Raw genomic sequence first — 72,089 nt, 5'->3', positions numbered from 1 at the left:
TTCAACTCCCACCTCCGGCAGAACTTCAACCACGCCCCGAGGGAGGTGGGGACATTGAGTCCGAATGGGCCATGTTCCGTGCCTCTATTGTTGAGGCGGCTGACCGGAGCTGTGGCCGCAAGGTGGTCGGTGCCTGTCGTGGCGGCAATCCCGAACCCGTTGGTGGACACCGGTGAGGGATGCCGTCAAGCTGAAGAAGGAGTCCTATAGGACTTTTTGTCCTGTGGGTCTCTGGAGGCAGCTGATAGGTACCGCAGGCCAAGCGAACGCGGTCGGTTGTTGCTGAGGCAAAAACTCGGGCATGGGAGGAGTTTGGAGAGGACGGCTTCGAGGAGATTCTGGTCCACCGTCCGGCGTCTCAGGAGGGGAAGCAGTGCAGTGTCAACACCGTATATGGTGGGGATGGTGCGCTGCTGACCTCACTTCGGGCGTGTGGGTCGGTGGGGGAGTACTTCAAGACCTCCTCAATCCCACTAACATGCCTTCCAATGAGGAAGCAGAGCCTGGGGACTCTGAGGTGGGCTCTCCCATCTCTGGGACTGAAGTCACCGAGGTGGTCAAAAAACTCCTTGGTGGCAGGGCCCCGGGTGGATGAGATACCGAGTTCCTTAAGGCTCTGGATGTTGTAGGACTGTCTTGGTTGACACGTCTCTGCAACATCGCATGGACATCGGGACAGTGCCTCTGGATTGGCAGACGGGGTGGTGGTCCCCTCTTTAAAAGGGGACCGGAGGGTGTGTTCCAACTATAGAGGGATCACACTCCTCAGCCTCCCTGGAAAAGTCTATTCGGGGTTCTGGAGAGGAGGGTCCGTCGGATAGTCAACCTCGGATTCAGGAGGAACAGTGTGGTTTTCGTCCTGGTTACGGAACAGTGGACCAGCTCTTCACCCTTAGCAGAGTCCTGGAGGGTGCATGGGAGTTTGCCCGACCAGTCTACATGTGTTTTGTGGACTTGGAAAAGGCATTCGACCGTGTCCCTCGGGTAATCCTGTGGGGGGTGCTCGGGAGTATGGGGTACGGACCCCTGATAAGAGCTGTTGGTACAACCGTGTCAGAGCTTGGTCCGCATTGCCGGCAGTAAGTCAGCCCGTTTCCAGTGAGAGTTGGACTCCGCCAGGGCTGCCCTTTGTCACCGATTCTGTTCATAACTTTTATGGACAGAATTTCTAAGCGCAGCCAGGGTGTTGAAGGGGTCGGTTTGGTGGACTCAGGATTGGGTCACTGCTTTTGCAGATGATGTTGTCCTGTTTGCTTCATCAGGCCGTGATCTTCAGCTCTCTGGATCGGTTCGCAGCTGAGTGTGAAGCGGCTGGGATGAGAATCAGCACCTCCAAATCCGAGACCATGGTCCTCAGCCAGAAAAGGGTGGAGTGCCCTCTTAGGGTTGGGGGAGAGATCCTGCCCCAAGTGGAGGAGTTCAAGTATCTCGGGGTCTTGTTCACGAGTGAGGGAAGAATGGAGCGTGAGATCGACAGGAGGATTGGTGCGGCATCCGCAGTGATGCGGGCTCTGCATCGGTCTGTCGTGGTGAAAAAGGAGCTGAGCCGTAAGGCAAAGCTCTCAATTTACCAGTCGATCTACGCTCCTACCCTCACCTATGGTCATGAGCTATGGGTAGTGACCGAAAGAACGAGATCGTGAATACAAGCGGCTGAAATGAGTTTCCTCCGCAGGGTGTCTGGGCTTTCTCCTAAAGATAGGGTGAGAAGCTCAGTCATCCGGGAGGGGCTCAGAGTAGAGCCGCTGTTCCTCCGCATCGAAAGGAGTCAGATGAGGTGGCTCGGGCATCTGATCAGGATGCCTCCTGGACGCCTCCCTGGTGAGGTGTTCCGGGCACGTCCAACCGGGAGGAGGCCCCGGGGAAGACCCAGGACATGCTGGAGGGACTATGTCTCCTGGCTGGCCTTGGAACGCCTTGGGATTCTCCCGGAAGAGCTGGAAGAAGTGGCCGGGGAGAGGGAAGTCTGGGCCTCTCTGCTTAAGCTGCTGCCCCCGCGACCCGACCTCGGATAAGCGGAAGAGGATGGATGGATGGATGGATGTTTTTAAACCTCCACATTTCTTATAACAGATTACTTATTTATTGAACAGTATTGAAAGCACTGCACTTTATTTGAGCACTTTGTTTTGTTGACTGTTTTAATAAAAGCACTTTTGCACTTTTTGAACCATCCCCTTGCTCAATTGTTGTCTCACTGTCTGGCTCATCTCGGTTATAACTATTGACGGTGTTGGGTTCAAGGACTCCTGAACAGCGATGGGAGCATGGAGCAGAACCCACATCGTCACAAGTCATCGCTGGACGTACTCTTAGTGATGCACTTCCAGTTTCCCCCACAAAATGGATTATCTTGTGTTCCTGTCACATAAGGCAGGGGAGCGAAATGAGATAATATATTCATACACTTACGACTCATTAAAACCATTTTGGATGAAAGCATCTTCTAAGTAGATAAAAGCAACTGCAGTCATTTATCAGACTTAAAATGTACAGTTATAACTTAAAGTTAATAAAATTCTCTTAATTAACGAAGGTTGACTTTATCATCAGTGAGAGCCTATGTGTAATAAATATTTATTAAATATTAAAAAAAAGAACACTTTATTTTGGTGACATGGAGGAGCAGTGGGGAGGGCTGCTGACTGAAACTTTAATAGACTTTGTTAAAATCTCCTCCTCACCACCGTCTGTACGATGTCAGTTAAGATTCAAATGGATGACGTCCTGTAGATGGATGGATGGATTCATTTTGCACTTAATACATTACATTATCACCTGCATTTTTAACCCGATAATTTAGCTGAGACAAGACCAGGCCAGTTACACAAGACTAAGTCTAAGCAAAAAAGCAAGACGATAACTCAAATAGTGGGAGAAAGAAATGCAAGAATACCATCATTGTGTAATACTAAGGAAGCAACAAATTCATTTTTACAAGGTGAACTTTCTTTCTCATGGATAATGATTTTGTATCACATTGTTGGTGTCAAATACTCTATATTAGGTAGGTAGGTAGGTAGGTAGGTTAGGAGGACACGATAATACAGTGCATTGCCGCAGCCACCACATGATAAACCACCTCAGGATCCCAGATTAGGACCGAGTGCTGCCATGCGACGGGTGACACCTCAGCACCACACTACTTCAGATGGAATGAAACAGTGTGAGGTTTTGTTATGGCGGCTAGAGTGCCAATTCTGTCACCAACCCCCAGGTTTTCCATGCAGGCTGGAGGGCCTACATGCAGGGCTGGATGCAGATTAACGTCATACCCAGGACACAGCAATTGCAGGTTAAGGGCCTTGTTCATAAATTTATAAAAACACTATCCTGTCTAAAAGAAAGGCATACACACACTAAATAAATTATTAGGACCACCATACTGATAACTGGGTAGGGCATCCTTTTGCTCTCAACACAGCCTTAGTTCTTCATGGCACGCATTCCACAATATGTTAGAAACATTTCATGGAGATTCTGGTCCACGTTGACAAGCTTGCATCATGTAGGTTCCGAAGGTTTGCTAGCTACACCTTTATTTTACCGCTTCCCTAAGGTGTTCTCTTAGATTCAGATCCGGCGACTAGGAAGGCCACTGAAGAACACTGAACCCATTATCATGTTCATGAAACCAGTTTGAGATGACTGTTCACTTTGTGACATGGTGGCTAGAACACCCCACTAGGTGGAGTGACAGATGTGCGGTAGGTGGCGTTAGGTTCGCGAAGTCTTAGCATTTTTTTATTTTCTTTTTAGTTGAAGCCATGGAGCCGTGGACGATAGAACACCGCGTTTTTGCATACGACTGTTTTTGTCAAGAACAACCAATCTATTACTGCAGTTTCGTTGCCATTTCAATATCCACAGAAATAAAGCTGTTCCCACTCGTAACACTATCCTATGTTGGGTTAAAGCACTTCGTACATGAGGTACACTAATGAACAAAAGACCATCAGGGACTACACGAACGGCACGTACCCCTGAAAATGTCGAAAGCGTACGACTAGCCCTGCTGTGCAGTCCAAGTCAATCTGCTCGGAAACATTCTTCTGAACTTGGCCTCAGTAATCGTTCGGTAAGGCGTATTGCATTTAGACCTGCATTTCCATCCCTACAAATTGACCGTTGTGCAACAGTTGAAGGCTGGGGATTACGCACAGCGACTGAACTTAGCACATAAAATGGAAGCAATTTTTGAGAAAAATGACAACCTTGTTTTGTTCACGAGTGATGAAGCTCATTTTCACCTCAATGGCTTGGTGAATTGCCGTTATTGGGCTTCTGAAAATCCGAAAACATTACATGAAAGACCGCTGCACAGCCCAAAAGTGACGGTTTGGCGCGCTATGGACAAAACTTGTGTCGTTGGTCTTTACTTTTTCGAAGATAATAATGGGAATGCTGTTACCATGAACTCGGAGCGCTATATCGAGATGATAAACAACTTCTTTTTACCTGAATTACGACAAAAATGTATTCCCATCCGGCGTGTGTGGTTTCAACAGGATGGGGCGACAGCCCACACAGCTAGAGCATCAATGGATGTTATTCGCCCTCTCTTCCCTGGTCACCTCATTTCCAGGTTTGGTGACATTCAATGGCCTCCTCGGTCCCCTGACTTATCCATGTGCGATTATTTCTTGTGTGGTCACCTCAAGGCACATGTATACGAGCATAAGCCCCGTACATTAGAGGAACTGAAGGAATCCATTTGTGTGGAAGTCGCCCAAATTGACAGAGCGATGTTGAAAAGAGTGGAGGCCGACTTCCATGAACGCCTTCAGAAATGCATCAGTGATAATGGACACCACATGGGAGACGTTTTCCACACTTGATTTTGTCAAATGCTATTCCAATATGAACTTAAATCTTTCAATAAATTTCTTTGTAAAAAAAAATTAACAATTTTGTGATTTTGTAAAAAACGACTGTCCTTTCTGCCTCACCCTGTTAAAGATGGGTACAGTAAATTGTGGACATGAAGGGATGCACGTGCTCAGCAACAATACTCAAACAGGCCTTAGCATTCAAGCAATTATTGATTGGAATTAAACGGGCTAAAGTGTGACAAGTAAATATTCTCCAAGCCATTACATCACTGCCAGCCCGGACTGTTGACATAAGAAAAGTTGGGTGCATGGATTCATCCTATTTGTGCCAAATTCGGATCCTACCATCTGTGTGCCTCAGCAGAAATCCAGATTCACCAGATCAAAAAACATTTCAACTGGAAACTTCAATGTCCAGTTTTGGTGACCCTGTGGCCCAATGCTGCCTAAGCTTTCTGATCTTGGGTGACAGGATTTGAACCCAATGTGGCTACCTGTTGTAGCCCATCTGCCCCAAAGTTTGACATGTCTGAGATGCTTTCTGCTCACTACAGTTGTACAGAGTGGTTATCCGAGCTATCGTAGCCTATCTGTCAGAGCAAACCAGTCTGGCCATTCTCCTCTCACCTCTCATCAGAAATGCCACTCACTGGATGTTTTTTTTTTGTTTTTGCACCATTCTGAGTAAACTCTTAGAGACTGTTGTATGTGAAAACCCCAGGAGATCAACAGTTACAGAAATACTCAAACCTGCCACTCTGGTACCAACAATCGTGCCACGGTCGAACTCACGGAGATGACATTTTTCCCAATTCTGGTACTGATTTCAACAATAACTGAAGCTTCTGACCTATACCTGCATGATTTTATGTATTGCACTGCTGCCACATGATTGGCTGATTAGGTAATTGTATAGATAAGTAAGTGCACAGGAGTTCCTAATAGTTTGCTCATGAAATGTATAAACTCAAGCTGAAATTTTAAATGAGTAAATATCTTGATATACTGAAATAGAGAATCCACAGTCATTGACATTTCTGCATTTTCAGAACACAGTTGACAGAATATCAGTTTTCAAATATGACTATGTGAGAGCCAAAAACAGTGAAAATATTATGCCAATTTACTAAACAAACAGACTTAATATTTTTAGTGCTGTAACTAGTATTGGAGAAATGCTGCAAAATCTTTCTTTTTATGGTTTCGTTACCAAAGTGCAACTCACTACATAGACACTCATTTATTATACTGCCACTCGTATCAAATATACATTAACTTTTGACTTTTTAATGAATGGAATGAGTGCTCATTTGCCAAGTATCCTAAGGTGCAAGTACATTTTTCAAGGCACAACTGTGCTGCCTATATTGACTATTTTTAACATGAAACTCAGTATTTCATTTATCTTCGGTTGTACGCCACGGATTGTGAATGTGATTCATAGTTTATTTTGTGTCGCAGTCTCATCATTTGCTGTAACAAATAACTCATTAGGGTGATTACCATGAAGGAAGCTACAAAAAATAGATTAATTGATCTCTTGCTTAGAGAAGATACTGATATAATAAATAAGTCACAAATATGTTTTATATGAAGATTTAAAAAATCTTTCTCATCATTAAAAAGCACTTTTTAGAGACAGATAGATAGATAGACTTGAAAGGCACTATATAATAGATAGATAGATAGATAGATAGATAGATAGATAGATAGATAGATAGATAGATATGCATGATTGCAGGAGCTCGACGCAGAAAAAATACAAAGAATAAATTAAAGATGAAACAGTAAAATACATAAATAAGTCCATAAATAAAAATATACTAAAATATCAGGAAAAACAACTTAGGTTAAACAAAGGTTATGTTGTAAAGTTTAATGCCAGCTGGTAAGAAAGACCCCAGACTAAACACTCTGCAGGTGGAATCTGCATTATTTTGAAGTTCCCAGGGTGTCACTAAGAAAGTGTGTGACATTATTCAGGATGTCTAGCAGCTTACTCAACAGATTTCTTTGTGCTGCTCCCAAATGGGATGTTCAGTGCCCCAAGGGTCATTTTTCCTCGCCACACAAGGATCTGAAGATCTGAATTTGACTCCTCCATGCTTCGGAAAGGTGCAGGCCCATCCTTTATGGCTGACTGCACATGTTCAACTGCTGTTCACACTAAACCCTTGCTCCACTTCAATCTCCAAAGCGATTGGTTGAATAATTGCCACTACCACCAAAAATCTACAAGCTTGGTGGCTCTACCCAGATTAACAGTTACAGAAATACGTATACCTCACCCTGGGCTTTGGCAAGCACTGCCCTTGTGGCCAACAGTACCCGAGACACCTGAGAATGGGCCTGACACTCCAGTGCCATCTATTTTCAGATCTGGTTGATTCAGAATATAGTCTGCTTAACTTTGACCTTATAGCATCTTTTGTCCTCACCATCAATGCTCATATCCAAAATCTCATTAAGTAAAACAACACACAAAACAACCATTATCTGGTAGAATAAAAATTGCCTGCCCATGCCTAACAACCCAAGCCTCCTCAAGAAATACGACTGACCCTTTCAAAAATAGTTTCTGTGTTTGCAGATTGGGCTACATCAATTTCCAATTGGTGGATGAAGATGACAGTCAGATAATCTTTGTTCTTTCTGAAGTCCAGCTTCATCTCCTTGGTTGAGCTAATGTTGCAATCAAGCTCAATCAAATAATTCATCAAATCTTTGAGGTACTTCATTTATACATGCTATGATGGCAGAGTTGTCCAAGAACTTGTCTCAGAATTGCACTTGAAGTCTAACATGTATGGTGTGTAGATGACAGAAGCTAGGGCATATCATTTGGAAGCTCCTGTGTTGAAGACTATTCATTCCAACACCAAGTTCTACCGCCTTGACAACTATTTTGTGCCAGTTTGGTACTGGAAAATTAAAAGACACAGAGGGATGCCCTTCTTTCTCAGTCTCCCACCACTTAGGCCGGTATAGTGTTCCATACTTATATGGTACAGTATATATTGGATATGTTAACTGCTTCAAGCATCAGATTTCAGTTGATAGGCCTTAGCTTGAAAGTCTTGTCAAGCTGAACAGAAGCGTAGTGTGTTCTGGGAAAGCTCAAAGGCAAAGCAGAATATTTTGCATAGCTAGATTGTGCAGCTTTAGATTCTCATGGGAGTCTGACCTTGAGCTAGGTGATAATAATTCGGCTGCATTTGTTGTACGTTTCAAGAAACTGCAAAATGTCAATGCGCTCTTCTAACAGAGATGAAAACAAGACAGACAGGTGTTTCATATGTGCAAGATGGGAGGAGGAGAGTGGCAGCTATTTATTAGACATTTTCCAGTAAGAGCTCTTTCTCAGTTGTTGTTTTTCTCACACTTTTGCAAAGAGAAAGTCTCATTGCAAGTATTCATCTAATGCTCCTGCTTGGTTGACATACATCTTAAAGAAGTTCAATCTTCAATAAGAAGTCTTTTTCTTTTTGATTAAGAATATATAAATTTGCAACAAAAGAACTGATTCACCTGAGAATATTCAGCAGCATCTTGCACTTACAAGAAGGACTGCATGAACCCACTCAGGGTGTATCATTTTTTTCTGTTGTTTCACATTTGCTGCTTTGTTTTCAGGCAAATTAATATAATTTTTAAGTGAAAGCTTGAAGTCAGTATCTCTGTCACCAAGAGGTTAGATTGTTCACTACTTTTCTAAAGACAGTTCCTTAATGGCACAAAGGGGGCACCCTTGTGAAGCCCTCTATTGGTGGTAAACTTGGTTGAAGTAAAATTTTGAAAATGAAGACAATCCCAGTCAGCAAACATTGTGCCCTGAAGGTGAAACATGCCAAGGGTAGCACGGACAGTAAGACAGGTCAGGGGATATAGGTAACAGGTAATTAGCTGGCTTTGGCACTCCTTCCTATCATCCATTTCAAAAAGAAACTAAAGCTGATGTTACATTACACAACCTCTAGTCATGGGGTACGTCAGATTTGCCGACCACAGTCACTAATCTCATCGCTGGACCGTGTCAAATTAAACAACTAGAAATCATTCAGCATGACACATTTAGCAATCACATACCAACCTTCCCACGCAGTTGTGCTCACCAATTTTTGTGACAGCGAATAATGTGATGTCTAATGGTGCTAGCACTGTATATAATATTAACAAGTACAGCAAGTTCAGCCGTAGTCTGAGCCCTTTTTCCAATTTCCATTCTGTCATGGTACATAAAACACAAGACATCAGAGAGGTGAACACCTCTTCTGATAGTGAGGTCCCAAACACCCCTGTTCTTTATTTCTCATTGCTGCATTATATCACTCGTATTTCCAGATAAGCATTCATTGATTGCCAGCTCTCATGCACACAAATCCTGCTCGATTTTATCGGAGTGAGTCACAGACTAGTTGAAGTGAGTTGTTGGGCTTGTCTGACTAGAAGAAAGCCCTCTATGGGACTGCACCACAGACTGCTCCAACTCACTAAGAAAATGTAAATGAAGGCTACAACTGAAAGTCACTGTTAAAGTTGCGTATTGTGACATAGACCTAAAGACGTTAATTTGTACCTTTTATGTTAGGTGCATGTCATTGGCAATCTGAAACAATAAAACACAGGGTCACATCTCATCGATTTTCAGTCTCGCCAGACTTTTAATTTCTGATTTACTAAATGTCACCTTTAAATTAATAAACGGATGTTTAGCATCTTTTTTGCCAAATCATCAACTATTTCATTTCTTTTGACCCTTTTAATGTGCTGGGACCCATAAAAAACTAAAACATAGATCCATATTCTGCAACCGATACTACCGTATGCTGCCTGGTCTTGCCGAAGAATTACTGGTTTTAATGCTCTGTAAGACAGCAAAGGAATCCGAACAGATAAGTATCCCACTTTGGTTGAAGTTCTTCTATCCATTGTAGACACAAAATACTGGCTATCAGTTCAGTTTTGCATAATGACAAATAATCCAACACTCTTTATTTACACTGATGGTAAGGGAAGACATATGTGTTGAACACAAAGCAGAGTTGGATCCATGGTATAAGGAAGCAAAATGATAAGAGAAGAATTTATATTAACACACCTTAGAATTTGGCTTACTAGATTAAACTATAGAGTACACTAGTCAAGAAAAGTCAGCATCAGTCTGGATGAAGTAGATTGGTTAATCAATTAGAGACAGTAGTAGTAGTACAGACATATTTTATTAAGGTGTGTGGCATACGAACTACAACAAGTTCAATATTTTAAATCCCTGGGAATGGGTAATTTGACATTAGAACAATTATTTAGGTAGGGAGATGAGTTTAAACTGATTCATAGATCCACATTTTGCTATTTAAAAGCTACAGGGTTATAAGGAAGCATTTAATTGCTAAATATAGTTGTTTCTAGTCAGTTTTCTTTTCTCCTTAATGCATCACACTCCAGTACAGTTGGTGGCTGTAATGCACTTTACCTTGGTTATCCAAATGCCATGAAGAAGAAGAAGAAGGTTGTTGGGTGGCAGTAGAGAGAGAAAGTGTTCAGAGATCTGTTAATTAACATGAGGCTTCTTGATCCTCTTTATGATGGATATATAACTAGGAGACTGCCTGACCTTTATTGGAAGGCTGGCGTCTCAGCAATCGGTGATTTTCTGGGTCAATTGGGGAGGTCTACTAGGATAGCCCTGGCACTTTATTAAACTATTCCTTAACCTGGATGTGACAGTTGTGCTTCCCCTGGATATAGTTCCTGGCTGGGACTGTAAAGGCTTTTTGTGGTAACTAGGCTGTGTCTGAATCTGGGAAAGGAGAGGAGAACTGGCAAGGGAGAAAGAGAGGCCTTACTTGATGCAGATAAGTTACATGAGGTGTGAGAGGGAAGGTGTTAATTGTGTTGAAAGAGGGCAGGTGGTCAAGTCACTGGTCAGACAAGAGAACAAGACCTGTTTAGTTAGCTCGAAAGGGCCGTTAAATGCTTTCCCCTCTTTATTTTGATGCTTTGTACCTCCTTGTTAATATCCCCTTCAATTTATTATTATGGTAGGAGCCATTTGTTAATTAGTTGAGTTATGTTAAATTGATAAAAGTATTTTCCTAGCTCTGCGGTGGGCTGGCACCCTGCCTGGGGTTTGTTTCCTGCGTTGCACCCTGTGTTGGGTGGGATTGGCTCCAGCAGACCCCCTTGACCCTGTAGTTAGGATATAGCAGGGTGGATAATGGATGGATTTTCCTAGCTATGTTAAAGTGTTTGCCCATATATTAGTTAATTAGTTAATGGGAGATTCTATTATAACTCCTACATGCTAACTTGTAATTGGAATATTTTAATTATCTCTTGTCAATCTGACTGGAGACTAGTTCAGTCTAGGATCTGCCTTGCAGCAGGTAAAGCAGGAAGGCCAAACAGTTTCAAGCTTTATCGAACGTACGGAGCATATTCAATGTATTGAAGTGAAGCTTATGTAAGTTTGTCATGGAAAAATAATAAAACTTTGAAGTACAGAAAGTTTAACATGAAAAAGCTAAAATCGTAAAGAAATGGAGAAAACAACGTTTTTCTTTTTTGCCATTTATTCTGTGTGTAACATTTTCTGAATTCTTGGGATTTGTTATTTTTTCAATTTTCTCTAATCTTTTTTAAAACAAATTTTGTTGGACTGAGTTTGACTCATGCTGGATTCTACCTTGCCAACCCAGTAGCTGTTTGATATTGGGAACCTGGAAAAGATGCAACTAAACTTATTTTTGTAATGAACATACATTTGGCATTTTGGGAGTTTGGCATGGCTTTAGAGTGCCCCTTTCTGGCCATTATACACACACACACACACACACACACAGCTATACAATATTGAAATTTACATTAATAAATACTTCAGACTACTTCCAGTACTACTATTTTACTATAATAACTAATAATTTCTGCTAAATTGTCACAGGACAGAAATACAAAACGTCCATCCATCCATCAATTATCTAACCCGCTACATCCTAACTACAGGGTCCCGGGGGTCTGCTGGAGCCAATCCCAGCCAACACAGGGCGCAAGGCAGGAAACAAACCCCGGGCAGGGCGCCAGCCCACCTCAGAGAAATACAAACTTGATCTGCAGATAATGACTGTATGTATATAGTCATATAGTATATAGTTAATTGTCACTTTTAAAATATATTAAAAATTATTACTTCTTCTTCTTTCGGCTGCTCCTGTTAGGGGTTGCCACAGCGGATCGTCTTCTTCCATATCTTTCTGTCCTCTAGTAAAAATTGTTACTATTACTTTTTAATTATGACATCAGTGCTGTTAAAATGTTTTAAAGTTCTTTAAAAGATATGAAATACTTTATGAATAGATGTAAAATAAGTTTAAAAACAGCCTGAATAATTTTCACAGTCTCCGTGACTTTGAACATCACTTCACACATATCTATGCTATCTAAAAATTAAAAGGAAATAACATTTCCCTTGACTGGGAAATGTTTGACTTATATAAGGTTAAAAGAAAAACTGTTAAACCTCACCTTGAACGAAAGACAAGGGGGAGGCAGGTTAACGTGTCTGCACTGCAGAATGAGTTCCTCAAAATATAAACATGTTTTACTTGAATGCTTCCATTTTTCTTCTTGTGTGTGTGTTTGGCAAGTCAACAGCCTACAGCATCAACTGACAAGCACAAATGATATAACCTCGGTGTGATTTTCTGCCGGTGCCAAAATGCTGCTTTATTTGTTTGTTTGATTTGCTTTGATCAAAGTATAACTTTAGTAGCAGTCAAGGTGACTCACAGCGAGAGGGACTCGGATCAGATGATCGGGATCTCTTCTGGATCCTCAAATTGTTTATTGTGAAAGGACTGTTAAGAGATATTTTGCTGATATTTGCTACTGATGTGAGCAGACGGTGAAAAGGCAGGACATCAATCAGACCCAAAAATCACAGCAGCAACTTAGAGCTAAAATGATAAACATATTGAAAATTATAATATTTCATAATACTTGATATGCTGCTTTCATACTGTGACAAAAACCCTAATAACAAATTACAAACACACACAAGCAAACATGAACCAGCACCTAAAATGCTAAAGACCTTTATACCATAACAATAGTTTTTTTGTATAGCCGAAAATCACATACGGAAAACCTCAATGGGCTTTAACTGGCCCTGTTTTTTTGGCAGCCCTAAGTCTTGACTCTCTATAAAGACAAGAAACATGTGAAGCAAATAAATGTAATTGACGCATAAACAAATATTCTTTTGATTTCTACTAGTAAATCAAGATTTAAGCATCTCATTTATCAGGCATGTTTTCAGACTGGACAATGCTAATTTAGTTACTATCCTGGGACTAATAAATAACCAAATTAACACAAATCATCTTCTAAAGGGGCATAAAATGAAAAGATCTCTTGGGCCTTTCATTCTCCAGGTTACATTCTGCTCAATTCTAGTTACTACTTAGGAAACAAATAAGAAATAAAAAGTGTCATTAAAGTGACCAGAACACACAGAAGGGGAGAATATGAGCGGCCATACATAAAATAAATTGTTTTATAATAACTATACACTGAAAAAAGTACAACATTGATGTTGTTCATTCAACGTAAATTTTCTCTTTCAAGCAACTTAAGATTAGTCATTTAGTGTTGCAGCTTGAAATATTTGGTTTCAAATCTCAATCAAATTAAAAAAAAATTGTTTGTACCAAATGAAGTTATGGTGGAGGGAATAAATGTAAAAATCCTATTTCAAATTTAACTTAATATTTTAGGTTGTTCATGTGCTGTGTTTGGGGGCCGTTTGTATATTCTTTCGGTCGAACTTTCCAGTTTGATGGCTTTCCAACTGCCAAAAAAGAAGAACAACTTAAAAAATAGATTTACTTCAGTAATAAAAAACAAGTGAATTGCACCCAATAACTCTAAATGATTTGCCTCAACTTAAAAATTGTGGGATCAATAAGCTAAAAAGAATTATATTGGTTCAGATTGAAAATATTAAGTGTGAATCATATACATTTTTTTTTCTGTGTACAGTGAAGTTGAAACAAAAAGGTAGCTAATTATTGACGGATACACACATGGACTACAATATGTGAACTACACAAATCTATTATGGCCAACGGACTATCAAACTGGTGCTTTATTTAGAAGAGATGTCCAAAGAATCTTTATGTAGTGTACATTTAATAAAATGGAGCGCACGCTACTACTGACATACTGTATATGTGATTATGATGCCAATGGGAAAGGCTGGTAATGGCACTCATATTTCTAGAGAACGCTCTGCCCTGCAGCACCATTTCGGCATTAACTATGACACCCCATAAATATGGAGTTTTGGTAGATTTAGCTCCTAAATTTCAATTAACTACAGCATCTTAAAAACATATTTTAATATGTTGAAATAAACACAACTTCGGCATAAATAACAAATGAAAATAAAAATGTTATTTTTTTGCACGCCACACAATGTACATTTTTATCTATAATTAAATTAGACTAACAACCCCATTTCAATAAAAGGTTTCACACAAATACAGAATGAATCCCATTTTGTAAAAATCTTGACAATATCTTTTATTAAAAGTCTTTTGGTATGCTTTGTTTCATCATTTCTCATTACTTGCCACTGCAGAAGCTTCTGGCTTTGCCAGTTTAAATGTCTGGGCATCGTATGCCCATACAGTGTCAATTCCTTCCCCAGTGATGTCATCCGGTAACCACGTAGGAAAAGGGAATCTGCAGGCAACCACTTTAGCAGTGACTTTCAACTCATTTTGAAGCTTACTCTCTAACTGTGACATCTGTAAAAAATACAAACACATCGACATTTAACATCTTTTTTTTTTTTTTGAGAACAATATAAAAAGCAAAACTAGACAAAAAATAAATACAAATTTCTTACATTGAACTAAGATATCATTTCAAAGGTGGTAGGCCAGTCTTAGGAGCCCTCTTGTGGTAAAATGTCAACTCATAAAGAAAGCAAGAAATTGTTGCCATTTCAGATAACTGTCTTTATTAAACATTACTGAGTAAATTAAATATGCTGTAGTACAAGTGTTCGTGTGTTCGTTCCTGGAGTACCCCTATGGCTGCAGCTTTTCATTCAAACCAGTTTCACAAGTAAATGATTCAATCTTACTTCTAAATTACAGTATCTAATTATTTAACTAGGCTTTCTTTTTTAACTAGTCTTATTTTGCTTTCTGAATTTATATGTAAACAAAATACAGAAATGTGTTTTTTTTTCCCATGTCTTTAAATGTTAACTTTTTTTAACGTTTTACCACATTGTTTTTAAATTCACCAGTGCGGTTTGCTCTTTTAATTGTGCTCAAATATTGAAGATTAGTGATAGGCAGTGCGGAGAATGGTGTAAATGACACTGAACACTAAAAGGAAAAGGCTACCTTCAGTATAAAATTCATGTGTGAGCTAATTAAGAAAAGGCTTAAATGATCAAAACATAAATAGCAGGCAGTGTGGTGCGGTGGACTTCAAACCACGAGGCTGTCACTTCAGACTGACAATTTGTGACACCTGTAGTCCAATTGGAAAAACAAAAGAAATGTAACCAACTGTGCCTCAAAACTCATAAGTCACTTTGGATAAAAGCATCGGCGAAACAAATAAATGTAATTGTAAATAAAAATAAAGTCTTAAAGAGCAAGAACAAGAACAATAATTACTGTTACACACACAAATGCTTGTTATATTCTTCTAAACATGTATTAAACCCATTTTGTAATTTATATATTGACACAAAAATGGCAGAAACTGGAAATAAGAGCTTGTTTAGTAAAGGCAGGAGTCCGGCTAAAAGCAGATGGTGGTTCAGATGAACATTTGAGGACCATTTGAGTTAAGCCTTTTATTACTAGTTAGAACACAAACGTTGAAGCAGTGGCTCCACTTTAACATTAGAACAATCGAGACGAGAACAGGCCATTCAGCCCAACAAAGCTCGCCAGTCCTATCCACTTAATTCTTCTAAAACAACATCAAGTCGAGTTTTGAAAATCTCTACAGTCTACCACACTACTTGGTCACTTATTCCATGTGTTTGTGGTTCTCTGTGTAAAGAAAAACGTCCTAATGTATATGTGAAATTTACCCTTAACAAGTTTCCAACTGTTTCCCCGTGTTCTCAATGAACCCATTTTAAAATAACAGTCTCGATCCACTGCACTAATTCTCTTCAGAATTTTAAACACTTTAGTCATGTCTCCTCCTAATCTCATTTTACTTAAACTAAAAAGGCTCAACTTTTTAAATCGTTCCTCATAATTCATCCCCTGTAGCCCTGTAATTAGGCTAGTTGCTCATCGCTGGACTTTTTCTAGCACTGCTATGTCCTCTTCGTAGCCTGGAGACCAAAACTGCACACAGTGAATCCAGATGAGTCGTCAATAATGCATTATAAGCCTTCAGCATAACATCCTAGGACTTGTACTATACCCATTAAGGTGCTATATAACTGAACCTTCAATTCGCCTTCTGAACACTGTCTGGTAGATGATAGTGGTGAGTTTACTACGACTCCTAAATCCTTCAAACCTAACATTTTTACTTCCTACATGTAATACTTTAAATTAACTTGCATTAAAAGTCATCTGCCACAAATAGGCCCAAGCCCATATGCTGTCCAAATCCCTCTGCCAACCCACCATTATTATTATTTGCAAACTTAACCAGCTTGTTACTTATTTTCCTTTGCAAATTTTTATATATGTATATATATTAAAAATAGTAGCAGCCCCAGCACTGGCGTCCATGGAAGACCACTCTTAATGTCTTTCAGTGTCATTTGGCCCGTGTCTTCATGTGTCATAATTAATTGTCAGTATTTGGATACAATTTAAAGAGCAAAATCTGAAGAAATACGGTGAACTGAAATAAGAATGGCAAAAGGGAGTTAAGTGTTTAAAACTATGACAAATAAAACAACTTCTTCTAAATGCAAATACCATACTAGATAAGTTTTCTGAATGCAGAATAAGAAATAAAAATGGTCCCCTAAACAATTAGATTGAGACCCACTGCTTTGTAAGTCCGGTTGGAATGAGTGCCTGTAGCCGCAGTGGTACACCAGCAATGAACTTGGAAACCCGTGCTGTAATATATGAAAAATGTTCATTAACCAGTGAAAATATTGTACAACATATGTTTGCCCATAATATGTTTCTTTTAGCTTGAAATATAATTAAAATAAATTTCCAACAATACACCTTGGAAAATATATATTTTTTTGCTTTTATATAGTGCTAAAGTTGAAGCAATGTACTTTTACTAAAAAACATTTTATTTACTTACAGTATATGCCATTAGAACAGATAATCCTAAACTAAAACACAAGCTAAAAGCTACATGGTTGGTTTTATTAGTTTTTCCTTCACATATACTGTAAACATTGTTTCTCACTTAAAATTATGGTAAAATGATACCTTGACAAGAATGTGTACAGCATATTATATTCCGGCTTAAAGTGAATTTTAATTGTACTCCACAATATAAATCACACCATCAGTGTTAATTCTTAATGAAAATGTACATTTGGAATAATATATTAATAAAATGTTTTAAACCATGTCATACTATACCTGAAACAATCCACTGACTTTTCATTAAAATAAGATCATAATAAAGCAGTGTTCACTGCACGCAGAAAATTTACTGGTGAGCAGCCGTGGAAAAAATTTTTTTCTGCTGCCACAAAACTATGTAAATAATGAAAATCCATAACCATTCCTCATGCTATACTTAATGCTTCTTGAAATTAGTGCCATAAAAACTGAGCAAAGAGATGGCTATTTTATATTTAATTAATTTGTTAGAGGGTTTATATAGCCGTACTTTAAAGGTAATGCTCTGTGTGGTTTAGCTGCCTGTATATAATCAATTTAATACATAAACTGCTTAAATATATCTATTATGTGTATACTGTCTCGTGCACTGTATGATTGCATAGCCAATGACTTCATAACCAGATTTCCTTGAGATTCATCTGAACTGATGAACCAAATATCTTTTGACCAACGAGGGAACACAACCTTCACAAATACCCCTTGCTGCATTTTCCAAACGAGCCTCATCCAGTATAAGATCATAGCTGTGCAAGCAGTAATAAGGTACCCCAACAATGACATACTGTACATATAGTTTTGGTAAGGGCTATCAACATTTTTTTTTAACTTTATATTGATTAGTTACTGACATTTAAAAGACATCACAACTGTGTGCTCAGATAGCGACACAACTGCAGCTTTGTTGTGGTATGTGGTATGGAGGCAGTTCAGAAAATATGACTGTATAACATGCAACTTCAGATTTACACAATAAACAGAATCCTTCTGCAACTTTATTTGATTGTTTTATCTTAACTTTGCTCCTTATTGAGAGAAACTCATTTTTTATTGAAAAATAATGTTTTTCAAATTATTGTTATTATTGGTTGCCTTTTTTAAAATTTAAATTATTAATGATATTAAAAAATAGTTAAAAATAATTGGTCAAATTCAATTGTTTTTTCTAAAATACCCAGATTATCACTGTGCAAAATAGTGATGATGCTTTCAGTTCAGGCGCTTCTGCGAGTGGCAGCCAAACCAGTAGCTCCTTCTGCACTACCACGTTTTTCTCTCTTTCTTTACTTACAGCTCCTTCTCAATTGTTTGTCTACTACGTTTGCAGTGCTTTTGTTTAAGTATACTTTCTTGAATTTCCCTTGGGATCTATCTATCTATTATATAGTGCCTTTCATATCTATCGATCTATCTAGATATCTATCATATAGTGCCGTATCTATCTATCTAGCAATTTATTTAAAAATATGTATGAATTAACCACAAACTGTTAACACAAAAATGTAATGGAAATGGTCATATGACCCTTCAACCCACAAAAGATTTCTGTGATTAAAAACTGTAAAGTTTAACAATTAAACATATGTTTTTAATAATAATAATACATTTTATTTATATAACGCCTTTTCCATGCTCAGGGCACTTACAGAATATAAGAAAGAATGGCAGGGTATACAGTATATAGCACTGTACAAACCAGAAAAATAAAGAAGATTACAACAGTGAATTCAGAGAAACAAAAGCGTAACAGACAACATAATTGATGGTCCAGCACACACACACATACAGGTTACATGAGCATCTTGTCATGGAGGTAAACTGAGAGAAGGGTAATAAAGTCAAGTAGAGCTAAAAGCCTTCCTAAACAGATGAGTTTTAAGTTGTTTTTTAAAAGAATTCATGGAGTCTGCTGACCTGATTAATTTCGGTAGGTCATTTTCTAGATTTATAACATTTATACTAAAAAAGCAAACATTTTAATATGACTGTGAAAAGTTCTGATATACACTGCACATAAAACATATTTAGAAACATACTGAGACTATATTTTAAGAAAGAAGAAAATATGAATCTATTGGGTTACTGTGTAGATTTTAAAATATATTATAGTATAACATACCATTATATGTTTTTGAAAAAAAAACCAGCATATTTTGAGACATAATTTTCTAATTAGACACTGAAAAACTGTCTCTTTTATATTTCTAAATATAAAATCTGCATTAAAAAAAATAGTAAAAAAGTACCATTTGCGGAACCCCAAAGATTACTACATTGGTGTACTGTGAAAAGCAGACCTGAAAAATAAATAAGACAGAAATATGATAAGATATAATAAATATTTTAAAAAAGATTTCTTTAGAAGTAAAACCTCTTCTTTTTCTAATTCAATAATACTGACATCATTATTGAAAAATATTATTTATATATCCAATACATTCTTTTTTTTCTCTCAGTAAACATAATCATGGAAAAGCCATATTGATCCTCCAACATCTGTATCAATTATTTAATGTTGCACTCTAGATTTCTATACACTGTTGGACAATGTGCCTGCAGAACTTCTGCAATAAAGATGGATCCAGTGGTGTGAACCTAACCCCATTTGTTTATAATAATAATAATAATAATACATTTTATTTATACTGTATCTCAAAGGATTCTTTAGTTGGATCAAAGAACATTAGCTCTGATAAATACTATTAAGATTTAAAGCACATTAAAGTGCAGCACAACCTCAGGGAGTTTTAACTATTTGCTGAAAATGTCCGACATTTCTTCAGGTGAACAACTTTCAAGTAATCATGCTCCAAAACACCCAAGAGATAGAAAGCAATCATTGGTCAGATAAGAAGTTCTTTAAATTGAACAATATCATGATAAAGGCAAATTATAAGTAGTTAAAATCATTATAAGCCACCTCTTTTAAAAGTATAACACATTTTCAAGTGAATCGGTCAATCACCAAAGTGTCTACAATTCTTGGTCACTAACATGTAGACGACATATATAAATTAAAAGAAACCAAATAAATTCATAAATGAAGTAACCTGAACTTTACAGTTTTTTTTTTTGTTTGTTTTTTTTTAATATGATTCTGTTGATTTGTTCAGGGCTGACATGGCTATTCCTGACCAACTCCAAAATTCAGAACAGCTGCTTTAATTCCTTGTTCGTACAAAAAATGCATAATTTTTAAAGGTGTTACTCTTTTGCATAATTATCTGAATGTAACTAAGGTGCAGAGTAGAAGTGTCAAGAAGCTGTAATTCGGGGGGATTTCCAAGAGAAGCTTAGACGGACCATGTCAGTGAACACCTGTGGGCAGCAGTGAAGATTAATGATTTTCAGCATGTCAATGTAGTATGTGCATTGATTTACATCCTGCAAAATACAGTATACTATAATTTATGACTAGTGTCATTATTATTACTATGTTACTCTGCTCACTTTTCATTTTTGTTATGCATTTCGTGCCTTTGCTTTCATCCTTGTGCTGCATAAATCCATGAAAAAGTATTTCTTGGGTACAGTCAGGAGGAACGTTTTCATTTACAAAGACTTCAAGAACATGAAGGGCAAAACTCCTAGTTAACCTCCCTTGACTGGTTTATGGTTTCAAAAGAATACTATCCCAGTGCTGCAAAAAGTGTTGTACTGAGACCCTGGACATGCTGGAGTACCACAGCTGTTTATCTGCATAACCCTGGAATTTTTGAAGTGTAGCTCCCCAAAACCTTCTATACTCCACACTTCTGCACACTACTACAATATCTGGAGAAGAAAACAACAAGATCACACAGAGCTCTTCAGCAGGCTGTTGCATTCAACTCTGTTGACTTTTATTTTGTGTCTCCCAGCACAACCTGTTTGAAGACTTTTGTTATACACGATCCTTTAATGCAGGATTGATTTGTGTTGTTGATGTGGTAAATTTTTCACCGTTGTGGCTCTGAGGTGGCACTGTACATGGAACAACCTTTACCCAGTGCAGTTCCCAGCACAGAACCTGCTTCACCCAGGGAGCTTGCATTCCTTGCTGGACACAACATTAAAGCACTAAGCAACCGAAAAAAAAGGCAGGGAGCAGAAATTATATACAGACAAAATATTGAAAACTAGAGAAAGAAAAAAAAAAAAAACAGAAAAAGTAACTGCAACAGAATCTAGTCTTCTTTATGCCAGGCATACACTGTGTAATTTTTCAGTCATCATGAACAAGGGACTATTCACAAAGCACAATAGAGACAACAGATGTGTACTGTATGTACGATTAACATGCCACGACATGGGTGCTCCAACTATAAGTGTACATGGTCCTGGTGGCCAGTTTTATCTATTAAAATAAAAAAAGTTGATGGCCACAGGCTAAATGGCATCAAAGAAAAAACCTGTGTCCCAGACTCTTGCTGCACTGTACTCTGAAAGTACAAAGAAAAGAAAAAGGCGTAAGTAGACATGCAGATGGCTGAGACGCAGACAATACAGCCTGCCTATTTTACAGAGAAAATTAGAGCCACGTAATCTATGTAATTTACTGTTAAAAGTGTTTATTTCAGATTCTTCCAGTAAAGACTTCATAAGATGCATTTGTCATTGGCTGTTTAGTTGTAGAGCTGCTGCCTCGCAGTTAGGAGACCCAGGTTCGCTTCCTGGGTCCTCCCTGCATGGAGTTTGCATGTTCTCCCCATGTCTGCGTGGGTTTACTCCGGTTTCCTCCCACAATCCAAAGACATGCAGGTTAGGTGCAGGTTAGGTGCATTGGTGATTCTAAATTGTCCCTAGTATGTGTTTGGTGTGTGAGTGTGTGTGCACGCCCTGCGGTGGGCTGGCGCCCTGCCCGGGTTTGTTTCCCGCTTTGTGCCCTGTGTTGGCTGGGATTGGCTCCAGTAGACACTCATGACCCTGTAGTTACGATATAGCGGGTTGGATAATGGATGGTTGGATGTTTAGTTGTATATGTGTATCTATATCCTATTCATATTTTTGAAAACAAAAATGTGAAAATGGGCATGACAGCAGCAATATCCAATGTACAATATACATATGTTTTATAGTGACATTAGAAAACTGGGCCATGAGACTACTTAAACTGCAAGACATGTGACAGTTCAATAATAAAATGCGACTGGGCACTGCAATACCCTCTCATACAGCATGTAAAATGATGGCCAATGAAACTGATGTTTTGGTTGACTCCGAAAAAAATAAAGTTAAAGTTGAACCAAAATTCACATAGTGCATGCCCAGCATTAGCCCGCAAGTTTTCTTCTTTGTAGAAACAAAAGTACAGACTCCAAAGAAGTCATCATACAGCCTTAAATAAGACGGCTGCCATAACATAAGGCATACGTGGCAGTGTCCCCATGTACACAGAGTCCTTTCCTTGGTGAATATTAAATAAAAAAATAGTAAAATATAAAACAATAAATTTAGGTAATTCTAGACAAATTCTGTCCCCGTTCTTCGAAGACACACATTCAAAGTCAACATCAAATTCAGGAAAAGACTACTGTATTTTTTAGGGCTGTTAAAGTTTTGTAAAAAATAAAAAGGTTGCAACAAGTTTTACATTAAAATTATAGCAATAAAATACCATTAAGAGACTTCTAAGTTAGGTGGCATGTCTAGAATTGATGTCTGTAGAGAAATTACTCAGTAGATTAAGAAGGAGTTTCAAGTCATCATTACAAATGAAGCCCAAAAGAGACATTTTCTTCTTATACCAGTCGGTGGAGTCTCACTATGTGAGCAGCTAGGCTCCCCACAGTGAGACTGACTAAAACTAAAAAAGTAGAGTTTTATCATTCATTTTCTCTTACATTTAACACATCTCTAACACATTTAAATACAGGGTGGCCCATATTTATGTATATTACTAAAAAGGCATTGTTGTCAGGACACTACCAATGTTATTATCAAGAAACATAATGGAACATGAACATTAAGAACCTTAAATGGTTTTCATCCCCTGTTCTCCATGGCGTGGTCCACCAATGCGCCATCCACATCAATACACACCCGAGTATAAACGCACACAACATACGTGATATAATTTTCTATATTTTTCACGCAGAAGAATGCTACAGCCTGTGAAACGTCATATACAAAAATATGGGCCACCCTGGTATATTTTAATATATATAAATTCAATCCAATCAGCACACAGATGAATGGTATAGGCTAGTAACATAGTTTGTGCCATCAAGTATTACATATACTCCCAAATTAGTTAAATATATTATAAGCCTTAAGTAAATATCTGATTCAGAGTAATGTGATTTCTTATATGCAACCTGCTATTTAGAGAACAAAATATAAGTCAAATTTTATATGACCTCATCTTCTAATTTAAATGTACTGGTACAAATGATGTCAGGATGACCTAGTTAAACAGGCAGGCCTTTTCAAGTCTATTTTCTCTTACAACGTCCCACACTAGTGATCTGCTGATTAGTCCCTGTCTTGGGAGAAGAGGGAGGTAAAAAGGTAAAAAAAAAAAAAAGTTTAGATAGACTTTAGGTGGAAAAGAAGGTCTTCATTGCTTTTAAATTTTGACTTATACAAAACTTTTGTGTAAAAGGTAATGCCAACACTGATTATAAATACGATTTCTGAAAATCTGCAATTTGCAGGAAAAATAAAAAATGACTAAACATTAAAGCAACATATAAAATGTTTTGAGATATTGTTATAAGACGATAAATGGCATTAAATTAATCCACATTTCAAAAACTTAGAAGCCTACTTGGGCATCTTTCTCTATATGTAACCCAGAACAAGGTAAAAACTATACCTGAAACTACAATTACACAACCACTGTTCATTTGACAACCTCATGAGAGTAACTGCATTGTGTTACATAAATATTCATCATCTCAGGTTGTACATACAATACAATTTATTTTTGAATAGCCCAAAATCACACAGGAAGTGCCGCAATGGGCTTTGACAGGCCCTGCCTCTTGAGACTCTCTAAGAAGACAAGAAAAAACTCCCAAAAAACCCTTGTAGGGAAAAAATGGAAGAAACCTTGGGAAAGGAAGTTCAAAAATGAGACCCCTTTACAGGTAGGTTAGGTGTGCAGTGAGTGTCAAAAAGAAGGGGGTCAATACAATACAATACACAGAACAAATCCTCAATACAGTATAAAAAATAAAAAATGTACAAGTATTGAGCAGAATTTAACAGTAGATAATATAACATAATATGATTTGGATTTGTTCAGAGTCTTGGAGACCTCAGCCATCAAGCTGCCTGTCCCATTTGGCCATTCCATAGCTGAAACAGCACTGAGCCAGCCAGTCCGATGAAAGGCCCTTTCTACCCCATGATTCCTGCGATCCTCCATCAGGGATAATTAGGCAGGCAAAACAACTTGGCAGGTGGGCCGTGGCACCAAGTGCCACATTTGAGCACAGAGAAGAGAAACAGAATAGGTGAGGGTTAGTTACACATTATAACTATCATGTTACTTATGATTTAGTGCTAATGACTAACAACAGAGATGCAGTCTGTACAGTTAATCAGCAGCTCTAGTCAGGGTATGCTAAACTGAAGTAGTGAGTCTTCAGCCCGGATTTAAAAGCTGAGACCGAAGGGGCATCTCTTATAGTAGCAGGAAGACCATTCCACAGTTTAGGGGCCCTGTAACTAAAAGCTCGACCTCCCACTGTTATTTTATTAATTCTTGGAATCATAAGCAGACCGGCATCATGAGATCTTAATGTGCGCTCTGGTTTGTAAGCCATGGTAAGTTCAGACAAGCAAGCTGGACCTCGGCCATTTAATGCTTTATATGTTAAAAGTAGGATTTTGAAATCTGCCTTATGCTTCACCGGGAGCCAGTGTAAGGATTTAAAAACTGGAGTGATGTGTTTGTATTTTCTTGTTCTTGTAATAATTCTTGCAGTGGCATTTTGGATTAACTGGAGGCTGTATAAAGAACAGTTTGAATGTCCAGTGAACACAGCATTGCAGTAGTCAATCCTACTAGAAATAAAGGCGTGAATTTATTTCTCAGAATCCTGCTTATTTGGAAAGCACCTTAATTTCCCAACATTTTTACAATGGAAGAAACATGATTTGGACAACTTTGTAATGTGCTCTTTAAATGACATGCTAGACTCAAAGATAATTCCTAGGCTGCGGGCTGATTCAGTAAAATTAATGAGGAGTTAAATGATGACAAAATATTGTTGTGATCAGCATAATTCCCTCCAACAATTAACATCTCTGCTTTATCTGTGTTTAAAGACAAGTAGTTCTCATTCATCCACTCCTTTAATTCACTAACACAACGAATTAAAGACAACATTGGAGAAAGTTAATTTGATTTAATTTGGAGTCTCCTTCATTACAGGATATCAGAATGTCATTTACAACCCGCTTTGCTAGTACCGTTTCTGTACTATGATCAGTGCGGAAACCAGACTGGAATTTCTCAAATAAATTATAATGCGTGTGTGTGACTGAAGCTGATTGGCGACTACTTTTTCTAGTATTTTAGAGAGAAAATTCACGGTCTTTTGATGCCATTCATTGCCTTTAGTTGGTAATATACTACTGGCAACAGTAGTCTGTGGCAGGTAAACAAGTAATCTTACTGCACTTACAGTCATCAATAAACTCTAACTGGATCTCTGCTCTGACCCAGACTTCTGCCATTCCAGGACATCCTTACTCATCTAGATAGATGCATGACATTATAGCTTTTAAGCATGTATCATCTACAAGAGGATACCAAACGATGGGTCACTATATATTACTAGATTTTGCAGTTCTTATATATAATTATCTTCTTCTATCAGCTGCCCCAGTTAGGGGTCACCACAATGGATCATCTTGTTCCATCTCTTCCTGTCCTCTCCATCTTGCTCTGTCATACTAATCACCTGCATGTCTTCTCTTACCACATCCATAAACCTTCTCTTAGGCCTTCCTCTTTTCCTCTTTCCTGGTAGCCCTATCCTTACTACCCTTCTCTCATTATACCCAGCATGTCTCCTCTGCACACGTCCAAACCAACGCAATCTCGCCTCTCTCCGACTTTGTCCCCAAACCGTCCAACCTGAGCTGACCCTCTAATGACCTCATTTCTAATCCTGTCCTTCCTTGTCATTGCCAATGCAAATCTTAGACTTGGAGGTGGCAGAGTTAAAGATGCTATCTCCTGTTTTTTGGTCATAGAAGTTTACACACATACCCTGGAAAAGTAGTATACATGAACCAGAAATATTCTAAAAAATGATCTAACTTCTGCATTTATGCATGTCAAGGCTACTACTGTCAAATTAGGAAGGTGATACATTATCAAAAGAAAAAACAAATTGATATTACCTTCCCTGGGCACTGGAGAGCCCTCGAGAGTGCTTGATAAAACAGTCTCAGAGTACAAAGTGAACTTGACTGTTCGGAATGTCAATGTAGTCTGTAACTGCTACACAGTCTTTTCTGACATTTTGAAGAACCCTACAGAGGCTGAAAACTCTTACATTTAATGGATTTGATAATACACTTCATCACCTTTTCACTGAAATTGCCAAGAGTACACTAAAAGAGCTCTACTATATTTACTTTGACAGAGTAACGGGTATGTTGGGCAAAAAAAAGTTTATTTTTGTCTTCTTAAAACTGACTAAAGCATCCTCTATATATAATATTGATAGCTAATAAGTATATATTTTTACAGTATTTAATACTTAGCCAGTGACTAGTGTTGTTTTTTGTCTATGCCACTATTTGTTGCTTTTATTTGTATCCTATTGTCAAAGCATGTGGGTTACATACACACAGGCAAGCAAAAAACAGTGGAAGTTCAAAAACACTCACACACAGACTTACATGAACCTTAAGGACATTTCTAACCACTAGTAAGTCTGAATGGACACTGCAATATCCAACATTTTAAATGTCACTGCAGAGATACCAGCCAAGTTAACACGGAGGTGAAAATGTGTCCCATCTGATGTTCCTTCTTCTCTTCCACCTGATTTGGCCACTACAGGCCTTCACAGATAAAACCTTTCCCTCCTTCTGAACACAAATAGGTTAGGTAGGTTTGGGAATGCTAAGTGAGACAACAAAACAGTATATCTTTGGGATGCAAAATAGAGCAATCAAGGAAAATCCATGTAAAAATGAGGAGATCATACAAACACTGCCATGAAAGTAATTGAACAAAGAATTGAATCAAGATTCCTAGAGCATTAAAGCAGCTGTGGTATCCACTGTACCACCCTTACATAATTCAAAATATGAAAATTAAAAGGAAACCAACTTTGGCTGATTTCTGCAGCATCTATGTATTATCCCCAAAGCAACTTCTTGCTCAACACCATCCACTAATGATTTCTTGGTGCAGATATCTACAGATTATTAGTATACCATCTCCCTTATCTACGGCATTCACAAAACTTTACCCACATCAGGTATGGACTTTCTGTTGTCCACAAAAGAAGAGGAATTAGTCTCTTATTGGTGTGGCAGACATTAAAACTATAAACGGCCATTTTAAACTTTTTCCCAAGGGCTTCTTTGTTTTAAGGCCCATCTTCTGAAAGCTACATTTGTTTACAATTTCATTCAAATGTTTGTTTGTATTTTAAAGCAATACACAACTTTAAAATGTTTACTTTACAGTGGATTCAGAATACCTGATGTCACTACCCCTGAGCCCTCACTCTGGCTATTTGAGGCAAGACAAGAGGAAGGTCAGGTAGCGGATTATTGAGTTTGTGTGCAAGTATCGCTAGTTCTTTGGATTTTCTTGTTTTGTGTTTTTTTAGCCTTAAATTGTGTATTTGGACCTGTTTATTGTGGGCTGCCTCTTTGGTCAAATCCTTTTTTGCTCTGCTAAGCATTTTGTTCTATCTTTTTAAATAAATCACTCAATTTATAAACATTCCTTGTGAGACTTGTCTCTGCAAGCCAGAGTTGCACAGATTCTCTCAACTTGAAAGCCAGCTACCCAATTTTGATGCCATTTTTTCTGTAGTCGAGGCCTCTTCTGGACAGGTCAGTGAAGGCCCTGGCCTGGTTTATAGGTCTCTTTGAAGTCTCATAGCTCCGCTCATAGTGTTTGTGACTCCATTTCACAATAGCAGCTGTGGAGGAGGGATGAAGGTGTTATAGGTTGGGTGGATTTTACTGTAGGTTTTATAAAGACTGCTTGTATCTTCTAATGCCTACATGCCAAAGCTGTACATAGACATTTTCTGTTCAGTAACTATAAAATAATAATAATAAATTAATACTAACAAACAAAATTGTAATTATTATGGAAGTGTGTCATCAATTATTACGAGGGAAAATCAAAAAGAAAAGTCATAGCAACTGCAATAAAACAGAAGCTGACGCAATACTACACTTTGTGTTGGCTTATGGGTAGACTGAACACACACAGCGCAGCACAGAAGTAAAAACAGCATGACTCAGCAAAAAAGTTTTTGAATGAGTAGAAAGTTTTAAAGAAAGAAAAACAAGTGTAACTGACGAAGCTCGAACTGGTCGACTATCAGTATTGCACACACAAGCCCACATCGACATGACAAATGCCAGAAAAGAGAGATGGATTCCGTTGTCCACTGTTGTTGCACATTTGGACATCAACTGTTGATCTGCACATGCCACAGTGCATGATGACTTGGGGTTTGTGCAAGATGGGTAATGAAACAGCTTACTGATCTGCACAAACCAACATCCATCAGATCGATCGATCGATAGATAGATACTTTATTAATCCCAAGGGGAAATTCACAAATCAGTGAATTTCAGCAGGTTTCACTCACATTGCTCAAAGCAATCTTACTACTGTGTGTTGTTCAACAACGGTGCTTCAACTAAACTAACAGCAGAGCACTGCGATGGCCATGTTCGAACTACCCATAAACCATCGTGAACATGTTGTATTGCATCAGCTTCTATCTGTTGGGGTTACCGGATAAATTTTCAAATTTACTTTTGCTCTACCCTCGTACAAACCAATCTCAAAGCTGTTTGTAAACAACATACATTTTCAACAAGTGACTTTGTCATTTTATGACATTTGCTCTTGTGAGATGTCTGCATCAGTACTAGTAGAGAACACATTAATCATACTGTACTTACTGAAAACTAACATTTAATAAACAATTCAGATTTCAGACATGACAAAGCACTGATGCATTAACTTCCAAATCTTTTCCTTCTTTTTACCATTGTGAAATCAAACTTCTCTTTTGAAGAATAACCCATTATTTCAGAATTCCAGTAAAAATAGTCTTTGTTGTGCTGTTTAAGTGCCTCACATAAGTCAGCAGACATTTGTTATTGCTTATGCCAGTGAACACACACATAATTACACAGTGAAGTGGTCTCAACTCCATTAATGTACTTGAAACTGGTGACTGCATCCCAGTCACTCTCGTTATCATTGAAACATGTGCCAAAAGTGCTTTCACTGCATTTGTCCCATTTTAGTTGTTGTATTAATGAATACTACTTTGGTTTAAAAAATCCAACAAGTGTCTCTAATTTAATGGCTTGCTAATTTGTTTTCAGCAATGAAGCATACTCATTTTTTTAAAGCAATCTCACTGTGTGATTCTGCAGTTCTACAGTTAACTCTGTTAACTTATTAGATATCACATGATTAAAGTGGTCTTCCTTGTGCTTCAAAGCAGTATAATAAACTAAGCAACACAAATATCTCTCAATTATGAAAGTTTTAAAAAACTAACAGATCTTATTTTGAAATGAACATAGCGTAAAGTTTATTTGGTCTTCACGTAAAGATAGGCACTTCATTTGAAACTTTCCTCAATTTTAAAATCCTACAACCTTCTCTGGATCTGCCAAATTCCTTCTTCTGTCCACAACTCTGTTGGTTTTCCACAGAGTACTTGAGTTACTTTTCACATCCTAATGACATGTTGGTTATATTAATTAACTATTTCAAATTGTCACTGTATGAAGAAATGTGGTTATCTACTTAAATGCCCTAAGACAGACTGGCATGCCATTTAAGTCTGATTCCCGCCTCACTCTCATAGCTAAAGTCTTCAGTTAACTGCAAGGTGTTTCAAGTCAAAACAGTTGCAACTCACAACTCTATAAGTAAGCATAAATGATGTATTTTTATTTATGAAATCACACCGTAATGTGCTAAAATTGACATAATGTAAATAAGCATTTTCCACCTTTTTTATTTTCTCAAAAGAGAAGTGGGATTTTCCCACTTAAGTTAAATAATGCAAGATTTTAAAATTATAAGTGTGATTTCTGCAATTCAATGCTGGAATTAAAAATCAAACATGTTATTTTACACACAGTATAAATATACATATACATACACATACTGAAGAAGAAAAAAAAAAGGAGTGTGAAAGTATAGTTATAGTTTGTGTACTTTCACAGAAAGTTGTCAAATTGTTTTAGACCCTCTTACTAGCAATATAGCTTAATGCACAACAACTTGCTGAACACACAAAAGATTATTAAGTATACTATTACACAGAAAGGTCCAGATGGAACAATACCGGACTGGGTCAACTTTAAACAGGCCTTAATTCAAAACTTAGCAAGTCAATGGACACTTCTAGTCAGCTTTTGTTCGCATGGCAGAGGGCCACTGGCATGCTGTAGACAGACATGTCAAATCCCAGAATTGTCAAGCAGAACGGATTAAACCACTTCACTGTCTCCTGTCTACGGGCAAACGAGCAGGACAGATGACCTTCCAATAAGTGATTATTAGATTTTCTATTCATGTTGCAGCTCCTCTTACACCTTGGGGGCATTTTTCTGCAATCTCCACTTGATGTACCCAATATAAAGACTTATTATTCAAAAAATAAAGGCAGGACAGTGAATTTTCCAATAGAACCTGACAGAATCCGTGTTTGTTTCCTTTACTTAGAAACTGCTGATGAACTAGGGAAAAAAGTGCTCACAGTATCGTTTTTGATACACTGTCTCATAAACAAGTAACGCCAAGGCAGGTTTTTTTTTTTTTTTTACCTCTGAGGTGTTACCAGACATGTCAAGTGTACCTGTCTAAAGTTTCATGTTGATAACACTAAGAAATAAATAATTAAAGCACTTGGTACCATGGGCCCCCTGCCCTATCCAAAACCTCTCCAAACAGAGATTCAGGTTCAGAACAATTTTATTGCACATAAAACAGTGAATCCCATAGAAACTCTGAACCCCATCCTCTAATACACTTTTACACCCAAGTACCCACACACCCCACCAAAATTGTTTGCTCGTCCTTCAAACAGTGTATTTTGCGTCCTTAGTGCTTGTTGTGCCATTGTCAATAGAAGAGGTAATAATTTCAAGTAACAACGATCCACACCGATCAAAACAAAACTAATTATGAATTAAACGGAGTAACAGTTCAGCAAGTTTACTTACTCAGGAAACATTTCTTCTGAACTCCTGTCTGTTTCTGACTCAAAATCAGCCAGGTGTTTATCAGCATCCAAAACTTTGCTCAAAGTGAGTTTTGGTCAAATTGAAGCCATTTTTTATTACTGAGTGGCAAATATACAAGCTATAAAGACCTTAACCTTGACACGAATGAATGAATAATAGCAAGTCTGGTTTACAATAGAAATAAAATCTTGTAGTACTTCTTTATATTCCCTGCTCTGTGCCCCAGTTAATACAAATTATCATCAATACACTAATAATCCAAATGCCCTTCATTCTCTCAGAATATGGAATCAATGTAGGAAGCACTTTAAGACAGAGAAGCTTTTATTTGTTGCACCTCTACATGACAACAACCTTTTTCCACCGTCTCAAACTTCTACACTATTTAATGTCTGGAAAATGTCTGAGATTAAAACACTTAGAGACTTGTACATAGATAACGTCTTCACATTCTATGAAGAATTATGCTTCTTATCAACAATTAACAATTCCTCTGCTACTTTCAAGCTAGAAACTTTGCTAATCAAAATCTACCCAATTTTCCTCACCTCTCACCTTGTTGTATTCCAGAAGAAATATTGATCAGTCTTGATGACTCAGATAGCATCTCTATAGTTATATATCAAAGTCCCTTCCTTCCAAAGACCCCAAAGTACATTGGGGAAAGGATCTGTCACTTAATATTTCAGAAAAGGAGCGGAAGGCAGCCATGCACATAACACACTCTAGCTTCATATGGGCAAAACATTTAATCATTCAATTTAAAATCTTTTATCGAGGGTTTTTATCTCTTTTAAAATTGTCTAAAATGTATCCAGGACAAGATTTAGCCAATGAACATTACAATCGAGCCCCAGCCTCACTAGGTGACATGTTCTGGGCATGCACTAAACTGACACATTTGGGACAAAAATCTTTGCATGCCGATCAGACAGCCTCGGTGTTACAATCCCTCCTAATCCATTGATAGCCGTTTTGTAGAATCCCAGATGAGCTTAAAGTGGAGAAAGGCCATCAAACTGTAATTGCCTTTACTACACTACTAGCACCCAGACTTATCTTGCTCAACTGGAAGAATCCCACCCCAACACTTTTAAGTCGGTGGGTAATGGATGTTCTATACTACTTGAAATTGGAAAAACATCAAATTCCCACTTAGAGGAAATGTTCAGAACCTTTTTAAAACATGGCAGGATCTGATCAATAAGATCAGAATAAGCTTCCAGTTCAGGGAAAAGGATACTCTTCCTTTCTTGTCCCTTGTAGTTCTGGATGCCGGCTCTCCCTCTCTTTCTCTTGGTTGGGGGTTGAATTTTGCTTTGTTAAGTTTGACTTTATTATATGGAATGTTATGTGCTTTTAATTAAAATCCCTAACAAAAAAACAAACAAAAAAACCTGAAGCCATTTTTTCCTGAACATAACCGAAAACGATGCTCAATGATGCTCTTCGATGCTCTAGTACTCTTTGTCTGCTGATGCGCCATGCGTCTGTTAGAGACTTATACCTAATTATGCACAGACTCTGTGTCTCATTATCTCCATATATGGACATCTAGGTATTGTTGGAGATGTTATAGTCGCTGCCATCCAATGGTATGAGGTATTTGCCAAAGGTGGCCTCATGCCTCCTCTTATTTGGAGAATATCTTATAATTGATGCATCGTACCATAATGTGCTTAGACTTGTTTTGATCAGATTAAATCTACTGTAAGTACTTTGGTATGTTACTTGTAGATATTTGCTGTTGTTTTGTGAAGAAATAGGTGAGAGCACATGAAAAAGCAGAAGAGTGGTATAACGCTGTTTCTCATTTTCAGCCTATAGCTCCTGTTTGCTAAGTCAGTGGGAGGGTTCATTTCTTTGGTTGAAATTTGTTGGTCAGGACATTTTGATCGATGCATAACACTTGGGTACTCCTAATCTCTATATATAATACGCTACTGTGGCTGTCTGTTGGTCTGTCCAGGATTTTAAACCACCTGTAGCTTACAAACCGTTTCAACTATTGACCTGAAATTTGGAACACATATACTACGTGATGTATACTAGCTGCTTTCGGGGAGATGATTTACCTCCAAGGTTATTCCACTTTTTATTTTATTTTATTGTAGAATCAACTTTCAGCAGCAGCCAGCAGGGCAACCGTGCGGCACATGCATACGGGTGCCGTTCCCATCCCTTCGCTGTCACTTCCCCTACCTCTTCATGTCTTAAATCATTCTTGAGGCAGGTTGAAGACTTAAGTGCCGGCTTAAGTGAAAAATTAAAGTAAACATACTAATTGCAACAAAAACGTACTAATTGCAACACAAACACTGCCTTAATCAGTTTTAACGTGAAGAGATGCTGACAAAAGAAGAGAACCGGCGGGCCGCCTCTAGGGTGGAGAAGAGAAGAGCTGCTCAGGAAGTAGCAAGCGCATCAACCACTGATCAAATGAATGCTAAATGTACAGAGAAATAAGATGTAAACTAGGAATGCTCACGTCAAGTGTATTCGTGCAGTGCGCCATTACTGGTACAGGATAATTTTTGTGATTCTTTCAAACAGCTTTTGCAACAATTTATGAAACACCACACATATGATTTCATACTAGATTAAAAGTTAATCTTAAATATTTTAACAATTTGATTACTAAGAATGTGAAGTTTACAACCATCACGTGCAAACGAGGTATTGTTTGTGTAGGTGTGTGGCACAGTTTGCCAGTACAGTGTAGTGAAAGATTTTTACATGATCATTTAGTCCGGTATCGGGCCACTCAGGGTGTAACTACACTGCTGGAAGACAAAATGCCTGCGCATTAGTGACAGGAAAGAGAGAGACAGGTTCTGCTTTGATGGGAGTTTAGAGCAATGCAACCTATTAGAGATCTTCTACTCACACATCCTAGACAAGAAGACCCTACAGCAAGGCTATGCCTGTCAACACAAAACTACTCTTTTCACGATTGTTATTAGGACCTTAACCAAATAGAGCACCTTAGAGATGCCCTTAATTTCAACATGTGGAGACAGGACCCCCTGTCTGTCACAGGCCAGTAACTTAATCAGGCCCTTCTGCAGGAACGGGAGAACATCAAAAAGTGCAGATTCAGGGGCTCATTGCGTCTACCAGTGATGTCAGGTACTGGCTGCAAGATCAATGTTGTTAATGTTCACAGTTATTGTTTTCCAGATATTGACTGTTTTTTTTCCTTATTATTCTCATGTTTTATTGCTATTCCAGCAGTGAATGTAGAAAATTCACAGCACTGAATTTCTTTTCTTCATCAGTCATATAGTTTAATATGCAGTAAACATACAGTGCTGTCCATAAAGTTTGGGACAAAGACACATTTACCAAAAACACTTTTATGTTTTTCTATCACATTTCCAAATGCAGTACAACACTACCACCTTGTGATCATAAAAAAATTATGTCAACCTTAAAAAATTTGAAAGAAGCATTGTTAGTTTATTTCGGAAAAAAAAAAAAACTTTAAAAGTGGCTAAACAAGTATAAAACGATACAATCTAGAGAGATTAACTTGTCATTTGGTCATACATAGCATTAACTACTTATTATATTTAAAAAAATACATTTTTACTGATTTAATTACAAGCAAAGCATTATTTGTGCCAATCAAACCAGTAAGCCAATGTATAAAGTAATTAAAATGGACATAAGGTCAGCTTACCTTCCACAAATCTGACCTATAAAACTCTGTGTTGTGATGTACGCCTTCTCTCCATGCTTTGTATCTGGAGTACCAAACCAACCAAGGGTTCAGCTCATATCCAACAGCTTTAAATCCTTGTTTTGCTGCTGCAATAACCTTTTCATGAACCAAAAACATAAAGAAACAGTGTAAAATTACATCAGGCGGTGCAGCGATTCCTACAGGACTATCAAATAGGTTATAAAAATAAGACAACCATGAAATGTAAGGCATCAATTGCATTCTATGTTTATACTGCTGAGTTTGTACCAGTCTGTGGAATTTAATTCACCACATTTAAGCAAACCATAAACTGAGCAAGTAGAAAGTTAAAAAATGCAACAACAGACTATAGTACTTTAAACCAATTTGCAATCTAAAAAATGTCCTGGATCTTAGACTACCTGACCAACAGACAGCACTTTGTGAGGCTAAGGGACTGTGTGTCAGAGATGTTGGTGTGTCATACTGGAGCACCTCAGGGAACCATCCTGTCTCCCTTCCTGTTCACCATCTACACAACAGATTTCCAGCACAATACCAACGTTTGCCATCTACAGACATTTTCAGATGACTCGTCCATTATAGACTGCATTAATAAAGGTGATGAGTCAGAGTACAGGAAAGTTGTGGAGGACTTTGTCTTGTGGGACAACTAAATGCAACTCCTCAAAACAAAAGAGCTGGTGGTAGACTTCTGGCAAGTCAAGGAGCCTCTAAGACCAGTCACCATTCAGGGGGAGGACATGGAAGTAGTGCAGAACTACAAGAACCTGGGAGTTCACATAAACAACAAACTGGACTGGTCTGACAACACAATGAAGTACAAGAATGGCCAGAGCAGACTGGACTTGCTAAGGAGATTCAGGTCTTTTGATGTGTGTAGTGAGCTATTGGAAATGTTCTACCAGTCCAGAGTAGCCATGGTGGTGCTTTACGCTGCAGTCTCCTAGGGAAGCAACTTGAACTCAAAAGATGCACAGTGCCTGAACAAACTTATCAGGAAAGCCTGTCACATCACTGAGCGAACCCTGGACACACTGGAAACTGTGTGGAAAAGAGGATAGTGGCAAAATTGGAAAAAAAATAAAAATCCCCTACATCTCCTCCAAGAGGCGCTCTCAGGCTCATTACACCACAGTGTGCTAAGAAGCACATCTGGGGGTCTTCTCTATCCACTGAAATCAGGCAATTCAACGCTACCTCACAATGTACTTGCCAAGTTCATTTTTAAATATCTGCACAATATACATTTATTTTTTATTTATTTACCTTTCAACTGATTAATTGATGAATTTGCTGTGTTCATCTGTCCTTTGAGTCTGTATACTTGTTTTATATGTTTCTACTTCTGTATGTACATGAATTTCCCTATGGGATTAATTTAGTTTATCTTTTCTAATTTAGTATTTAATGTGTTAATATAGTGTTCTGACATATAAGTCAGAGTCCAACAGCAAGTTAAAGCATTAATTAAAGAAAATGTTCTATTGGTATTGGGTATACAGCACTCTTCATTCCTGAAAGAAAAACTTCATTAGATGATATAATATAAATATAATTAACCTTGATTTCAGTGGGGAATGAATGAGCTCCTCAGTCCCCAAATTAACGCCTACCTTTCCTAGAATAACAACAATTTCCTTTAAAACAGTAATTATTAAAAGACATCTCGGAATGGGTCACTTCTCATCATCAAAGATTCAATAATGTAGCTCTTTACCAACTTCCAGCGGGCTCATTCACAGCTACAGCCCCTACATTTGCAAACAAAGCCAACATATTGCAGTGAAGCACCGTACCAGCTCAGGGTGATCTGGGGCCTCATGTATAAACGGTGCGTACGCACAGAAATGTTGCGTAACAACGTTTCCATGTTCAAATCACAAATGTATAAAACCTACACTTGGTGTAAAGCCACGCACTTTTCCACGGTACCTCATACCATGTCGTTCACAAGTTCTCTGCTCGGTTTTGCAGACTGGCGGCACCCAACGTCAAAGCAGTGCTACAGTTCTTGTGTGGTTATCCTTTATTTTCCTAACGCGGCTTTATAAATACACTGAAATTACTTGCATATTGTTTATTAGTTTAAGGCATCTGATTGTAATTAACCTGTAACAATATAATGGTCAAGGGAATAGCCATAGTATTCCAAATACCATAACTGCTTTAGCGTTGTTACTCTCACTGCACCTTTTTTTTTCTTCTTTCAGCTGCTTCCGTTAAGGGTTGCCACAGCGGATCATCTTTTTCCATATTACTCTCACTGCACCAATCAGAGTATTTATATCACTGTATCCGAGTGTGAATCACAGCCGCAGGTAATCACAAAGAGAAATATTGGTATACAGCATCAAGCTCACCCTGCCTCAGCCACGGCAAAACGTTTCAAAGCTGTTCCTGCACGGACCTCGCGGTTCAGAAACAGTTTTATCCCAAGAACTTTAAACAGTCAATCAGTCCATCAAGTGCTCCTTGTAGAACTGTTTGGACTTATAAGTACAATCACCTCACTGTAAACTTGCACTACAGTTATAATATTGCACAACCTGCGCCACTTTATAAAGCGCGTATTTACATATGATGACAATATTATTTTTAAGATGAAATGCAGCAAAATATGTTGATTATATTAGATAGATAAAACTTTAACTTCATTTAAATAATCTGTATTGTTAATAATTAAACATGTGAGGACACGGTTCTGCAGCACTAGCTAGTTCACGGATTGATCCTACCTTGTGCTGTATTCTTTCTGGGGCTGACGCGACACTAGAAGGACAGATGGATAGAATAATTAAACTTGTACTACAAAGATATTTCAATGTTCCTTAAAAGTTTTCAAGAATCGTCATTGTAAGATTACAGATGGCTTAACGTCTATTACAGAGCTGATTGTGTGGCGATTGGGTATGTGGAGAAAGAAAAGTAAGGACAGGAATTGGAGATTAATACGTTTGAAAGAGACAGTAGTGCTACTATAATTTCATTGAAGGTCGCGTACAATCACGCACCGTATTCCCCTGTTTAATAACAAGCTTTAACTCCTATCACCATGAAAATGATACCACGTATACATCTCAGTATTTTAATTATTCAGAGAGCTGTAATATCACGAATGTAATGAATTCTGTGTCCTGTCAGAGAAAGAGAAAGCGGAAGCACGTAGTGATTCACACACAAAGAGCACATGAAAGATTAAATACAAAACAAAGCATTTAACATGCTACTTTAGTTACTATGTGATTTGAGAAACTGGTTAATTAAATGATTTTAAGATGAAGTTTATGATGTTCTGCTTTAATGACAAAATAAACTACGTAATTAAAGTGGAAATTTCGAGATTGAAGTTGATATTTCATGCTTTTTTCCTATTTTGTGCCTTTTTTTTTCTCTGTACCCTGATAAGCTTTCATATGACACTCAGATGGTGGGCTACAACTTGCCATTTCACGGCAACTTTGATATGTGACAACTTCTTTTTTTATTTTGGGCACTGTGCAACTATGTCAGGCGATCAGCTTCCTTTTGTTGTTTATACCACTGTTTAAACTAACAAATAGTGCATTTTTCCTTGCCTCCACTTGGTATTATCTGAAATTCTTCCATTTCCCCTCTTGCTTTTTCCATTGTCTTTTCACAGGAGGCTGAGCTTAAGGGCGATTTATATTGATTTGCATATTCATATTCTGGGAGGAGTTGGGGGCGGGACAGAAGGCGCGTGCACGAGCGTTACTTTTCACGTTGACTGGGATTTATGGAGCGGAAGAATGTGGAAGTTGGAGTACACACATATTCCTGCCTCTAGATTTTTCTGTGCATAAGCACATTTCGGCTTTTGTGCTTACGTCATGTTATAGTGCGAATTCTACGCACGGCGTTATGCATGAGTCCCCAGATGATCACAGCTCATCTCTTACAGATTTTTGCCTCGCTATCCTGAAAAGGATTGCTTGCTCAGGGACTGTGGATGACTAAAACTAGCTACGGGGTGACAGCCTGAGTTTTATGAGCTCTCCTCCATGGTGGGCACTGGAAACAGGTGGCTAATTTACATAATGCTTTACCAAAATATTATGTGCCCCGGCCTTCTGTTGTATTCTTTCTGTTGGTATTACTGGAAGCATAATTGCAATACAATACTGAGCACATCCATTAATTTAACAGTATCTGCCCCGCAAAGACATGAACAAAAAATGACAGTACTGTATTATTATTACCTTTACCTAACAAGTATAGAATTACAAGACAGTACCAGGTGAGAATGGAAGCATCGCTGATATGGGCAGCTTGGAAATTGCAACTGCAAGTAAAGGGAGATGGGCAGGGAAAAGATTAAGACAAGTGCTGAGATATTCAAACTCTATTTTATGACCGCCCATGTTCTCCTCTTTTTTTTTCCATTTTCAATTAAAGAAGCCAGAAATTGCTGTGGTGATCGATGCAGTGGTGCACATCTCTGGAGAGACCACATCTCTTTCCAGTTTTATTGCCACTACATTGCTTACCCATGCCATTTAGAACTAACTTTAAAATACTGCTTATGGTTTACAAAGCTTTAAATAATCTGCTCCATCCTATAATTCAGAATGCCTTTCGCCTTACACTCCAAATCGTAACCTTAGATCTTCAAATGAGCGTCTGCTTATAATTCCAAGAGCTAAACATAAAGGAAGTGGTGAGGTGGCCTTCTGCTGTTATGCACCTAAAATTTGGAATAGTTTACTGACAGAAATTTGCCAGGCTAATACGGTGGAGCACTTGAAAAAACTGCTTAAAACTCATTATTTTAGCATGGCTTTCTTATAGCTTCATTTTATTTTAACTCTGATATTCTGTATATGCATTTAATGATCATTTTTTTCGTGGCTCTGACCTCCGTAATAACCCCTACTTTCTCTGTTGTTCTTTTTCCGGTTTTCTGTGGTGTCGATCTGAGCCCCCACCACCTGATAAGAGCACCATGATGTCCCTATATTGATGGATTGAAGGCCAGAGGTCCACATGACCATCACCGTCTAACTCTTCCACGTGAAGCCTGAAAACCATGAGGACTGATTGATGTCATTTATGTTAGGTAGAATGCCCAGTGGGGGCTATGTGGTCTCATGGCCCTGGAACCCCTGCAGATTTTTTTTTGGGAGTTTTTTTTTGTTTTTTCTGTCCTCCCTTACTTTATTCTTTGCTAATTAGTGTTGCCTAATTTTTATATTTTTTCGTTCTTCATCTTGTAAAGCACTTTGAGCTATATCATTTGCTATATAAATAAATGTTGTTGTTCTTCTTGTGTGTAGAAAATGACTTAATGCTGAATATGATTGGCTGGTAGATTTTGTATGAGTTAGGCTAATGGATCCCAGGCAAATGAAGGTCATTCATGAACACTCCGAGAGAATATGCACACCTTTAGCTGCCATGCTTGGAACAACACTCTCAAATTTCATTGGCAGGCATGGATAGCAGTTTTGAAAGCCATTTTTGCCAAGACTGTCAAGGACATTTGCTATGGGCGTTCCTTAGCTGCCAAGAATTGGAAGTAAGTGCTATTCTCAGCAGTATTCTTTGGTGTCATATTCTATCCCCATATTAAATCTTGGATTAAACACATAAGGAAATACAAAATTTGGTTGTGAACACCCCTGCCTGATGTGTGACTGAAGCCTGGATTAGTGACAAGTTCTCTTAGGAACATGGGTCACAGATGCATAAATGTAAGGAAAACTTCATATCCATACAGTATGTAGGTTTATCCTCTCCCAAACCTTTTAAGAGCTAGTTTTTAACTGAACAACATTCTTATGTGCAAAAATCCTACCATTATTAATAGCAAAAGGAATCATTCTGGCTACTCACAATTCTCCCATCGCCACTTCCAATGTCAACCAGCGATCCTGTTCTCAGTCGAAGCATTTTCAGTACATTTTCTATCTGAGCTGAAGTTGCTGGTACAAAGGGGAGGCAGATTTTTCTGAGAGCTGGGGTTACAAATGGGGTTGCCACAGCATATAATAAAACCAATGTTCCTCCCAGTACTCCTGTCCCCAGTAGTCCCCAGTACTTTCTTGACCCACTGCTTGGCTTAGACTGATGCAGTTCATCTTCTCCAGACTTCACAAACATATCAATACTCTGTGTAAAAAATAAAACGGCAAATACAACCAAGATCAAAAATAAATCAACAAAGACAGCTTCAGTAATATACATCTATTTGAAGAAAAGTTACGGTTTTGACAGATGTTCCACAAACAGCAGTTGTAAAGGCTGGATAAGCATGGGCTGGCATCCTGGGCAGGATAGTTCGAAATTCACTACACAGTCAGGGGGCAAAAAACGGTAATTCGTTAAGAAGGAAGGCAGAGAATACTCTGCTACAACCAGGATGATGGATTCCTGGAATGGCTCAGTAAAGGATCCTTACCTGGCCAGGAAACCAGCATTCTGGAATGACAGGGGGAGATAACTCATAAGAACTATTCACTTCCCAAAGACACTAGATGGAAGCATCCCTGGAGTACAGTACTATATGGACACCTACAGGGCATGCTGGGAATTGTAGTCATGTTCTGGCCCTGTTGGGTTCCTGGAGTGCCACTGCCAGAAGGCGCTACAGGGAGTTGCGATCCCTACTTTTGTGAGTCTTATATTTGAACTAACCAGAGGTTCTTCCGATGGACAATGTCCAGGTACAGGAAAAACATCTGGGACTTGTATACGAGGAGCAGCACCTCTGCCTCACTCAGACTGAGTCAGAATCTGGAGAGAAGCTGGACAACACTCCCTGTGGAGAAATGGAAGACAGAAACAGAGAGAGACAGGAGAGAAAGAGTTACACTGCTGTGCTGTTTCAACAGAGAGAACCTGCTTCAGGTGTTCTGTTGAAATACATATTCATTTTTTTAACCTGGGACTTTATCTGCATGGTTGTGTTTGGGGTGCTGCAACATCCCCTAGTGGTCAAAACAGTTACAAATGAAAGAAATACTTATTTGGAGAAACTCCTCAACATACACTACATTAAAAGATCTGACTTTCACCATTGTTTTTAATAAAACAATTTTAATACTAAAAAATCAAATTACAACTTCAAAAAAATCTAATTTCCACCGGACCATATAGCTCTTCTCACACTTTCCTTAGGCAGTTTTCTCCAAATGACCATGAAGTGCTAGATTCCATCTCAGCACCAACAGGTGCAAGGCTTGAACCAACCGCAAATGGAATTTTTGTTGTGTTCAACTAATTCTCAGTTTAAATTTAATCGATTTAATTTTTATATAGTGCTCTTCATATAGTGCAGGACATGTGCACTGTGGCAAGTTCACAGGTGCTGTAGATATGAACACAAACTTTCCAAATTACTAATATATAATCAGGTCGGGGAGTATGCACTGATACAGCTCGTTGCCGCATCCAGCATGCGACGAAACAGCTTGGGATCCTGGTTGGCAACTCCCCAGGCAGACAAGCGGTCCAGTCCCACCCTCCGGAAATGACCATCTATCTGCCGTAGCCAGGTGTCCACTTGACCTGATCCAGCCACTCGGGTCCTCAACAATAAGGATTTTGTAAGCCGGATCACCCTCAGAGAATCGCTCCATATGGCCATAGTGCCGTAACTGACGCTCCCTTATACTACAGGTAATGCGCCTCATTCGGGACTCCATGAGCAACCGTTCATTCGACATAAAGTCAAACCAGCAGTGCCCAAGGATTTTTAGAAGAGAGACAGTACCAAAGGAGTCCAATCTTCATCTCAGGTCACTGGATAGTGTCCATGTCTCACAACCATATAGCAAGACAGGAAGCACCAGGACTCTAAAGACTTGGACTTTTGTCCTTTTGCAAAGATATCAGGAGAGCAACACACCCCTTTTCAATGACCTCATGGACCCCCTCAATTCTCTCCCAATCCCAATGACTCCATAGGAAGAGTCACCACAGACATGAATGTCATTGCCAAGGTAAGTAAACCTCTCAACAAGGTCGACACTCTTTCCACAGACAGACACAATGCTGATGGCTGTGCTTATTAAAGGCCTGGATCTTGGTTTTTATCAGGACACTTGCACGCCCAGACACTCAGACTCCACGCTCAGTCTCTCGAGAGCCCCGATCAGAGCTTCCATTGACTCTGCGAAGATCACACCATCAGTAAAGTCAAGATCTGCGAATCTTTCTTCACCAACGGATGGCCCACAGCCAATGGACCCCATGACCCTGCCCAACACCCAGTCCATACAAGCATTGAACAGAGTAGGAGTAAAAACACACCTCTGATGAACCCCAGAATCAACTGGGAAAAACACAAAAGTTTTGTCTCCACTCTGCACGGCACTCACATTACCAGTGTACAGGCCGGCCATGATATCCAGCAACTTTAGGGGAATCGCGCAAAGTCTCAGGATGTGCCACAGGGCAGCTTGATCAACTGAGTTGAACACCTTATGAAAATCGACAAAGGCTGCAAAGAAACTCTACCAACATTAGCCAAGTCAGAAGTTTTTCTTCTTTTTAGGTTTCTTTCCTTTTAGTCATTCCAGTAGCCACTGGGAGACGGAGGTTGTTGCTTGTTATCAAAATATATAAAGGTCCTTGTTTGTGTGTTTGTTCTTTACACAACCCCACACCTTTGTTCCAATCTCAGCAAACTTCTGCACATTTATACTACTCTGTCAGGAATCCACACTAGACTACTCTGGCACCCAAAACTTGACCCTGGGGGGTCCCTTTTCCTACAGTGAATTTTAAGGACGGGGCCTTCCCAGATTTTCAGCTCTGAATGTAGTCACGTAGTGTGTTGAACCAAAACAGGTGACTCAGAGGAATCCCATCCCACCTTATCCTAATGGAACACTAATTGTAGTAAGCCTTCTGTACTGCTGTTGCTTACAATGGCGTTGCGACTTGGCTGACCATCTGCCTCACAGGAGCATCACCGAGGTCATCTGGTGGGCCCCTTCACTCAGTTGGTGTTTAGTTAGAGTTAAGGTCCACGACACAGAGAAGGTTTTAACAGTATATGTAACACGCACCTACCGCCCTCCTTTCCTGAAGACAGAGATCCAGCCAGTTCTACATATCTCCCTTAGCTTGAATTTTACTAAAATAATCTAAAAAATGTATTATGGAATAATAAAATAAAACCACAAAATAAATCCATTTATTCCAGTGAGAGCCTGTTCTGACCACCTCAGAGGTGAACTCCAATTGGAGTCACACAAAACAGTAAATGAATTTGTCTCAGGGTAGGTGCACCATTAACACAAATTTGATAGACAGTTACTCGGGAAATGCCAGGTGTTGTTGCTAATAATATATTTATTAAGCTTCTGTAAAAAGCAGAATTTCCCTCTGGGGACAAATAAAGTACCATCTATCTAATAAAGATATATTTTCTAGGGCACGCATACACACACAATTATACTTTTCAAACTATTAGTCTGCAATATCGACTCGCATATGTGCCAAGTTGTGTTGTTAGAAAGACCTGCAAGTCGGCGTGGATGTTAGTCAAAACGTGAGCATTAATTAATAAGATCATGTTTTGTGCCATTTCATTAGAATGTTAAGAGGGGGGTACAAACTTAATAATCTGAACCCCACATAATAGAAAGCAGGGGTCATCTAGACGTGTCTCTGCAGTTCAAAGTGGCCTCCCCTCCCTTCAGCGCCGCCTTCAAAAGGAACTGAATTGGTTCAGGAATGTGACACTCAGCGAGCCGTCCCTCCGTTCCCACCCACTTTTAAGCAAAATCCACCCATGGCTGTCTATACTCAGTGAAGGGCTGCACAAACCTTATTGACAGGAGGCCCCTCCACTAGTGATGTGCAAAATGATTCTTTTCAGTGATTCGATTCATTTCATTCAGTTCACCAAAATGATCTGAATCACTGATTTGTTCACTTCAAAAACAACAAGTTATACTCTACGTAACAACTTGAACCACCAAACAATACAAATAATATAACCAGCAAGCAACAAAATACTGTAAGCAATTCACACATAATAATAATTATCCTCTTTATTGAATTTTGGCAATATATAAAAATTCAACAATAAATAGAAAAACTAAATCGTACCAATAGAACCTTAGAATTAGTGCACACATCACAATAAAACTGTGAGAATATTGAAATATGACTAAATAAAATTATTTTTAGCTTTGGATTAATCTCCCGCAATTTCCTTCTTTTATATTCTGTCCCTTCTGTGTATCATCAGTGAACTGAACTGCGATTCAATGCACTGCGAGTCTCGTCTGCAGTTCAGATTATCTTAGGTTATTTATTTAAAATAAGCACATTTAAAACAACAGAGGTTGCGCCAAAGTGCTGTACAAAAAGCATTAAAATAAACAACACAAGCAATCATGCAAAAGGAGATCAATAAAACAACCAATTGTAACATCCACCACAATCCCTTCATACACAATGAAAGACAGAAGAAAACAAGCCGACTTTTAAAAACCTCACTAGAGGATGAAGACCTGATGTGAAGAGGCAAGTCATTCCAAAGCCGAGGAGCAGCAACTGAAAAAGCTCCGCCTCCCCTCGACTTCAGACGAGATCTTGGCACTACAAGGAGCAGTCGTCCAGATGAGCTCAGTGCTCTTGGTGGCACATAGGGATGAAGGAGGTCAGATATATTATGGAGTGAGACCATGCACGGCTTTAAAAACAAACAACAAGATTTTAAAATCAACGCGACACCTCGCCGGTAGCCAGTGGAGAGAAGCTAAAATGGAGGAGATGTGATCCTTTTTCTCAACCCAATCAAAAATCAAGCTGCAGCGTTCTGAACCAGCTGAAGGTGCGACACAGCAGATTCTGGCAGACCCACGTATAAGGAATTACAACAATCTAGTTGAGATGTAATAAAGTTATGAATGACTGTTTCCAAGTCCAAGAAAGGATTTTAGTTTAGAAATTTGCCAAAGTGGGTAAAAACTGGACTTTACTTCAATGGAGATTTGTTTTTCAAAACTTAGTGTTCACTCAAAGATGATACCAAGGTTTCTGATATCATTATGAATAATTGCTGGCAAAGGATTGATCACTGATTGTTTCTGTGAATTAGTCCAGCATACTGTACTGCGAGTCAACTGTCTGCAGTTCATTCCTCGGTTCAGTAGATGAACTGATTCTTTCAGTGAACTGTACTGCAAGCCTATTGTACACAGTGAACAAACTCAAAATGGTTCTCCAGATCAGTAGGGGGCATACTGGTTCTTTCAATTAGTCAGTGTACATACCGAGACGATTATATACTGCTCAAAAGAATTAAAGGAACACTTTTTAATCAGAGTATAGCATAAAGTCAATGAAACTTATGGGATATTAATCTGGTCAGTTAAGTAGCAGAGGGGGTTGTTAATCAGTTTCAGCTGCTGTGGTGTTAATGAAATTAACAACAGATGCACTAGAGGGGCAACAATGAGATGACCCCCAAAACAGGAATGGTTTAACAGGTGGAGGCCACTGACATTTTTCCCTCCTCATCTTTTCTGACTGTTTCTTCACTAGTTTTGCATTTGGCTACAGTCAGTGTCACTACCAGGCCCGTCGCGACAAGGCAGGCAAACCAAGCAATTGCTTGGGGCCCCGAGCTGGCCTGGGGCCCCAAGACAACGACTGGTTAAGAATAAAATGCAGCGACAAACTGTGTGAGCGCCCCATTGATAGTGAATGCAGTAAAGTGCAATGACACTGTTATCAGGATCCTCAAGGGGGCCCCCCTCGCTGACAGCAACCAGCCAACCACGCGATCTCTGCTGCCGGCAAAATACAAAACTTCCTCGGCAGTCATGAAGCGGAATTATGCTTCAGGAAGCCAAAAAAGAAAGAAGAGAAAGGAAGAGGAGGATAAGAAAAAACAAGACAGTGGTAAGTGATAAATTACACACATAAAATAGCTCTACTTGTCTTGTACAAATGGTGCAATTTTGCAGCAGGTAGGCTAGCAGAAATATGGCTATGCTTACAGATGAGAGCAGGTTCACCCTGAGCACGTGACAGAAGTGAAAGGGTCTGGAGAAGCCATGGAGAACATTATGCTGCCTGTAACATCATTCAGCATGAGCAGTTTGGTGGTGGGTTAATGATTGTCTGGGGAGGCATATCCATGGAGGGTCACACAGACCGCTACAGGCTTGACAAAGGCACCTTGGCTGCCATTAGGTATCAGGATGAAATCCTTGGACCCATTGTCAGACCCTATGCTGGTACAGTGGCTCCTGGTGCACGACAATTCCTGGCCTCATGTGGTGAGAGTATGCAGGCAGTTCCTGGAGGATGTAGGAATTGATACCATTGACTGGCCACCACACTTTCCTGACCTAAATCCAATAGAACACCTCTGGGACATTATGTTTTGGTCCATCCAATGCCACCAGGTTGCACCTCAGACTGTCCAGGAGCTCAGTGATGCCCTGGTCCAGATCTGGGAGGAGATCCCCCACAACACCATCTGTCATCTCATTAGAAGCATGCACCAATGTTGTCAGGCATGTATACAAGAACACAGGGGCCATACAAAGTGCTGCGTACAATTTTGAGTTGCTGCAATTAAATTTTGGCAAAATGGACTAGCCTGCCACATCATTTTTTCACTCTGATTTTTGGGGCGTCTTTGAATTCAGGGCTCTGTAGGTTGATCATTTTCATTTCCATCAAACGATGTGGCATCCTTTCGTTCCTAACACATTACCCAGTCTATATCAGTATAGATATCCAGGAGGATTTCTTTTTCCCATTGAGATCTGATGTGTTTTCAAAGTGTTCCTTTAATTTTTTTGAGCAGTTTAGTTACTCAGTCAGAGTGATCTGATTAATGGAAAGTGTTTGGTGTCATCTACCAAGTCAGTCACTGGATTGTTTTCGTCATGCCCGTTTTGCTTAAACAGTTTACTGATGGGCTCTCTCCCGAAGGCAGCAGTTATTTAAGTGACGTTAAGATGACAGCTCCGGACTGTCACGGAATGCGATATAAAACGTAGCACGCACTGCGCATGCCTCAAAGATTCGTTCTTTAAAGTCAGTGGACCGGTTGGTTCGTTTGTTCACAACAGTCCACAGTAGACCCCACCGTCGCGCACACTGCCAGTTTCGAACAAGACCGAGGTTAGTGTGTGGAAGGGAAAACAAATCACACGTGGAGTAAGTCGTGAAAAATCCACACAGACATCGGGTGAAAGTGAACCCCATGACTGATAAGAGAGGCGGCTTCTTTAGGAAGAAGCTCTGTGTCTGTAGCCTGTGCAGCGCAGGAGTTCGCCACTATTCACAGGTTGCTCCCGATACGTGTATTCTCCTTTGAGAACCAGTTATGTCCCCGCCAGACTAAGTAAAAACAGGACTGGCGCCGCCTGCGGTTTCTATTTTCCGAGTCAAAGTTTTCACCCCTTCTAAACATCCTAACGACACGCGATCTTATCAATTAATGCTCACGTTTCGACTTTAACGTGCACGCCGATTTGCAGGTCTTTTACACGACACGACTTGACGCATTCACATTCTGATCTGCATTCTTCGCGGCTAAAGTTCGCAGTTATTACTACAATTATTAATTAACAAAACAAAAAAAGCTCACCACAAATGTTAGTTATTCAAATAGCTTACAAACAAAGCTATTACTAACTCATATATTTCTCAACTGACATGGAAAGAAAAACAAATGGTCATCTCCTTACTTCCGGAAATTTCACGTGTCCGACCCCCTCCGTGCAACACCAAATTCTTTCACCCCGGATCGAAATCTCCGCACCTAAATGTATCCTAGACGCGAAAAAAAAAAAACCTCAACTGTCAAACGAATGTCGAAAGTCAACGGAACTTTACTTCAGCGAATAACGGTGCATTAAAAAAATATTTCAAGCCAATGACAGCCTATAAACAATTTCCTTTTGTTTAGAAAATGCCATTTTCCTGATCATTAGGAACTGTTTGAATTTAGCCCTTTCATGCACATTAAGTTAGTGAAGTAAACTCTAAAATACAGTAAATCACATAGGCGCAGGATTCGTCTACCGGTCAAAGCAAGGAAGAGACGAAAAGCTTATGTGCATAGCAAGTCGTTTTAGCATGTAATTACTCTTCTTATTAATCTTAAAAAAATAAATAAATAAAAAGCCGATCTCGTCTGCGTTAAGTTAGATAACATCAATTTCCAATTTGATATCTTCTTTTTGAAATTGCATATGTTTGATATCTCATCTAATTTCATCTTTCGGAATCACGGTATGTTTGACATCAGAATTTGTAATTTTGTTAACAATAATTGCAAATTTGATATCAATATTTTTGGACTTTGATATCAAATGCAGCCTCCGAAGTTTAGATTGTAATCGGTCTCCTGCAGTTGTCACAATGCTGTGCTGCCTTAAGGTGTCGCTGTTCTCCACACTGACGCGCATATTCGCTACGGGGGATTACTATTCATCTTCAAGTCCATTGTCAAAGAAAATGTGTTCATGAAGCGTTTAACTGCAGTAAATTTATATATTGCGTTTATTAGAATTATTTAAGAAAGTTTTGACATCACTTCTGTTTATTTGTTTATTCTTTGTGTGTGTCCTCCTGACTTACTGGTACGGGAAAATCCCCAGATATGACATTCCGTTCGAGTCGTCTGTTCTTTTGTAACAATGTTTTTTGTTTTTTAAATTTATAAATACAGAAATACAAAAATACAATAGTATAACAAAAAGACATAAACACCAATGCAGCAATAAATTTAAATGTCCATAGTTACACAAGATTTGTAATGAAACAGCATACGAAAAGAGGTATGATGGGGTGTGTTAAGGGAGTCTCTTCAAACAATGTTCTTTTTCATATACTTTAATGACTTACAATATAGTTTAAATTCTTTATTAAAAATTACTAATGATTTTGTTTGGATGTATTTCCATTTATTGTTAAAATGCTTCTCTAAATTAAACAGAGCATTTAACAAACCCTGAACATTCTCATCTTCCAGTACAATCCCAAAGATGATATCATTTCTGGTAAAATGAGAAAGGGAGGGAAGTTTTGAGTGTATCCAGTCGAACAAATCATTCCAAAATGTAATACTATAAGGGCACGAGAGCAACAAATAGTATGCAGTCTCAGTATCCATTACACAAAATGTGCAGTTATTGTGATCAAGATGAAATCTTTACCTCAGAAACTCTCTTGATGGATATATGTTATTAAATATTTTATAATGAACCTCTTTAGCTTTTGGAGGCAAACTCTAAGAAGATAAAACACAGTCTCTTCAAAACACATTGACTAAAGATACATAGGATAGAATTGTGTAAATCTGAGGCATTACTTTATTTGGCAAAACTGTATTTATAAAATCTTGATCATCAATTAATAAAGGTGCAAAATTAGGGGGTGAACGTAAGTAAGGAATACTATCTTTATTCATGAAAAAAGCAGTTGGAATACTCTTAATACGCGTATCATATTGTTTACGACTGCATGAGAAGTTTCATTTTTTCATCAAAGTGTAACAGACTTCCATATTCATCTAATAAATGAGAAAACCATTCGACTCGCCTTGACGTCTAATAATGTCAGTATTTGAGCTTTTTGGTGTTTCTGCCTATTTTTGACTCACTGGATCTGAAAAAAAAATGTGATTTATAGGCAATGTTGGGTTAGACTTTGTGCAGGAAATCATATAAAATGTAAATCAATTGGAGCCTTGATCCAAAATGATCACAAGGACTTGAAGTTGTTCATTCACGTCCACCGACCCCAGGGGTTCAACCCCAATGGGATACGAGGGGTCGAAGTTACTCCTTCTCAGAAAACGTCAGACAAATGAGGAGCGCAAATACAGGCGCGTGTAGTCTCGTTTTAGGCCATTTCAACATTGCTGATCACGGATATGATAATATTTTTTATATCTGATTTTTCACCGGTAGTCCCTGTCCTCTAAGTGCCACTCGCAGAAAATTAAAAAATGACACATTTATAACATAAACCATGTGGGATATCAATTTAGACTATTTCAAGGCTTTTTTTTTTTTTTGATCATTTTCTAAAGATATATGGACCTCTATAAGAGTGAAAAATGACACATTTGTATTACAATATTATTATTACAATAGTATTATTACAAGAATATTTAGTTTTTAACAGTTAAACAGAAGCATCCACTTTATTATCTGATGCAACTGTTCTTGATAATTATGTACTTCTGCCTCATGAAATAAATCATTTCATTTCTCAAGAAAACCCACCGCTAATTCAGACTCTGTCGAAGTTTGACATTATATATTTTTTCGAAAAGCAAAACATTACAATGGCATGCTACACAATCTAACATTTTATACACAGAAAAACTATACAACTATTTACTTCAAAATCTTTCCCAACAAAACAAAGTAGCCATACAAAGTAAAAAGCAATCAGTGTTTGATATGAACGTTTTAATTTTTATTAACTGCATGTCTTTTTTTTTAACTGTGATACTGAATGCAACCTTGGAAGCTTTCAAGATGGAAAGCCAACTAAAACATTCTTGTAAATTGTCACATTGCTAAGCCACCTTAGTTTGAGGGGTCGCTGCCCTCCACACTGATCTAGTGATGGGCGACTTGTGAACGATTCATTCTTTTTGAACAAATCGATTTGCGAGCTCAGTGGGAGTGCTAAGGCGCATGCGTGTCATCAGCCGCTTTCATTTCGCGAACGCTAGTAGATGTTTAAAGCGCATGTGCAAGGAGCGCTAGTCTGACTCGCTTCACTTTGGATTCTTTACGATCCAATGACAAAACATTTATATTTAGTGTAACGGGAAAGAGAAAAAAGTGCTTGAAACTGCCTGCCTTTTACAGTAAACTACGGCACCCAGGCTTCATTTGTAACAGCACATTAAAATTAGAAAATGAGATCATATGTAACATTTACTTTTGTGTTGTATTCTGTGCTAACAGTTTACATATGAGACGTTTTGTTTATTATTTCTAGCACTTGTAATCTGTTTAACTAGTTCGGGACTTTAATACTTAATTCAGAGGTGTGTTTTTGGGGTAATAATAATATATTTTATTTATATAGCGCCTTTCCTATGCTCAAGGCACTTACAGAATATAAGGATGGCAGGGTATACAGTATATAGCATTGTACAAACCAAATAAATAAATTAAGAAGATTGGGACAGTGAATTCAGAGAAAAAAAAAAGCCTAACAGACAACATAATAGATGGTGTAGCGCACACATACAGGTTACACATGAGCATCTTACAGAGAGGTAAACTGAGAGAAGGGTAATAAAGTCAAGTAGAGCTAAAAGCCTTCCTGAACAGATGAGTTTTGAGTTGTTTTTTAAAAGAATTCATGGAGTCAGCTGACCTGATTAATTTCGGTAGGTCATTCCAGAGTCTGGGCGCTCGCTATACAGCTGAAGGCCCTGCTGTCACCCAAGGAGTGTAGATTAGTGTGGGGCACAACAAGATTACCAGAATCAGAGGGGGCAGCGGGCAGGCACATAGTGATGGAGAAGGTCACTGATGTAGTTTGGCGCGAGGTTATTTAAGGCTTTGTAGGTTATTAGTAGGATTTTATATTCGATTCTGTAAGACACAGGGAGCCAGTGAAGACGGAGCAGGATGGGTGTGATGTGCTCACTGCTGCTGGTTTGAGTAAGGACTCTTGCAGCTGAGTTTTGAATAAGCTGGAGCTGTGATATAAGATTAGAAGGGGCACCTGCCAGCAGCGAGTTACAATAATCTATGCGGGATGTGATAAAAGCAGGGACAAGATTCTCAGCATTAGAAAAGGAGAGGAAGGTGAAAACACGTGATATGTTATGGAGGTGAAAGTAAGAAAGTTTCTTAATGTGATTTATGTGGGGGGAATAAGAGGGAGGAATCAAAAATGACACCAAGATTCTTTGCAGTAGAGGCAGGTCTGATGAGATCACCACCAAGATTGACTGGGAAGGAGCTCATTTTATTAAGTTGCATTTTAGTCCCAATTTGCAGGAGTTCAGTTTTGTTGCAATTTAATTTTAAAGAGTTCTGCTCCATCCAGGTTTTAATTTCACTAAGGCAGGTTGTGAGCTGAGAAAGCTTTGATGAAGTTCCACTTTTAACATTGAAGTAGAGTTGAGTATCATCTGCATAAAAATGATAACCAGGTCGAAAGCTATGAATAATATGGCCAAGGGGAAGCATGTAAATACAGAAGAGAAGAGGGCCGAGGACAGAGCCCTGAGGAACTCCTTGTGTGACTGGTGCTGAGCTGGATCTGCTGTTGCCAAGACTAACAAACTCTTGCCTATCAGTCAGATAGGACTTGAACCACTGGAGGGCAGTGCCAGAGATACCCAGCATGTTCTCCATTCTGGACAGTAGAATGTCATGTCTGACCAGAGTGTCAAATGCTGCACTGAGGTCTAACAGAATTAATATGCTGGTTTGTCCAGAGTCTGCTGCCATAAGCAAATCATTGGTTACCCGTAGCAGAGCAGTTTCACAGCTGTGCCGCACCCTGAAACCAGACTGAAAGGGTTCCATCAAGTTATTAGAGGTTAAGTAATTGGTGAGTTGGGAGGCTACAACACGCTCAAGAACTTTTGACAGGAAAGGTAAGTGGGAAATAGGCTGGAAATTGTTAAGATTGTCAGCATCAAGACCAGACTTTTTTAACATTGGGGTTATAGAAGTGATTTTAAAAGAGAGCGACACAGAGCCAGTGTCAAGGGATGAGTTTATTATTGTTGTAACAGTCGGGATTATGGCATGAAGGGGTATACCATTTATCTAAAGCTAAAAATAAAAAATGAACCTTTCTGGCACATTTCTTCAGTCTATTATGATGCTTTGAAAAAGGTACATGGTGGCTGCCCCAATAGATGCAAATGTTGGACAGCCTTGTTTGAATTTCACATGTAACGATGGCTCAAGACTCTTCTTTATTTAGTATATTCTGCAACAATTAGAATCTATACATTTTTTTTGTTCCATCCATTATTGGAATTGTTTTCACCTGAATATACAGTGGTGTGAAAAACTATTTGCCCCCTTCCTGATTTCTTATTCTTTTGCATGTTTGTCACACAAAATGTTTCTGATCATCAAACACATTAAACCATTAGTCAAATATAACACAAGTAAACACAAAATGCAGTTTTTAAATGATGGCTTTTATTATTTAGGGAGAAAAAAAAATCCAAACCTACATGGCCCTGTGTGAAAAAGTAATTGCCCCCTGAACCTAATAACTGGTTGGGCCACACTTAGCAGCAATAACTGCAATGAGTCTTTTACAGCGCTCTGGAGGAATTTTGGCCCACTCATCTTTGCAGAATTGTTGTAATTCAGCTTTATTTGAGGGTTTTCTAGCATGAACCGCCTTTTTAAGGTCATGCCATAGCATCTCAATTGGATTCAGGTCAGGACTTTGACTAGGCCACTCCAAAGTCTTCATTTTGTTTTTCTTCAGCCATTCAGAGGTGGATTTGCTGGTGTGTTTTGGGTCATTGTCCTGTTGCAGCACCCAAGATCGCTTCAGCTTGAGTTGACGAACAGATGGACGGACATTCTCCTTCAGGATTTTTTGGTAGACAGTAGAATTCATGGTTCCACCTATCACAGCAAGCCTTCCAGGTCCTGAAGCAGCAAAACAACCCCAGACCATCACACTACCACCACCATATTTTACTGTTGGTATGATGTTCTTTTTCTGAAATGCTGTGTTCCTTTTACGCCAGATGTAACGGGACATTTGCCTTCCAAAAAGTTTAACTTTTGTCTCATCAGTCCACAACGTATTTTCCCAAAAGTCTTGGCAATCATTGAGATGTTTCTTAGCAAAATTGAGACGAGCCCTAATGTTCTTTTTGCTTAACAGTGGTTTGTGTCTTGGAAATCTGCCATGCAGGCCGTTTTTGTCGTCTCTTTCTTATGGTGGAGTCGTGAACACTGACCTTAATTGAGGCAAGTGAGGCCTGCAGTTCTTTAGACGTTGTCCTGGGGTCTTTTGTGACCTCTCGGATGAGTCGTCTCTGCGCTCTTGGGGTAATTTTGGTCGGCCGGCCACTCCTGGGAAGGTTCACCACTGTTCCATGTTTTTGCCATTTGTGGATAATGGCTCTCACTGTGGTTCGCTGGAGTCCCAAAGCTTTAGAAATGGCTTTATAACCTTTACCAGACTGATAGATCTCAATTACTTCTGTTCTTATTTGTTCCTGAATTTCTTTGGATCTTGGCATGATGTCTAGCTTTTGAGGTGCTTTTGGTCTACTTCTCTGTGTCAGGCAGCTCCTATTTAAGTGATTTCTTGACTGAAACAGGTGTGGCAGTAATCAGGCCTGGGGGTGGCTACGGAAATTGAACTCAGGTGTGATACACCACAGTTAGGTTATTTTTTTTAACAAGGGGGCAATTACTATTTCACACAGGGCCATATAGGTTTGGATTTTTTTTCTCCCTAAATAATAAAAACCATCATTTAAAAACTGCATTTTGTGTTTACTTGTGTTATATTTGACTAATGGTTAAATGTGTTTGATGATCAGAAACATTTTGTGTGACAAACATGCAAAAGAATAAGAAATCAGGAAAGGGGCAAATAGTTTTTCACACCACTGTATAAACAATGTTAAAACTACTATGTTTATGCCCCTTTGTACATTCAACAAATTAGTCACAAAAAACTGAACCGTATTAAAATATCATTCTAATTTTAAACATTTCTTTGCGTTCAAATTTACTTTAGCGCACATTTTTTCATGGCTCACTGACTGTACTGCACATGTGTCACTTACTGATTCTTCTGATTTCAAGCTGAGTCATTACCTGCTTATTGATTTGAGAACTGAATCATATCCATGAACGAGTCAAACAGTCATTCGCTTGTGATTCTGTAAAGTAACATCTTATTTATGCATTTAAATTGTGTTGTCCTGCTTAGTGTACTGAAATAGAACAATTTCATATGAATTCTCATCATGATAAATACATATTTACCTAGCAGAAGAGCCTGAGCAATGCCTGGGTAATAAATTGTAAGCTCTGGGTCCTTTTTTTAGTAACCTGGCCTCAGTCTGTTCTAATGTTTCATTTGCTGCCTGAGCCTCCAGGTGGCACTGTCCTTAAACTCAATGTAGTGAAAAGGGGGAAAAAACAAACCCAAAGGTACCCCCTGGGCCAAAATTTTGTGTTCCAAACAAGCCTATGGTCTCTTTTTAACAAAGTGGAATATAATATTTCAAACCACATAATAGCATTTTCTAAGCCTGCCGAATTTAGATCAGGTTTGTGGGTGGCTGGAGCCTATCCCAGCAAGCATAAGTTACAATATATTATAAACTGCTCAAAAAAATTCATGCTGGATATCTATACTGATGGACTGGGTAATGTGTTGGGAATGAAAGGATGCCACATCGTTTGATGGAAATGAAACTTATCAATCTACAGAGGGCTGAATTCAAAGACACCCCGAAAATCAAAGTGAAAAAATGATGCAGCAAGCAGGCAGGCTAGTCCATTTTACCGAAATTTCATTGCAGCAACTCCAAATCATACTCAGTAGTTTGTGTGGCCCCCACATGCTTGTATGCAAGACAACGTCTTCGGTGGGCATGCTCCTAATAAGACGACAGATGGTGTCCTGGGGGATCTCTTCCCAGATCTGGACCAGGGGCCTCATGCATAACGCAGTGCGTAGAATTCACACTCTAACATGATGTACGGACTAAAGCGTAAATGTGCTTATGCACAAAAAATCTGTGCGAACGCCAACTTCCACGTTCTTCCGCTACATAAATCACGGTCAGCGTGAAAAGTAACGCACGTGCATGCGCCTGCTGTTCTTCCCTGTCTCCTACCAGAATCACGCCTCTTTGAATATGCAAATCAATATAAATAGCTCTTAAGCTCAGTGTTCTGTGAAAAGACAACGGCAAAAGCACAGGAGAAAATAGAAGAATTTCAGTGAATACCAAGTGGAGGCAAGGATGAACGTACTATTTGTTGGTTTAAACAGTGGTATAATCAACAAAAGGAAGTTGAGTGACATAGAGTGTCGGAGAAACTCGAAAGTTCAAGTTCACAAAGTCGCCCAGTGCCCGAAATAAAAAAGTTGTCACATATCAAAGTCGCCGTGAAAAGACGAGTCGTAGCCCAATGTCTGAGTGTCATATGAAACCTTATTAGGGTACAGAGAAAAAAAAGGCACACAGTGGGGAAAAAAGCATGAAATGTCAACTTTAATCTCGAAATTTCCACTTTAATCACATGGTATATTTTGGCATTAAAGTAGAACATCATAAACTTCATCTTAAAATCGTTTTATCTACTAGTTTCTCAAATCCCATCGTAACTAAAGTAGCACATTAAATGCTTTGTTTTGGATTTGATCTTCTATGTGCTCTATGTGTGTGAATCACTACCTGCTTCTTAAACGGGCTTTCTCTTCCTCCGACAGGACACAGAATCCATTACATTCATGATATTACAGATCTCTGAATAATTTAAATACTGAGATGTATACTTGATATCATTTTCATGATGATAGGAGTTAAAGCATTTATTAAACATGGGAACATGGCAGCGCAGTGATTGTCCCTGCCTCATGCAAAATGCTTGCTGCGCCATGCTCGACCTTCGATGAAATATTTTATTGTAGCAGTACTGTCTCTTTCAAACGTACTAACCTACAATTCCTGTCCTTCCTTTTCTTTCTCCAAATCCCCATTTGCCACACAATCAGCTCTGTAGTAGACGTTAAGCCATCTGTAAGCTTACAACGACGATTCTGCAAACCTTTTAAGGAACATTGAAATTTCTTCGTAGTACGTGTTTAATTATTCTATCCATCTATCCTTCCAGTGCTGCGCCAGCCCCAGCAAGAATACAGCGCGAGGCAGGAACAATCCGTGAATAGAGTGCCAGCTCCTTGCTAGCGCTGAGACACCGTGTCCTCACATGTTTATTTATTAATAATATAGATTATTTAAATTAAGTTGAAGTTTTATTTTGCTGCATTTCATCTTAAAAATGATATTGTCATCATATGTAAATACGCACTTTATAAAGTGGCTCAGGTTGTACAATATTATAACTGTATTGCAAGTTTACAGTGAGGTAATTTTACTTATAAGTACAAACAGTTCTACTGGGAGCACTTGATGGACTGATTGAATGGGTTTATAGTTCTTGGGATGAAACTGTTTCTGAACCACGAGGTCAGTACAGGAAAGGCTCTGGAGCGTTTGCCGTATGAGAGCAGTTCAACACACAGCATGGCTGAGGCAGCGTGTGCTTGATGCTGTATACCGATAATTCTGTTTCCGATCAGCTGCTGTATAGCTGTGATTCCCCACTCAGGTACAGTGATATAAATACTCCAAGTGGTGCATTGAGAGTAATATGGAAAAAGATGATCCACTGTGGCCACCCCTAACGGGAGCAGCTGCAAGAAGAAGAAAAAGGTGCAGTGAGAGTAACAACGCTAAAGCAGCTATGGTATTTAGAACAGTTTGACCATCCCTTGGACCATTATATTGTTACTGGTTAATTACAATCAGATGCATTAAAATAATAAACAATATGCTGTTTATTTCAGTGTATTTATAAAGCCGTGTCAGGGATGTGGACCTAAAAAAGAAAGGGAAACCACACTGGAACAGTAGCACTGCTTTTACGCTGGGCATCGCCAGTCTGCAAAACCAAGCGCAGAACTTGCGCACGTCAGGGTATGAGCTACCGTGGAAATGTGTGTGGCTTTACGCCAAGTTTAGGTTTTATACATCGCGATTTGGCCGTGGAAACGTTCGTACATAAAATTTTTGGGTGTACGCACCATTTATACATGAGGCCCCAGGGCATCACTGAGTCTGAGGAGCAACCTGCCGCTGTTAGATGGACTGAAACATAATGTGCCAGAGGTGTCCTATTGGATTAAGGTCAGGCAAGTGAGAGTGGGGGCCAGTCAATGGTATCAATTCCTTCATCCTCCAGGAACTGCCTGCATACTCTCGCCACATTGTTGTGCACGAGGAGGAACCCAGGAGCCACTGCAACAGCATAGGGTCTGCCAATGGGTCCAAGGATTTCGTCCCAATACCTAATGGCAGTCAAGGTGCCTTTGTCTGGCCTGTAGAGGTCTGTGTGTCCCTCCATGGATATGCCTCCCCAGACCATCACTGACCCACCACCAAACCAGTCATGCTGAACGATGTCACAGGCAGCATAACGTTCTCCACGGCTTCTCCACACCTTTTCACGTCTGTCACATGTGCTCAGGGTGAACCTGCTCTCATCTGTGAAAAACACAGGGTGCCAGTGGTGGACCCGCCAATTCTGGTATTCTGTGGCAAATGCCAATCGAGCTCCACGGTGCCAGGCAGTGAGCACAGGGCCCACTAGAGCACGTCGGGCCCTCAGGCCACCCTCATGAAGTCTGTTTCTGATTGTTTGGTCAGAGACATTCACACCAGTGGCCTGCCTGCTGGAGGTCATTTGTAGGGCTCTGGCAGATACCGGTCCTGCTGATGGGTTAAGGACCTTCTACGGCCCTGTCCAGCTCTCCTAGAGTTCCTGTCTCCTGGAATCTCCTCCATGCCCTTGAGACTGTGCTGGGAGACACAGCAAACCTTCCGGCAATTACAGGGACCTCCTGTGCCATCCTGGAGAAGTTGAACTACCTGTGCAACCAACCTCTGTAGGGTCCAGGTATCGCCGCATGCTGCCAGAAGTGACACTGACCATAGACAAATGCAAAACGAGTGACAAAACAGATGAGGAAGGAAAATTGTCAGTGGCCTCCACTGTTAAACCATTCATTCCTGTTTTGGGGGACATCTCATTGTTGCCCCTCTAGTGCACCTAATGTTAATTTCATAAACAGCAAAGCAGCTGAAACTCTGCTACTAAACTGACCAGATCAATAGCCCAGATGTTTCATTGACTTGATGCTATACTCTCATCAAAAAGGGTTCCTTTAATTTTTTTTGAGCAGTTTATATACTGTGTGTGTGTGTATATATATATATATATATTGTGAACGCTGGCCCCGGCCCAGACAGACGGACAACATTTTTGCACCCAACACACTGTTTATTTACACTATTTACAATCAATGTCAAAGTCACGTGCACTCACAAACCCCAGTGCTTCTCGCACTGAATCCCCCAAAAGTCCAGGGCCCACAGTCTCTGTGCCTTTGCTCTGGCCGCCTCCTGTCCTCTCTCGAGCTCCGTCCTACTGCCTCCCGACTTCCACCAATGACTGGAGGGAGGCGGCCCCTTTTATGGGAACCCGGATGGGCTCCAGCTGCTTCCCGGCACTTAACATTGGCCACACCCCTGTGTGGCGGAAGTGCCAGCTGTGCACCCGGAAGCCGTCCGTGTGTCCCCTTTCGTCTTCCCCGGCACTTCCTGGTGTGGCGGAAGTGCCGGGCTCCCGGGATCAATAGGCACTGGGGCGCCGCATGGCGGTGGCCACGGGTCCCTACAGGGCTGGGCTTTCAAGCCCCTACCCGAGGCCACCTATCTAACCAAGACAGACGCCCCCTCTCGGAATGGAGGAAGCATACGCCCTCCTCTGGTCCTCGAAGGCGTCCCGGCCGGGCTCCATCCCGGCCAAAGACCACACGGGATAAACCGGCATCGGGGCGCCGCCTGGCGGTGACCACGGGTCCCTACAGGGCTGGGCTTCCAAGCCTTGTACCTGTGGCCCCCAACATAACCAGGACGGACGCCCCCTCGCGGTCTGGAGGAGGCCCAAGCCCTCCTTTCCTCCTCCTGGGCGTCCAGCTGGAGCCCGACCGGGGACCACAATATATATATATATATATATATATATATATATATATATATATATATATATATATATATATGATACAGTATCTGCCAAATTATACAAAGAGTATGTGACACGTTTCACCCTTCTTGGAGCTCATCATACATACACACCTTTGCGTTCCCTTACGGGGATTGAACCTCAGACATCAGCACCTAAGGTGAAGCCTCTGATGTTGCGCCATGGCAGCTGGTTCGCTTATTTGACAGGGTGAAGATCGGAGTATTACATTCGTAGGTCTGAGTTGCAATCAGATTATTTGGCCTCTCTTGTATTCACACCCTGGCTGGGGTACCAATTCATGGTTTAGGTGTGTTTTGTTCATTTTTCTTTTTTATTTATGCTAATGTTATTTTTGTTGATTATTTTCATCAGTCTTTGTTTTTGGTTGAGTCCATAGTGATGAAGTATGGAACTGCAAGGAAAACTGGCTGACCAACCACAACCGTTACTTGGTAGATGACCACCTAAATAATCAGATTTCAACTCAGACCAAAATATATATATATACACTCACCTAAAGGATTATTAGGACCACCATACTAATACAGTGTTTGACCCCCTTTCGCCTTCAGAACTGCCTTAATTCTACGTGGCATTGATTCAACAAGGTGCTGAAAGCATTCTTTGGAAATGTTGGCCCATATTGATAGGATAGCATCTTGCAGTTGATGGAGATTTGTGGGATGCACATCCAGGGCATGAAGCTCCCGTTCCACCACATCCCAAAGATGCTCTATTGGGTTGAGATCTGGTGACTGTGGGGGCCATTTTAGTACAGTGAACTCATTGTCATGTTCAAGAAACCAATTTGAAATGATTCGAGCTTTGTGACATGGTGCATTATCCTGCTGGAAGTAGCCATCAGAGGATGGGTACATGGTGGTCATGAAGGGATGGACATGGTCAGAAACAATGCTCAGGTAGCCCGTGGAATTTAAATGATGCCCAATTGGCACTAAGGGGCCAAAAGTATGCCAAGAAAACATTCCCCACACCATTACGCCACCACCACCAGCCTGCACAGTGGTAAAAGGCAGGATGGATCCATGTTCTCATTCTGTTTACGCCAAATTCTGACTCTACCATTTGAATGTCTCAACAGAAATCGAGACTCATCAGACCAGGCAACATTTTTCCAGTCTTCAACTGTCCAATTTTGGTGAGCTCGTGCAAATTGTAGCCTCTTTTTCCTATTTGTAGTGGAAATGAGTGGTACCCGGTGGGGTCTTCTGCTGTTGTAGCCCATCCACCTTAACATTGTGCGTGTTGTGGCTTCACAAATGCTTTGCTGCATACCTCGGTTGTAACGAGTGGTTATTTCAGTCAAAGTTGCTCTTCTATCAGCTTGAATCAGTCAGCCCATTCTCCTCTGACCTCTAGCATCAACAAGGCATTTTCACCCACAGGACTGCCGCATACTGGATGTTTTTCCCTTTTCACACCATTCTTTGTAAACCCTAGAAATGGTTGTGCGTGAAAATCCCAGTAACTGAGCAGATTGTGAAATACTCAGACCGGCCCGTCTGGCACCAACAACCATGCCAAGCTCAAAATTGCTTAAATCACCTTTCTTTCCCATTCTGACATTCAGTTTGGAGTTCAGGAGATTGTCTTGACCAGGACCACACCCCTAAATGCATTGAAGCAACTGCCATGTGATTGGTTGATTAGATAATTGCGTTAATGAGAAATTGAACAGGTGTTCCTAATAATCCTTTAGGTGAGTGTATATATATATCTCGATCCAACCATTCTCCAACCCGCTATATCCTAACTACAGGTTGACAGGGGTCTGCTGTAGCCAATCCCAGCAAACAAAGGGTGCAAGGCAGGAAACACACCCCGGGCAGGACACCAGCCCACCGCAGTATATATTTATTTATTTTATACAAACCGGATTCCAAAAAAGTTGGGACACTATACAAACCGTGAATAAAAACTGAATGCAATGATGTGGAGGTGCCAACTTCTAATATTTTATTCAGAATAGAACATAAATCACGGAACAAAAGTTTAAACTGAGAAAATGTATCATTTTAAGGGAAAAATATGTTGATTCACAATTTCATGGTGTCAACAAATCCCAAAAAAGTTGGGACAAGGCCATTTTCACCACTGTGTGGCATCTCCCCTTCTTCTTACAACACTCAACAGACGTCTGGGGACCGAGGAGACCAGTTTCTCAAGTTTAGAAATAGGAATGCTCTCCCATTCTTGTCTAATACAGGCCTCTAACTGTTCAATCGTCTTGGGCCTTCTTTGTCGCACCTTCCTCTTTATGATGCGCCAAATGTTCTCTATAGGTGAAAGATCTGGACTGCAGACTGGCCATTTCAGTACCGGATCCTTCTCCTACGCAGCCATGATGTTGTGATTGATGCAGAATGTGGTCTGGCATTATCTTGTTGAAAAATGCAGGGTCTTCCCTGAAAGAGATGACGTCTGGATGGGAGCATATGTTGTTCTAGAACCTGAATATATTTTTCTGCATTGATGGTGCCTTTCCAGACATGCAAGCTGCCCATGCCACACGCACTCATGCAACCCCATACCATCAGAGATGCAGGCTTCTGAACTGAGCGTTGATAACAACTTGGGTTGTCCTTGTCCTCTTTGGCGTCCCAGATTTCCAAAAAGAACTTTGAATCATGACTCGTCTGACCACAGAACAGTCTTCCATTTTGCCACACTCCATTTTAAATGATCCCTGGCCCAGTGACAACGCCTGAGCTTGTGGATCTTGCTTAGAAATGGCTTCTTCTTTGCACTGTAGAGTTTCAGCTGGCAACGGCGGATGGCACGGTGGATTGTGTTCACTGACAATGGTTTCTGGAAGTATTCCTGAGCCCATTCTGTGATTTCCTTTACAGTAGCATTCCTGTTTGTGGTGCAGTGTCGTTTAAGGGCCCGGAGCTCACGGGCATCCAGTATGGTTTTACGGCCTTGACCCTTACGCACAGAGATTGTTCCAGATTCTCTGAATCTTCGGATGATGTTATGCACAGTTGATGATGATAGATGCAAAGTCTTTGCAATTTTTCGCTGGGTAACACCTTTCTGATATTGCTCCACTATCTTTCTGCACAACATTGTGGGAATTGGTGATCCTCTACCCATCTTGGCTTCTGAGAGACACTGCCACTCTGAGAAGCTCTTTTTATACCCAATCATGTTGCCAATTGACCTAATTAGTGTTTATTGGTCTTCCAGCTCTTCGTTATGCTCAAATTTACTTTCTCCAGCCTCTTATTGCTACTTGTCCCAACTTTTTTGGGATTTGTTGACACCGTGAAATTTTGAATCAACATATTTTTCCTTTAAAATGATACATTTACTCGGATTAAACGTTTGATCTGTCATCTACGTTCTATTACAAATAAAATATTGACATTTGCCATCTCCACATCATTGCATTCAGTTTTTATTCACAATTTGTTTAGTGTCACAACTTTTTTGGAATCCGGTTTGTATATATATAAAACATACAGTAGTCTGGTGGATAAAGTACTTTAAAGATCTTTACAAATTTTTTGTATATTATTGGACAATCCATGTGAATAGGCTGGACAAGATGAATGGCCTGTTCTCATAACAACTGTTTTACTGTTCTAATGTCTGAGCCCAAAATAAATGTAGTATAATATTGAATTAGCAATATCTTTATAATACAGTAGGTGGCAGTATAGCATAACACAACACTAAAAGGTTGCCCGGAGCAAAGCAATTCAACAATACAAATAATGTAAACTGTGCAAATAAATTGTTATCAGTATATATCTACGCCTATTGAGCCCCAAACACATGTCATGTACTCTTTGTATTATTTGACAGTAATATATATATATTTATGTGTGCCCTCCATTTTTCCTTGAGTTACCTGTTTGCTCCATAGTTTCAAATTTACAAATCAAACTTTCTTTTAAGGATACTTGCATACATTTTGCTCAAAGTATGTAGAAATGACAACACTTTTTCTACGCGGTCCCCTCATTTCAGGGCACCAGAATGTTTGTGACAATTGGCCTCACAGATGTTTGTGATTCCTCAGGTGTGTTTCATTGCTTCATAAGATGCTTCGGCTTGCTTCTTCCCTTTGGAGTTTGTAGTTGCCATTGTTCAACATGAAGAAGCCATTTTGAAGGTGAAAAACAAAAATAAATCCATTAGTGAAAACAGGTAAAACTTTGGGATGACCTAAATCAACAGTCTGAAATATCATTAAAAAGGAAGAATGCACTGGTAAGTTCAGTAATCACAAAGGGACTGGTAGGCCAAGGAAGGCCTCCACTGCTGATGACAGAAAGACCTCTCTGGATTTGGCTGCAATTCTGACCAGTCTTTCTGTCCCTGCCGTTGAGAAGCACCCCCATACCATAACGCCGACACCACCATGCTTCACCGTATGTGATAAGCAGTGCCTGGTCTTTGCCAGACATAGTGTCTCTGTGGGACCATACGGGCAAGACTGACTACTTTGGAACCCAAAATGTTGACCCTGGAAGTCCCAGTGGGTTTTTCCCCCCAGTATGCACACCAGTGCCACATGCTAGCTCCAAGTAAGTGAAACACCCAAACAGAGTGAAGGCAGACTAGACTAGCAGATGAAATAACCAGAGCTTAACCTTACAGCGTGTGTTGCTTCTATCCACCGTAATATAAAAAGGAGCATCTTGTGCTTTTGAGGGGTGGTGCTGGGTGAGCACTGATTGAGATTGGAGGGGCAGCATAACACAAAGGAGAATCAAAGGGTTGTTGTTTAATAGCAGCTTTGTCAGCTTTTCTTCATATTGTGACGAGTCAGACGTGACAATATTTATGGTTACAACCTAGCAAGGAGTTACCACAATTCTGATAACCAATCAGACCCAAAATGAACAAAATGTTGGCTCACGAGAGCAGAGACATTGATAGAAAGGCAGTGTGGATGATGGATGGGAGAGCTAGAAACACTACCAGGTCACCATTCAAAAAACACAAACTGTTGCTTTCTTTCCTTAACTCACTCTACTAAATATTCCTGGGCAATGCTGGGTACTTCGACAAGTCAAATAGACTGAGCACATATCTTAAAGTAAATCCAGCATACTGTACATTAGCCTCCCATTAATCATTAACAACTACTTTACAAAGTCCAATTCTTGTTATATGCACCAATATGCTTTGTTACTATGCAATTATTATCTCTTCTATTAAACTTAAATCAATATTTACCACCGCCGCTCTCGCAGTACACATGTGGCTACGGCGTTTCATTTCAACCAACGTCTTAGGAGGATGCCAAGTTCTCCTTATGATTTGAATCATTTATTATATAAACAGGTCACGTCCCTGGGAATTTAACAGACGTGTACTTCCTTAGTATCCAAGAGTTCTACAAACTCAACTGAATGTTTCCATCTATAAATGGATTTACGTTTCTTTGACAAACAGTACGTTTGGATGGGCTCCCACCTCTCAAGTCTGTCTGCATATTGGCACAGGTGCCCTTCAAGGCTGTGTACTTTTCCGCCCTGCTCTGTTCCTTGTACATTAAGTTTGCTGTTGACAGCACCATTATAGGAAAAACTCAAATGAAACTGCTTATAGAAAGGAGGCGACTCATCTTGTGTCTTGGAAAAGCTTGGGCTCCTCCGGATAGAGGTGTTGGCAAGGTCAGCAGGGGGCGCTGACCCTGTGGTCTGTGTGTGGATCCCAATGCCCCAGTGCGGGGACACTGTCGAAAGAGACATGACTCTCTGTGCTCATCCCCGAGTATCCTTTGTAAAGAGTAGGGTGTGTCCTGATGTCCTGGCTAAATTACCCATCACAGCCTAGTCATTCTGGTCCCCATAATCATCCCGTTTCTAATTGGCTAACTATGTCACACCCCTTCACCATCCATCCATCCATCCATTATCCAACCTGCTATATCGTAACTACAGGGTCACGGGGGTCTGCTGGAGCCAATCCCAGCCAACACAGGGTGCAAGGCAGGAAACCAACCCCGGGTAGAGCACCAGCCCACCACAGGGCGCGCACACACACATTAGGGACAATCTAGGATCGCCAATGCACCTAGACTCCATGTCTTTGAACTGTGGGAGGAAACCGGAGTACGTGGACGAAACCCACGCAGACACGGGGAGAACATGCAAACTCCACGCAGGGAAGTGAACCCGGGTCTCCTAACTGAGTTGCAGCAGCACTACCCACTGCGCCACCGTGCCGCCCTACCCGTTTACCACCTAACAGTTAATGCGTGATGAATGTGCGAGAGCAATAATGGCTGCCACCAGATCATCCAGGTGGATGAAATGGCACCCCACTCGCCAAGTAAAGCGCTTTAAGTAGTGAGAAAAGTGCAATATACTGTAAATGTAAAGAATTATTATTATTATTATTAGTGTTCTCTGAATAACCTGGTGCTTAATACCACCAAGACAGCGGGAATGGTAGAGGACTTTCACAAACAGCAGTTACAACCTCTCCCTCTAGTAATTAATAATTCTACAGTCAATATGGTCAAATCTTTTTTATTTTGGTCATGTCTCCATAACGAATACTCTCAGCTGGGACAATGACACCATTTCTGTTACTAAGAAGGCTCAGCAGCAGATGTACCCTTGTATACCAACTGAAGGAAGTAAATATTTCCTATTCCATCCTAATACAAAGCCATAATTAAAAGTGTGATCACATTCTCCATTGTTGTTTGGTTTGGTTCAGCAATGGTCTGCATTTCCAAAAATATATGACAGTGTGTTGTGAGATTACCTGTGCTCCTCCACCTGTTCTAGACATGTATGCACCTCGTGTTATAAACCATGTCACAGTGGTCACCATTGAGCCATCTCACCCACTGCTTCCAAAAACTCCACTCCAGTAAAGGCTTTAGGTCAATTAAAACTAAAACTTCAAGACATCTAAACATGTTCTTGGCCAGAGACATAGCCCTTGTAAACCAGTAAAGTAGTCTTATTACATGTTGTCTGTGTGAGTGTGTGTGTGTGTGTGTGTGTGTGTATGTATGTATAGTCAGGTCTATAAGTATTTGGACAGTGACACAAGTTTCATACTTTTGGCTCCGTATGCCACTACAGTGGATTTGAAACAAAGCAATCATTACGTGACTGAAGTATAGACTTTCATCTTTAATTCAAGGGTTTTAACAAAAATATTCTATGATCTGTTTAATAAAGACAGATATTTTTAGACATGGTACCTTTATTTTCAGGGGCTCCAAAGTATTTGGACAAACTAACATAATCGTAATGAAAATCACTCTCTAAATCCACTCTAGTGGTGCTTTGCCAGGCCTTAACTGCCGCTGTCTTCAGTTGCTGCTTGTTTGTTTGACTTTCTACCTTCAACTTTGTCTTCAGTAAGTGAACTGCATTTCCAGTTGGACTGAGGTCAGCTGACTGACTTGGCCATTGAAGAATATTCCATTTGATACGCATTTGGTTTGCTGTCACAGTATGTTTTGGCTCATTGTCCATCGGTACTGTGAAGTGTCGTCCTATCAGTTTTGCAGCATTTGGCTGAATCTCAGCAGATCCTAATGCCATATGCACTTCAGGATTCACCCTGCTACTTCTGCCAGCATTCATATCTTTAATAAACATCAGTGACTGACTTCCATTCACAGCCATGCATACCCATGCCATAACACTGCCTCCACCATGTTTCACAGATGATGTCGTATTCATTGGATCATGAGCCGTTTCTTCTTTTCTCCATACTCTTGTCTTTCCAACATTCTGGTACACATTGATCTTAGTTTCCTTTATCCAAAAAAACTGTTCCAGATCTAAACAAGCTTTTGAAAAATATTTTCTGGCAAAGTCTAATCTGTCCTTGCTATGCTTGAGGTTCCTCAGTGGTTTGCATCTTGTGGTAAACCCTCTGTCTTTACTTTCATGAAGTCTTCTCTTGATTGTAGACTTTGGTAATGAGAGGTCCACCTCCCAGAGAAGGTTCTTAGTTTGGCTAAATGTTGTGAAGGGGTATGAATTTTGCAGTCATCCAGCACAATTGTCTTTACTGGTTTAACAGACCTTCTGGTGTTGATGAGCTCACCAGTGTGTTCCTTCACCTTATGAATGTACCAAATGGTTGACTTGACCACTCCTCGTGTTTCTGCTCTCTCTCTAAAGGGTTTGTTTTGTTTTCTCTGCCTAATGATGGCCTGTTCTTACCTGCATAGACAGCTCTTTGGACCTCATATTGAGAGCTCACAGTGACAGCTTCCACATGCAAATTCCATATTTCAAATCAGTTCCAGGCCTTTTGCCTGCTTAATAATTAATGAAATAATGAGGGACCTTCTCCCACCTGGCTATGGAACAGCTTGGCAGACAAATGCCCAAATATACTTTTAAGCCACTGAAAATGGGGCTATGCAGAAGAATGGCTTTAATTCCTAAACAGCTCATACAATACTTTTGGTAAACCCCTTAAATTAAAGCTGAAAGTCTACACTCCAATCACATAATGATTGCTTCATTTCAAATCCATTTTGGTGAAGTACAGAGACAAAATTATGAAAATTGTGCCACTGTCTAAATACTTATACATGAACATATTTTCAGTCAAGTCCATAAGTGTGCGTGTGCATATACACTATACTCACACACTATCATTTGTACATCTTCTTTGTAATTGCCCTATTTTGCAACTATTTATAATATATGCTGTTTAACTTGTGTTATTTATGCGATTTGTATGTGATGTTGTGTTCTGTTATAAGCAGCTCCAAAGCTATCAAGCAAAATTCTTGAACATAAAAGTGATTCTGATTCTGAATATGCTCAATCTCCCATAATAAAAAGGATAAGTGTCTGTGTGTCCGTGTTTCTGTCTGGCTACTATGTCTCTGTCATTCTAACAGATGGCACATCACAAACATGAACACTGCTTTTGTGAATCCAAAGCAGATGATGCATCACAAATAATTATAGTTGCAAAATGCATCACTTCAACCGTTTGTGATGCACCATCTATTGGAATGACAAATACAATGCATTTTATTATGTCAAGCATTACAAAATATATTCCAATAGATGGTGCTCTGCTAATGTTACCACCATTAGTTAGATTTCAATTTGTCTAAGATTGGTAGCACAAAGCGTATCAGTATTGGTACGTCTATATTGTATGCTATTGACCTCAGTGTTAACATTTGGAGTGCATCATCTATGACTGACTGACTGACTGAATTTTTCATTCCAGCAGATGGTGCATCACAAATGCTTCAAATTATAAAATGTATTGCTTCAAATGTTTGTGATGTGGCATCTATTAGAATGACAAATGCAATGCATTTTAAGTATATACATTACAAACTGCACTTCAACAGATGGTGCGCTAACGTTAATGTTGAGGTCTACTGTCTCTGTCAAAAAATGGGGCAAAGACAAAACAGAATACAAGTAATCGTCTTCACAGAGCTAAATGGCCAGTCTATCATGGCCACCTCAGAAATACAGCACAGTAAGACAATACAATCTGTTCTTGCATAGATCACTAAATACAGAACTAGCCCTGGTAATGGAGGGAGGATTGCCGGGATGTTAATCAGTGTGTTTACATGCTCATACGTAATCAGGTTAAGGTGAATAACCCAATTAAGATAGAAACCTCTTCTTCTTCTTCTTTCAACTGCTCCCATTTAGGAGTCCGCCATGGCGATTATTCATCTCCATCTATCCCTGCCTTTTATATCATTTTCTGTCACACTGACTGCCTTCATGTCCTCCCTGACCACATCCATAAACCTCGTTCTTTGGCCTTCCTCTTTTCCTCTTGCCTGGCGGTTCCATCCTCAACATTCTTTTCCCAATGTACCCCTCATCTCTCCTCTGCATGTGCCCAAACCGTCTCAATCGATCACCAAACTGTCGTAACTGTGTTGTCCCTTTAATATACTCAATTCTAATCCTGTCTGCCCTTGTTACTCCGATCGAAAATTGTACCATCTTCAACTCTGCCACTTCCAGCATTGCCTCCTGTCTCCAAACCATACAACACAGTTGGTCTCACTACCATTTTATAGACCTTCCCTTTCACTCTTGCAGATACTCTCCTATTACAAATCACTCCTGCCACTCTTCTTGCCTGCACACTCTGCTGCTATGGACTGTTGAACCCAAGCATTTAAATTTGTCAATCTTCACCACCTCTACTCCTTGCAGTCGCACCCTTTCCACCACATTCCCTCTCATTCACACACATGTGCTCCCGTCTTACTCCTATGGACGTTCATTCCCCTTCTCTCCAGTGCGTACCTCCACCTCTCCAAGTTCGGCTCAGCCTGCTGTCTACTCTCACTATAGATCACAGGGTCATCCACGAGCATCACAGACCACAGAGATTCCGGTCTGACCTCAACTGTCAACCTCTTCCATCACCACTGCACACAGGACAGGGCGCAGAGCCGATCCTTCATATAAACACAACTTACCTTGAACCAAGCTGTCATTCCTACCACACACCTCACCGCAGTTGTAGCGAAGTGTAAAATGTTATTTATAATTTTGTTTTTTTAGTTATGAACTTTCCCAAAAAAAAAAAGTTGATCCCTGTAAATAGTTAATATCATACTAACAATATAATTTGTTTGCGTTAATTAGCGTCTCACCTCACAACCTGCATACACCACGTTTTTTGGCTCAGTGGATGCTGTTGGGGTAGGCTGTAGTTTCAGCTCTCCTTAATTTTTTTCCCCAATTTTTATTTCATTTATTTTGTATTAATAATTTGTAATTGATTTAATTTATTATTTAATAGGCATAGGGGAGAAGGTGTTTATGTGGCACCCTGTTTATTTTTTTTCCTTTTGTTTTGAAAAGGTATGCTATACATTTTTTTCTTTTATTTATTTATTTTGTTAAGAATGTGTAATTATAAAATTAGGATTTTTTTTTATAAAGCTATGTGTATTGTAAATAATTCTCTTTGGAAAATTTGAGTAATTTTG

The 72,089-nt window shown here is 39.6% G+C and overlaps 1 protein-coding gene across 6 annotated transcripts; it reads right to left on the bottom strand.

Annotated features, from left to right (window-relative positions):
* Positions 1-13,792: 13,792 nt before the first annotated feature.
* atpsckmt (fATP synthase c subunit lysine N-methyltransferase) lies at positions 13,793-49,079 on the bottom strand. 6 transcript variants are annotated; one of them, XM_039754367.1, is made up of 6 exons: positions 49,013-49,077; positions 41,979-42,102; positions 41,178-41,453; positions 35,301-35,438; positions 19,447-19,497; positions 13,793-14,638 (listed from the first exon to the last, which is right to left on the bottom strand). In XM_039754367.1, the coding sequence occupies exons 3-6, from the start codon at positions 41,442-41,444 to the stop codon at positions 14,444-14,446; spliced, it is 651 nt and encodes a 216-aa protein (XP_039610301.1). In that variant the 5' UTR covers positions 41,445-41,453; positions 41,979-42,102; positions 49,013-49,077; the 3' UTR covers positions 13,793-14,443. The 6 variants fall into 6 exon arrangements, with proteins under 6 accessions (XP_039610301.1, XP_039610300.1, XP_039610302.1 ...); XM_039754366.1 differs by having other exon boundaries at positions 48,913-49,015; XM_039754368.1 differs by lacking the exon at positions 49,013-49,077 and adding an exon at positions 48,981-48,996.
* Positions 49,080-72,089: the final 23,010 nt, after the last annotated feature.

This window comes from Polypterus senegalus, chromosome 5, assembly GCF_016835505.1.
Source record: "Polypterus senegalus isolate Bchr_013 chromosome 5, ASM1683550v1, whole genome shotgun sequence".
Classification (NCBI taxonomy): domain Eukaryota; kingdom Metazoa; phylum Chordata; class Cladistia; order Polypteriformes; family Polypteridae; genus Polypterus; species Polypterus senegalus.
Note: the sequence above shows the minus strand (reverse complement) of the source record. Positions and strands in the feature narration are given on the sequence as shown.

What these genes read in the sequence shown, in the direction of transcription:
- atpsckmt (XM_039754369.1), bottom strand. Translation starts at nt 41,444, where the DNA reads ATGTTTGTGAAGTCTGGAGAAGATGAACTGCATCAGTCTAAGCCAAGC. An exon ending in GAAGTGGCGATGGGAGAATT is followed by an intron (nt 35,439 to 41,177) that starts GTGAGTAGCCAG and finishes GTTCATGAAAAG; the next exon opens with GTTATTGCAGCAGCAAAACA. An exon ending in TCTTTGGGGTTCCGCAAATG is followed by an intron (nt 14,639 to 19,446) that starts GTACTTTTTTAC and finishes TATTTTTTACAG; the next exon opens with ATGTCACAGTTAGAGAGTAA.